The sequence below is a fragment of the Pteronotus mesoamericanus genome, unplaced genomic scaffold, assembly GCF_021234165.1.
Source record: "Pteronotus mesoamericanus isolate MK-2021 breed Mesoamerican mustached bat unplaced genomic scaffold, CSHL_Meso_final contig_591, whole genome shotgun sequence".
NCBI classification, from domain to species: domain Eukaryota; kingdom Metazoa; phylum Chordata; class Mammalia; order Chiroptera; family Mormoopidae; genus Pteronotus; species Pteronotus mesoamericanus.
Genome location: NW_026555208.1, coordinates 438,122 through 510,210, shown reverse-complemented (window position 1 = coordinate 510,210; position 72,089 = coordinate 438,122). Strand labels below are relative to the sequence as shown.

The window sequence follows — 72,089 nt, the reverse complement described above, 5'->3', positions numbered from 1 at the left end:
TAAAGTCCATATACAAGAAACCTACAGCCAATATCATACTCAACAGGCAAAAACTAAAATCTTTCACCACTTCTATTCAACATAGTATTGGAAGTTCTAGCCACAGCAATCAGACAAGAAAAAGAAACAAAAAAGCATCCAAATAAGAAAGGAGGAAGTAAAACTATCATTGTTTGCAGATGACATGATAGTATACATAGAAAATTCTGTAGACTCCACCAAAAAACTACTCAACCTAATAAGTGAATTTGTCAGAACAGCAGGATACAAAGTCAATATTCAGAAATCAAAGGCATTTTTGTACACCAGCAATGAAATATCATAAACAGAAATTAGGAGAAAGATCCCATTTACTATAGCAACAAGAAAAATAAAGTACTTAGGAATTAACATAACCAAGGTTTAGGTTTCTAAACTGTACTCAGAAAAATACAGGACACTGAAGAAAGAAATTAAGGAAGACACCAATAAATGAGAGCATATACCATGTTTATGGATTAGAAGAATTAACATCCTTAAAATGTCCATAATACCCAAAGCAATTTATAGATTCAATGCAATCCCTATTAAAATATCTATGACATATTTCACAGATATAGAAGAAATATTTCAAAAATTGATAGGAAGCATATATGACTCTGAATATCCTCAGCAATTCTGAGAAACAAGAACAAAGTAGGAGGGATCACAATACCTGATATCAAACTATATTACAAGGCCACTGTGATCAAAACAGTCTGGTACTGACATAAGAACAGACACACATACCACTGGAACAGAATACAGTGCCCAAAAGAAAACTCATGTCTCTATGGTCAATTAATATTCAACAAAGGAGGCAGGAGCATAAAATTGAGTAAAAATAACCTCTTCAATAAATGATGTTGGAAGATCTGGACAGGTACATGCAGAAATAAAGAAACTAGACTACCAATGTACACCATGCTCAAAAATAAACTCAAGATGGATAAAATACCTAAATATAAGTCATGACACCATTAATGTCTTGGAGAAGAACATAGGCAGTAAAATTTCAGATGGTCCACACAGCAATATTTTCACCAATATGTCCCCTAGAACAAGAGATATAAAGGAAAGAATAAACAAATGGGACTACAACAAATTAAAAAGCTTCTGTGTGGCTAAAGCAAACATCGGCAAATTAAAAGAGAACCAACCATATGGGGAAACATATTTACCAATGATACTTTGGACAAGGGTTTTATCTCCAAAATATATTAAGAAAGCACATGGCTCCACTCCAGGAAGACAAACAATCCAATTGAAAAATGGGTTAAGGACCTAAACAGACGCTTCTTCAAGGATGACAAATGGAGGGCCCAGAGACATATGAAAGGATACTTAACATCACTGGCCATCAGAGAGATGAAAATTAAAACCACAATGAGATACCACTTCACACTGATCAGAATGGCCATCATTAACAAATCAACAAACAACAGGTACTAGTGAGGTTGTGGAGAAAAGGGAACAATGTTGATAGGAATGCAGACCGGTGCAGCCACTGTGGAAAGCAGTATGGAATTTTCTCAAAAAACTAAAAATAGAACTGTCTTTAGGTATGGCGATTCCATAGCTGGGATTATACCTTAAAAATCCTGAAACACCAATTCTAAAGCACCTATAAACCCCAGTGTTCATGGCATCATTAGTTACAATAGCCAAGTGCTGGAAACAGCCTGAGTGCCCATCGGTAAATGAGTGGATCAAATTAACTGTGGTACATTTACACAGTGGAATACTACACAGCAGAAAGAAAAAGGCGCTCCTATCCTTTGCAGCAGTATGGGTGGAATTGGAGAGTATTATGCTAAGTGAAATAAGCCAGGTGGTAAAAATCAAATACCGTATGATCTTATCTATAAGTGGAACATAATCAAGAAAACAAACAAGCAAGATAGACTCAGAGACAGGGAAGAACAAACTGAAAGTGAAGGGGATAAACAGGAAAAGAAGAAGGGTTAAGTCTAGGAACATGTATAAAGGATGTCTTTGTCCATGAGGGAGAGGACTGAAAAAAAAGACTAAACATTCAGTTATAAACAAATCATTTTCAACGAGACAAGTATATTATCAGAACTTTGTCAAGGCTATGATACAATTCTCCTGTGCAATGGGCAAATAATGAATTATATACCCTGTGGTCAACACAATTTAACCTACTTGTTTTAAAAAAAATGCTTGATATGATGAAATATAAAAATAAATTAATCAATCCTATAACCCATACCTCTCTCAGAGTCCCATGAAGTGCCATGCTTCACATTAAAGAAAGTGGAAATTTAGTCCATGTTTTCAGTTAGTCATTGTATTCAGGCAAAATTTTATGTAAGTGAAAATTTTATGTAAGTGTAAAAACAAAGTAGTAATATTTAGATACATGAATAAAACATTCATGAATAAAAAAGTAAGGATTCTAAATGAAAATAATTTCGTGTAGTCAAGAATTTGCAAGTTGGTCCTCAGAGAAAGATATGAACTTCAGTTGAAGCACTGGGTGCAGTTTTTAGGATGAGAAAGATTAGTCCTAGAGGACTTGTGGTTTGTTTGAAGATACCTTGGGATTTCAGGAACCAAAGTGCTTAAGACCTTGCAGCAAACTCTGGCAATGTGCACCATCTCTGGGCTTACAGTCACAGAGGCTGGAAGTTTTAATAAAACCCACATCACTGGGTTCTACAGCATTGCAAACACATAGATTAATAAAATTGTTTCCTACCTTCAAGGCATTTTATGTCTACTCAGAGAACGATATATACACAAAGACAGTATAGAACATTAAGGCCTTAAATCCAAAAACAAAGTAGCTCATATGATAAACTCAAGACAACTGAAATGGAATCTGACAAATCTGTAGGTCCATAGAATTGAGTGTTCTACCTTGTGGTGATGCTTAGAATTTGATTGGCAGAAGGAAGGTGAAAGTATTAGTTCATTGATATTGGAGAGTTGCATGGCCATCTCAGAAGGTAAAGTGCTAAAGAATGCAGCCGTTACACAAGCACACTCACACTTATATACATGGCCGCACCTACATTACATAAATAATGTCTACATGTATTTTTTATATATTGTAACAACACACTGAAAATATTGAGGTTCACTCATGTTTTTAATAGGCAGATTTCATTCAACTTTTCTCCCTTACAATATTTGTAATTTCCACCCCAACTTAAGGAACAGGCCTCTCATTACTCTGTTTTCAGGTTCATCAGGTCTAACATACATTAAATATCATAAAGGATTGATGTAAGGATAAAATTAGATTATAACTGTAATTTTATTATAGCACTTATTCAATAAAATTTTATGCTATACATACCAAGGCCAGCACCATACTAGAGAGATGCATTCCCTTAATTAAGCATTAACATAAATGTTTCTTATCCTCACCTGAGGATATACTTATTGACTTTAGAGAGAGAGGAAGGAAGGGAGAAAGAGAGACACATCGATTGGTTGCCTCCCACACATACTCCCACTGGGAATCAAACCTGCTACCCAGCTATATGCCCTAACCAGGGATGGAACCTTCAACTTTTTGGTGTATAGGACAATGCTCCAACTGAGCCACCAGGCCAGGGCTAATATAAGTGGTTTTTAATGTCTATGTTTCCCCACCCAGACCATCCTTCAAAATTTCTTCTTTCAGAAAATACCACACAAAGTCATTAGAGGCAGTAAAACAGAGTCAGTTCAAATCATTGAGTATTTATTAAGTGATATATACATAACAAAAAGTTCAGTGACATTATGTGATAAATTTTAAATTATTAAACATCCAGAGTAATCCCCAAAATTATAGATATATTTTAATAAAATATAGTTTGAACTGTACAAACCATCATGGATTATAAAAAAGACAATACTGAGCACAAAAGGAAACCTCAGTAAAGCATATTGGAAATGATTTCACAAAATGTTTGAGAATGAAGATTACTTCACCAATATAGGAATCAGGAGAAGAGCCTCCATGTAGAGAATATATTGCAATGAATGTGAAGAGAAAAAGAGTAACAGAAATGGGTACACCTCTCGAAGTGAATAATGTCTTAAAGAAAAATAAGGTCTAACTGAAAATTTCTGACTTTTGACCTTAAATAGGATCATTGATAAACTTAGGAATTAAAGAACAGGACAGTGCTCATGGTGAAAACCCCACACAATTTTGTGTAGGACAGATGACCCTGACTCCATGTGAAAAATCAAGGCACTAACTCGAACACATTAACAGACAGAAACAGCTCCTTTTTGCCCCTATAGAGTCTTACATTATACTTCATCAACCACACAGAATATGAACATGTAGGCTCATGCCAAAGAACATGATCCGAACATGTTCTAATCAGGGCATAGTATAAAGAACAAGGGAGAGGTTCCAATTCCATTTCTCGAAATATTCTAAGGGCTGTCATTTGCCACCAGTTGGCTGTATTATTAAGCCATAGTCATAAATGTCCCTGTACAGTTGTCTTTATCAGCCTGCACCTGACCTTTACATTAAATTTTCTATGTAAGTTTTCTACAAGAACCATTGTTCACTAATCCACAAAAACATTTATAGTAAAATCCATTTAAAAATTAAAGTTAATCAACACTATGCAAGCTTCTATATAAGAAACTACATGTAATAATTATTTTGGAAATTAGTCCCAGGGACACACAAAAATAACAAGACCATGAGCATAATTTAAAAATATATATTATATACATAATATATATACTGTTATTTGTTAAACTGATTGTTTTCCTTTTGAGTTATAGTTATAAAACTTGTTAATTCAAATACTATTTAACTTACCTATAATATCTTAACACAAAACAAACATGTTAACTGCTAATCATTACACATCTACTCTATTTGTTTTCCATCCAAATTTCTGTACTGGAGTGTAATTCATGTTAAAAATTCTAGTATACATGCATCTGTGGTAGGCTGGGTGAAATATTTTGAGGGGGAGAGAAGAAATTCTGACTATATTCAGTGCATAGATTAACAATCACAATCTCAACTTAATGCTTAATTCACAGCTACTCAAGGACAAACTTTAGGATGAAGGGTGATCATAAATGACAGTAGATAAATGATAAATTTAGTTTCATACTCATTAAATTATAATACATTACACTGAATTTCCTATATAGTTGGAAAAATGCCAGTTGATATTTTTAAAAAGAGTAACATATTAATATTTAATTTTGCTTTTAAGAAAAGTTTGTCATTAACACCTGATTGAGTTTCAATGTTTTTTAAATAATTTTTGCTTTTTATGTCATGTATGGACAAGATATGATTAGTTCTGTGTGTTTCAACTAATTCTCTATGCAAAACAAGTGACAGTGATTCAGTAAGAGTCAGAGCTTTATCATCTGGATTGCAAAACTAGAATTTCATATTTTAGTACATAATAAACTTGAGAAAGCACAGATTCTCATCAAGAATGTTTTTCTCATGAATAGTCGTAAGAATGTCAAGTACAGCATGGGAAATATGGGCAATAATATTCTAATGACTATGTATATTGTCAGATGGGTGTGGGATTTAACACTTAGTAAGTTATGTAATGTCCAATCACTGGGGTGTACACCAAAAACTAATATAATAATGTATGCCAACTGTAACTTAAAAATTAAAAAATGATTTAAAATAGTGACAAAAAGAATGTTTTTCTCAGCCTTGTTATTTGAAATAAAATGATAAAAAATTAAGAAGCAGCGCCCTTACAGTGAAAAAATTTGGACACTTGATTTCGAATCTGTTTGGTCTTCACACCATACACAATAGGATTGAGCAAAGGTGGGACAAGCAGGTAAATGTTGGACAGGAGAATATGAATGTAAGGTGGAATGTGGAACCCAAATCTGTGTGTAAAGAAGGAGAAGAAAGCTAGGAGATAAAACTCAAGAAAGACACAAATGTGAGCGACGCATGTGTTAAATGCTTTGAGCCTGGCTTCCTTTTGAGGCAGACTGAAGACAGTTGTAAATATTCGAATGTAGGATAGTGTGATGAAGATTATGTCAAAGCCAAGGACACTGAAAGCCACAAACAGACCATAGATCTTGTTGATCTGAATATCTTCTGCTGCCAACTTCACAATGGCCATGTGCTCACAGTATGAATGGGTGACCACAGTGGTCCAGTAATATTTCAGCCGGCATTTGATAAGGATGAGACATGGAGCTACAAGGAGGGCTGCTCTGAGTGTCACCCCAACCCCAATCTGAATGAGAAATTGGTCAGTAAAAATGGTTGCATGTCTCAGAGGATCACAGATGGCCACATAGCGATCCAGGGCCATGACCAGCAGAACACCTGACTCAATACATTGGAAGGTGTGGATGAACCACATCTGCAAGAGACAGGCATCAAAGGATATCTTTGGCAGATGAAACCAGAATATTCCTAGCATTTTAGGTAAGATGCAAGTACTAAGAACAATGTCTGTGGCTCCAAGCATTCCGAGGAAAAGATACATGGGCTCGTGGAGACTGGACTCAGATTTGATAATGACCAGGAGCAGAGAATTCCCAGACAGAGCAATGATGTACACAGCACAGAAAGGAATGCCAATCCAGACCTGAACAGACTCCAAACCAGGGATCCCAATTAGTGTCAGCACCGAGGGCATGAAGACTGTGTCATTGAGATTGAACATATTGGCTTAGAACTCACTGGTTTGGAGCTTCTGATTCAAGGTGGTAGTATATGTTGAGTGTTTCTCTCCTATTTTTTGTTCCCACCTAGATTTCTGGAAAATTTGAACTATGAAAATAATTACACAATAGAATAATAGCCAAAAATTAAAAGTTACTATGGTTTTTTTATCCAGGAAGTTTTTTGTAGTATCACAGTGTGATCATTCAATAATATTTCTATTTTTCATATATATACAAAACACCTGATATTATTCACTATTATTTTAGTAAAATAAATCATAAATTATTAAAACCAAGAACATGAAACTTCAAATGTACTATGAAATATTAAATAAGCAATGATATTTGGTTAGTTTATAATATGATTTCTGATAAAAATAATTAACCAGTTTTAACATATTTTTTACAAGCATATCGAATACTATTAGACAAATCGGTTTCTTGTTTGCTATCATTCATTATGCTGTGGATGTAGTAGTCTATGGTCCAAATCCATATTTGTTGGCAATTCTGGTATTTAAGCATAGTACAATTTCTTGGAAGTTTATTTTTCTTTCACATACTTAAATTAGGCACACCATTAATATAGAATTAGGTTCAACACCTTTTTATTGCCTATCTTCTATAAATGAGCTCTGTGCAAAGGTCTGGATAAGCAAACAATAAAGCTATAGAACTTATCAGAAAATGAGGCTGAACTCATTTGACTATTTTGAACTTCAATTTTTACACTAGACTATTTGGTCCCATGCTTAGACTATGTCATGCATCCAGGTCCTATGTCTCTAAACTAATAATGATCTTGCTCTATGATAAAAAAAAAAGATTTATTGATATTTGCAACAAGTAATCTTGGTCATTTTTCTGAGTCAATTTAAATCTATGTCAAGAGCCTCTACTCAAAAAGGTTATACCAAGGCAAGGTGTAGATATGTGAACAAAAAGTGTCACTTCATTTCTTGAAATTCAAAAATAATACAATGCTAAATCTGAATATATACTTCTGTAAATGGATATTAAACGTACATATATGCAGAAGTTAGATGGTTTCCTTTAAGATTATTTATGTATGGAGGAATCAGTTCATTGAAAACCTCACTTCTCTCCCTACCTGGTGTGTGTCAGTGCAGTTTCTCTATTAGTTGTCACAGAGCCAGAGTTGCTCTGTGACCACATATGCAAGAGCCAACACCACCTGAAGGAAGCTCTGGTCTGAGGATGACTTAATGCCAAAGGGAAAGCTGTTTCCTACCTGATGAATATATATTATAACCTAGATCCTAGAATCTTATTCTTGGTAAAAAACACAAAAGTCTTACAATTCACATTATTCTTTAAGGAACATTTATTTTTGACCACCTGGCTTTTTTGTATACAATTAATTCCACCAAGAGGTGAACATCTGAGGAGTCAATTTATATTTTTGTAAAATAGATTGGAAAGAGAAATCTATTAAATGACTATTCCTCCATATTCCTTTTAGAACTCTGTTATTCCATCCTGTTTGGTGTTCATTTTTTACTTTTGTTGGGTGACCAGAGTTATTCTTTCTTCAGTAAAGTTGTAGAAAATTATTTTCAATCATCTTGGATATAAAATTGTAAATGAACCTAAAATGCAGTCTATTGCATTAATCTCTCACTTCCATAGGGCTGTAAATTCAAAAGACTATTTGTTTTTCTAAATCGCCATTCAACTTTGCTAATGAAGGTTTACAACAATCTCTGTGGAAATTTACTGCTCCCTCAATAATTCTTATTTTCAACTCCTCATACCTTCACAGAAGCTCTTAATGTGAGGCCCATATTCCCTTTATTTACCATTGCTGTCATGACTACTTCTTTCTGATTCATATTGGTCTCCAACTTTTTCTTCGTTGCAACACATTAACTACTCTTTTGCTGCCTGACTCAATATCCTTGCTCCTTTAATTATCTACCAGCATGTGCCTGAAGATCTCACATTATAGTCTATATATTCATATTGCCAACAAATGATACTAGAAAAATATCACAATTCTGGAAAGGCTCCCACTGAAACTTATGCAGCTTTGAATTCCATGGCTGATTTCCAGGCATTTCTATTCATAAATTCTTTTTTTTTTTCCCCTTCTTACTCTCTGTAATAACGTAATCTCTACTGGCTGTAAGATGTTTGTTACAATTTTACTAACTCTCAATTCTTTCTCTCTGCCATGTAGGAAAGGAGTATCCTCCACCTAATTTTCCTAATTATGTGCTGATATTTACTTATCATTCCTTACTCTTACTCTAGAAACTAGATATTTTCCTTTGTTTATTTAGCGTTTCCCCCAAACCCTGTATTTTTATCACGTATTCATTTACTAATTATTTCCTTTCTGATAAAATGTTTCAGGCTTAAATAAATTTTCTAATAATACTTGCTGTGATCTGTTGCTAAAATTTTCTGCACTGTTTTAATTGCCTCTACGATACTGAATAAATCACTATAACTTATTGTATTTTGCTATTCAGTTTAAAACATTTCTCAAACTATTGCCATATGCTTTTGCAACCACATCTCTTTAACGTTTACTTTCCTGGGAAAAAAATCAAAATGAAACTCTAAACGCAATGAACTTTGTAAAGGACCCTTCTAAATTGATATTTGTTCAGTGCTTTACATTGTTTCCTCTATAACATGTATTTTGTTTTTGTTCTTATAATCACACTGTATCCTGTTTTTCTACCTGTTCAAAATTCTCTCCTTTTGTTGTTCTGTCTGACTCCCTTTATGTCATTGATGTTGTGAGTCCTACTGAGGACTATATTCCTTTCCACTCATTCTATATATCCCTCTGCCCAGTAGTATTGTCCAGTCCCATAGTTTCACCAACCACTGGTTAAGAGTAAATAAATATCATCTCTACATAAATCAAACCTGAACAAAGGATAGATATATTAAACTGCTTCTTAAACAGTTCCATTTTGATGAAGTTTCTCTAATTCAGGGAGCAGGGAAAAGTAGTAAAAAAAAAAATCAAATTTGGGCTTTTGATTTAAGTGTCTTTACTTAATCCCATTTGCCAGTCATCTAGCCAATATACCTCAATAGATTCAGGACTCTTAAAAGAGACCTTTTATTATGTATAATTATATATGGGGAAAAACACCTCAATTTCTCTAGAAAAAAATTGGATACCCAATAATTTCTTCAAATCAAGTCATATATTCAGTGACTAAATGCTTAGCAATAGGAGACACAATTTTCACATGTGCTATTAATATTACTGATAACTTTCACTTAATCACCCTTACAAACCTGTCAGTCATAATAAAATATATGCTAGAATTATGTAAACTAATTTAGAATTCTACATTTATTTTCTTATACTTTTCTATGTTCCTAATGTTTCTTTTAGACTTTCTCCTTTCCTCTTTGTCTTTCCCATCTGACAATTACTCATTTATTATTAAACTTCCAACTCAAATATTACCTTCTCTACAAATAATCTGCTAATATTTTAGACAAAATTCAATTTTTTTCTGTCCTAAACATATGACTATTAAATACATCATAATAGTAATTAATCAATATTTTATTTTATCCCTATCTGTTTAATGTAAAAAATGCATAAAACTTAATGCAGATGCAAATTCACTTGACCCGTTTTCACTTGTATATCTGCATGGAGAAGTGAGAATTAGAAAAGGGAAGAATCAATCTGAGAAAAATGCTAAGAATTTTAGTATCTTAATGTATAAGATTTCTCTGTTTTTATTTCAGTATTATAACCAAATACTCACCGAAGTCAGGATATATACATGCTGTAGTTAAAGATCTGTAGAGATTCACCATAGATAGCAGCCGGGAAAACAAACGGTGAAAGTGCTAACTAGATCAAGAGGAACTTAGTACTACTTGTTTATACGCTCATGTCTTACATGAAATCCTGACAACTAAAGTATTATCCTCTTTTTAGGATGTGATAAAGGTGACTTCTCATGCATAATTATAGAGTGCAATTTCCCACACTCCCCTTAGATCATTTTTAACATTTTTCTGTGTAGGTCTCAGAATCACCTAGAAAAACATATACTCACAAGCTCATTTCGTCAATCTTTTCATGTGCTTGCACTGACATGCTAATGTAGCCATACATGCAGTTACAAAGAAATTGTTTTCCATGAGAGAAACAGAGAGCAAATATAGCCTCAGCAGTTGGGTAAGAATACGATGCAATTCTCCTGAGGAATGGAGTTAATAGTACATATGTCAACAGATGTCATCATATACAATTTAGTATTTGTTCCATTTTTCAATGGCTTCTAAAAATGAATGCACAAATATTAGAAAGAAGAAACAAGTGCTGATTCCAGTACCCCATTCCCAGACATCCAGGAGCTCATGATTTAACTTCATGAAGCTGGAAGAAAGAATTGGAATTAGAGCGCTCTCCCTAACAAGAGTTAATCTAAACATTCTTGAGATACTTAGTGACATCCTGTCACTGCGCGGAGGTTATAGGGGGCACTCCGCCCCGGGGGAGTGCAGCAGTGAACGCAGTAGCGCTCCCTGAACCTGAGGGAAACAGGCTGGGGCCAGCTGAGGTGGGAGCAGGCTTCTGAAATCCGAAGAGCCCGTCCTGGGGTTGTCACGGATGAGGCAGAATTAACACAAACGTGGCCAATACTTCTCTGTTTTCCGGGAGACCAGACGGGGGCACTTCCCTCTCACTGGAGAAGGCCATGGCACATCCCCCTAGAGGGGAAAGCTCGATTGCCCTTGGTTCCAAGGCTTTTATTGAAAATCTTATCAGTGGGGTATGTAACAGGAATGCATACGTTATCTCCTTACATCAGTATGGTAAGTTTCACAGTGAATATATGATGCTTTTAACAAGGCAAGTGACAGGAGTACACTGATTTACATGGGTCCAAGAGACCAGAATCAACAGTAGAGACTATACATAAGGGGAAAGTAGACTTAAAGGCTCCTTAAAGATATAGGGTAAAAGCTGTAAATAAAGTAAATGTCTTAACGATATTTTCACAGCATGAGCTAACCAGATATCTGAGGGAGTAACAGAGCACACTCTAAAGAATTTACTTTTAGGCCTGATTACCGCAGGACCTGCCAGATCTGATTTAGGGCTGCTTTTCCTGAACTGTTTCAAGCCTGAGCCAGGCAGGGGGAGAGAGCCATCAAGGCTTAAGGAGACCGCTTCTAGGCTGCAATGAGGATTCCAGGCATGTTCAAGCCAAACCAAGAGGTGCAGGGGCCTTTTTGCCCCTTCTCCTTGTCCCCCAATTTCTAGTCTGCTGCCAATATCCGCCAGTACCTGTCTTAGGTGTATACCTCAGTGCGAGGTAACTTACCCTTCGTTGGCTATTGACCATCCATGGCAAAGCGGAGAGACAGAGGTGGGAAAGGCCAAATCTCCTCAGGAGCCTGCTTTCCCAAGGCCTCCTGATTATTTCCAGCCTTGGGGCCCTCCAGCCTGTTGGCAGGTTTATAGCTCCTGAAACCAGGCTGGGCGTTTCCCAACAACATCCCATGGATTTTTTTACTTAGGTAATTTCTCGCTTCAAATCTCACTACAAATCACCTTTGTGGTGGTCAGTTTTGACCAATCAATGCTGAGTAATTCCTAATATATAAAATCAACTACATAGTCATTCATATAAGGTGGCCGATAGAGACATTTTAATTTTTGTTATACAAAATATGCCAGTTTATACAAAATGAGTTACACTGATTCATAACCCCTACACTATTCTACCTATAATATTCTGAAACTATTTTTTACAACTAGAAACTATGCGTTTCATGTTTACAACTATTCTACCTGTAATATTCTGGAACACATTTAATGTGTGGTTAACTTAGCCTTTGCTATTTTATTTAGGAAAAGGATTGTTGACATGGAGAGAGTAGTTTTTGGATTCTGAAGGAAGAAAAAAATTCATAAATGACTATATTATTGTTATTGTCATTATTATCATTGAAAAATTAATCACAACATGAATTGGAGAACTCTAAAGCTATCATAATTCTTTCTTTCTTAGGACAGTTCAAAAGAACATATAATTAATTTATACTTGTATTGCTGGCTTCCAGGTTGGTTGAGGGGCACTAGTCTAGTCTGTGCTTTCAGAGACAATTCTAATACAATTTTGAATAAATATACTTCCTACTATTTCTGGCTATGATCTTTTTGGATCTTATTTCTAGTACTTGTAAAATGAAAGATTTAGAGTTCTTAATCATAAAATCCTTAACCTGTCTGGCATAGCTTTCCACAACAATATGAGCTGATCATGAATGTTTTACATACACACACACACACACACACACACCTCTGAATAAAACCTTCTATTAACAAGTGTGATGGAAATTTTTAGGCAAGCTTCTTTATCTTCATTGTAGAACTCAGGAATAAATGAAGTAAATAGCTTTGAAATTAAATACAAAATTCATAAGAAAACTCTAAAACTAGAATTACTCCTTTAACAGTATTTGGTTTCTGAAGAAGAAAATAAGATAAAATAAAAAGAATGTTACAGATTTTTAATCAGTCAGAACTGATTTATGTACACATTACTTCTTGTGTATGAAACTAAGTGCAGTCACCTTTAAATCTCTACCAACATTGCTATCTTTTATAGAAACAATTATTCTTAGAACTGTTAAACTATGATATACTCATACAGTATAAGAAAGTGCATCCTTCCCACCAGTCTGCACATACTCTTTATAATTAGAGTTTTCCATTGTTTTTCTAAATCTAATGGTACTTTTCAATTTAAGTCATTCGCATGTGATTTTGACATAAATACTTTTGCAATTGGATTCATTGATACCATGTTTCCTAACTATTTTTACTGCTTTCTTTTCACTCTATATTTGGTGATTCAACTGTACCCCCATTATATTGTGCAAGATTTTTAGCATACTTACACTATTTCCTTTCCTTGATCAAGTCATCCACTCCAATGATCTCAAATACTGTGTTTGCGACCATCACTTCTAAGCCATTACCCATGACATTCTTCTCATCAGAGCTCTCATATGTATATCCAACCCCAGGATGGAATTCCTTCTTAAATGTGTCTTGGACAGATCAAATAAGTAAATTAAAAGAATATGTGTAAAAAATCCTGTTTTTTCCATGTCTTCTTTATGTCAGTACAGGCATACCTCAAAGAAATTGCAGGTTCAGTTCCAGATTACCACAATAAATACCGCAATTCACACATTTTTTTTTTTTTGTTTCCCAGTGCATATGAAAGTTATGTTTGCACTATGTTGCAATCTATTAAGCATGCAATGGCATTATGTCTAAAAAATGTACATAACTTAATGAAAAAAGACTTTATTGCTAAAATTTGCTAACCATCATCTGAGCCTTTAGCAAATGGTTACCTTTTTGTGAGTGTAGGGTCTTAACCTTCAATTTGTAAAACACGCAATACCTGAGAAGTGACATAAAGTGCAATAAAAATAGGTATGCTTGTACATGGCTATATAATTTCTGTAGGTTCTCATTCCAAAAAATCTAAACATAAGTTGGTATCCCTTTTCTTATCCCTCACAGCCAACCAATCTCCAAATCTTTTGATCTCACCTATTAAATATATCTCATATTCATCCACTTCTTCCAACTCCTTGAGCTGATTCTTGCTTAAACACTACTATATTCTTTTATTAAAACTTCTTTATGCAGTCTTCTACTACCAACTCTTGTCCTTCTCTATTCAACAGGAAGACTAGTGTTCTTAACATACATGCTTGATCATATCATTATTCTAATTTCAATTTATTAGTAGTTGCCCATTGCCTTAAGCATTAAAACTAAATTAAAATCGCATCTTTTTATAACACTGTTGCTAATTTTCAACTTTTCTTCTTGGAATTTCAGAGCTACTTATTCACCTATTTAGGCAGTCCAATGTATTTTCAACATGTTTTTCTCTTTCATTTTACCTGAAAATTTCTTTTTCCTGGGTTACTTTGAGTTATTGTTCCATACTGTTCCATAATGAGTACCCAGGAGTTTATAAAAAATTCTGGTTAAGCATTTCCCCCAATTTATGGCTTCCTCAGCCCCTATTCTAGACAAACTAGTGTGGGTTGTCATTCTTTTTGTTTGATTTTCTCTCTCTATTTCTGGATGGTGGTTTACCCTGTAACTTTAATTCTCTGGTGGGTTCAAGTAAAGTCATGAATTTTAGTTCATTTAGTTTTCATTTTTGTAATAAAAATGGGAGAGATAACTTCTAAAGTCTTTACATATCAGAACTAAAACAGAAATCTAACAATTTGATTTTGAAATTTAAATAATAAATACCATTATAATTGCATCAAAAGTCAACTATTCAGAATTAAATATGGAAAAAAGTGTTGAAAATCTGGACAAAGAAAACTCCATAATTCCAATGGAAAAATCAAAGACTACATAATAAGTTGGGAAATATTTTATTTTCTTGGATTGGAAGGCATGTCAATCCTCAGCAATTTGATTTTTAAATTCAACAAAATCTTAATGAATACCTTTACTCACATGTTTATTTTTAAAGATTTTATTTATTTATTTTTAGAGAGAGAGGGAGGGAGAAAGAGAAGGAGAGAAATATCAATCTGTGGCTACCTCTTGTGTGCCCCCTATGGGGACCTGGCCCATAACCTAGGCGTGTGCTCTGACAGGGAATCAAACCAACAGCCCTTTGGTTCTCAGGCCTGCGCTCAATCCACTGAGCCACACCAGCCAGAGTCCTTTTTGCACATATTGGTAAGAGTATTCTAATATTTATATGTAAAGGCAAATGAACAAGAGTATCCAAAACAAATGTGGAAAAGGAGAACAGTTTTGAACAATTCACTCTGCTCAGTTCAAGACTTTTAAAGACACAGAAACAAGGCAGTGTGTATTTGTGAAAGTAAAAACATATAGGTTAATAGAACAGAATAGAGGGCTCAGATAGACCACTTGAATACATGCAACTAATTGTTGGCAAATGTTTTAGAATAATTCTATAGAGAAGGGATAGTCTTTCAAAACATAATCTTGACACATTACAAAGGGGGAACCCCAAAATGGAATTTATTTATAAAAAACTGTGTATTTATTCTTACATGCTTAAACTTCAGTCACCTGCAAAGTGCTCTCCATTAGATGCCATATACCTATCAAGATGTTTTTTCCACTGCTCAAAACAGTTTTTGAACTTGTTGATTTTGATGAGTTTTAGTGCTTCTGCCATTGTTATTTTTTGTTTCATCCCTTTCACATCTACAAAATGTTTCCCTTTGAGGACTGTTTTGACCAAGGGAAACAAACAAACAAACAAACAAAAATGTTGCTCTAGGTAAGATCACCTGAATACAAAGTGGGACATGGGAATCATGCTGTTTTTGATCAAAAACTGAACACTCAGTGAGGTGTGGGCAGGTCCACTCATATATCACCCATCATGAAAGGGGCCAACACATTGAAAAAATCTTCAAAAAAAATTCTGGAGCTAAACACAGTCTCTCACAACACCAGCTGGAACACTGATACAGATGAGCTCCTAGAACACTCATCTAGCGAGGGAAGCCTATACTACAAAGAGTCCACCCTCCAGAAGATAATCCCTTTTTGGGAGAGATGCCCCCTCATATATAAAAATTAACTCAAAATGTATTATTGGCCTAAAGGTAAAGTGTAACACTTCTGGAAGAAAAGATATGAGAAAATCATGTAATCTTAAGTTTGACAATGAATTTGTAGATAAAACAAAAATAGCACAATCCTTTAAAAGAAAGATTAATTGGGTTCTGTCAAATTTTTTTAAAAAAATTAAACTTTTGCTTTTTTTTTTGGTCATAGTTAAAAGAAAGGATAATTTACAAACTGAAAATAACAACTTGCAAATCATATATTTGCTAAGGGTTTTGCACTTAAAATATATAAAGAACTCTCCAAGCTCACTAAGAAAGGAAAATACCTTACCAGAAATAGGAAAATTATTATAGAAGGCACCTCACCAAGAAGATGGATATATGACAAATAAGCGTTGAAAGCATTTTTCATAAGGGAAGAGCAAATTTAAAACAACGATATATCACTACATGCTTATCAATATAGGAAAGCAAAATAAAACAAGCATAAAAAATCTGACATACAAAATATTAGCCAGGATATCGAGAAACTGTAAATCTCATAGACTACTGGTCAGGGTGTCAAATGGTACTGTTGCTTTAAAAGACAGTTTGATGCTATAGTAAAAAGTTAAATAAATATTTACCATATGATCTGGTCATTCTATTTCCAGCTATTACACAAGATTAAATATTGGTCTAATGCTTTCCACCTTAAAATGTATGTCACTTGTATAATATAGAAAATAGTGATATTAAGTTATTGTGAGGGTTGGAAAAAGTAGAAATCTCATATGAGATATAAAGAAATGGATGAAAATAAAGAAAAAACATGGAATATAGAGAAGAAAAAGTATAACTAAAACAATTGTACAAGGGTAAATAATTCAGAGAGGAGCAATGTAAAATGTACGAAAAAAGTTCTGATTTCACTTTGTTTTTTCTTCCCTAAATTTTAGGTCTGCAAAATTAGAATGAATTAAGCAGTCCATTTTATTTGGGATCTTATAACCCCTTGGGGATAGTGAAAGGAAGAGCTGTGCTACCCAAGAGAAAAATTACCCACTTCACACTTTCTTGAGGATGCTACCAGCCATGAAAGCAGTTAAACACCTGTGATCACACATTATCTTCCTCTAGAAATAAACAGACACTCCCAGAAGTCCAGCCCCAAATCTAAATCCCATATGCACATTGAGGTCATTGTATTCTGCATAAAAGCCCCTGTTATCTGAGCATTTCTTGTCACCAGCAGTGGAAAAATGTATGTCTAGAGGAAGGGTTTTAACCCTAAAAGATAAAGAATCAGGTTTCTATTTTGCTGAGTTTATAAAACTAAAGAAATTTTTATTTTATTTTATTTTATCTTATCTTATTTTCGAAAGCAGACAAACATTACTAGAAATTAGAGGATCATAAAATGATCTAATTTTCCACATCTAAATATATTAGAAATATTTCAATTCTCTTTTAATGTCTGCTACTTCTGTCTCAAAATACAACAGTTCCCAATTTACTCTCACTGGTTTTCCTGGCCTAGAAGTCAACTATCTCTGGTTTTCCATCCCTTTTTCTACCATCTATGCTATGGTTTTTTTGGGGAACTGCCTGGTGTTGCATGTGATCCGGACTGAGCAGAGCCTGCACCAGCCCATGTTCTACCTCCTGGCCTTCCTGGCCCTCACTGACCTGGGCATGGGGCTGTCCACAGTGCACACGGTGCTGGGGATCCTGTGGGGTTTCATTCATGAGATCAGCCTGGATGCCTGCATTGCCCAGTCCTATTTCATCCATGGTCTGTCCTTCATGGAGTCCTCTGTCCTCCTTGCTATGGCTTTTGATCGCTACATTGCCATTTGCCACCCACTACGTTACTCCTCCATCCTAACTAATGACAAAATCATGAAAATTGGGGTGGCAATCTTATGCAGAAGTACTTTACTCATACCTCCGGTCATCATTCGTCTAAAGTTCTTAAATTATTGCCCTCCCCACATCCTTTCTCACTCTTTTTGCCTGCACCAAGACTTAATTCGAATGGCCTGCTCAGATATCCGCTTCAACAGCATCTATGGTCTGGCTCTGGTGATCAGCAACCTGTTGTTGGATGCAGTGCTCATACTTATGTCTTATGTCATGATCTTGCATGCGGTCTTAGCTATTGCATCACAGGACGAGAGAATCAAGTCCTTGCAGACCTGCGTATCACACATCTGCGCTGTTTCAGTTTTCTACATCCCAATCATTGGTCTGACCATGGTGCATCGATTTGGAAAACACCTCTCACCTTTGGTTCATGTGTTCATGGGCAACATCTATATCCTTTTCCCTCCCTTGATGAACCCCATTATTTATAGCATCAAGACCCAGCAAATAAGAAGGAGAGTCCAGAGACTGTTTTACTTCAAAGAAATGTGTTGACATCAAATGTGCATGTATTTAAAAGTCAACAAGTGAAGATCAAAAGGGTAAGAATCAGTGTATAATTAAAAATAAATTTAATGACTTCTATTTGGATAATGTTTTATATGTTGCAAATATTTTCCTCTCACTTTTTCCCTCTTCCATCATAAGTCAGTGATATTGACATGGGTTATATTGTAATCACATATAAATCATTATATACAAATATGTATATAATGGACTCAGCATCATATTAATGTATGAGACATGTTAGCTATTAAAATTTATATCGTACTATGGTCGCTTGAGTGAGGATAGTTTTGGATTCACCCAATATGGATAATGTAAATTTTACAAGTTGAAGTCCTTCAAGTAATTACTAAGGGATCAATAATTGTTTTAGTCCATTTTTACTCCTCTAGGCAACATTGTTTATTGATTAGCCATCATCTGTGCTATCCAGTTTTGCCACATGATAATGTAATGGAGTAAGCATCACAGGGAGACTGGAGTATTCAGATGATTTAAGAAGTAGTAGAACAAACAAACAACAAAAAGCTACTGTGATCCTGTTTGCCCACCAGTCAAACGCTCTTTCCGTACTTGTATTATATGAATAGTAATTGAACTGGAGATAAAGACGAGCAGTATTTCCAGAGTAGGGAAAAAACATACTTTTGTGATCAGTTAATCTAAATAATAATACCAATAGCAACTATCATTCAAAACCACTTGAAAATGTTTATTATGAGTCCATATTTTATTTAAATCTCAGTCTCATGTGAAATAAGCCAGTCATAGAAAGGCAAGTACCAAAGGGCTTCACTCATGTGTGGAATCTAATGAACAAGCTGAACTAAAGCAAAATTGAAACAGGCTCTTAGACGGAGAGCGAGACGACAGCTCTGGAGGGGGAGTGCAGGGTAGAAGGCAGAAGGATTGAGCAAAAAAGAAAAAGAACTCATGGACACAGACAATAGTGTGATGATTGTGGTGGGGGGATGGGCAGAGGTGGAACAGGGCATGGGAGGGATAAACGGTAATGGGAAAACATACAATAAAAATGAACTATTAAAAAATAGAAGAGCATAGAATATAACTAAGGCCATGAAATATAAACATATGCCTAATTTATTTCCCCATCAAGACTCTATGGTAGATATATTATTTTCTATTACATACATGTGTAGTTTAAAACATGCAGAGGATTAAATGGTATCTCTTACTTTTAGGAGGTGATACAGCTTTACAGGGTCCAGCACAAATACTACCCCTTTTTTATTACAAAATCATAAGCATGTAATTCTGTAACATAACAATATCACTCTGAAGCACACTATATGACATTTTAGGTGAAATTTTCAAATCAAAATTATAAATAATTGCACCCACATTATTACCCTACCAACTCAAGCAGGCCTTACTTCTGCCAGACTCTGGGTTTTCTATTTCAGTTTCAAATCACATGACAGCTTTATTTCTAATCTTCCTTCTGTACTTTTTAATATAAACTCTATTAAATGGTCATTCAATCATTTTAAAAACATTTATATACTAAATAAAAGTAGAAAAATCATCAAATTAAATCACAGATGGTAATATAGTACACACATTTGGACTCTGTTAGTATATGTAAATTTCCTCAAAATATTGTAAAAAAATATATAATTTGTATAAAGGAAAGTTTTTTGAGATATATTCAATAATTATAAACATTAATTTACTCTGTTTAGATATATACTCATAGTTTGATGAGCTTAGAAAAATATTTACAATTATGTAATCACCACTACAATCAAGTATAGAATCTTTTTATCACTCCCAAAAGTGCCTGTTTTTACTTCTTTGTGATCAGTTTTCTCCCACGACCCCAAGTGCCTGGCAACCACTAATCTGATTTCTGTCAAACAGTTTGCCTTTAAGAGTAAATCATGTAAATTAAATCATAGATAATGTAATCTTTTATGTATGGAGTCTTTCACTTGCCATAATGCTTTTGACATTCATTTTTGTTCTTGCCTGATCCACAGTTTATTGTTAAATCTTATGTTTTGTATCACGTATTGCAAATTTATTTATTCATCAATTGATTGGCATTTTACTGGTTAATAATTTCAATTGTGAATGAAGCTTTTATAAGCATGCACAGCTTATGAATATCATAGTATTTCCTCAAAGTTGGTATAGTTTATTTTTAATGTTTATATCTTTACAATTAATAATACAACTATCACACAGTAATGATAAGTCATAAAATAATGCTTAGTTTATATTTACCAGATGCTTATTATACATCCGTCATCATGGAAGCACTCAGTAGTGATTCTTGTTATTAATCCTCAGAGCAAATTTATAAAGTAAATGACAATCAATTAATTGTGCAGATGAGGAAATTGAGGGAAAGGGATTTTACATTAGTAGAAAATAATGGTAGAACAATTTAGTTTCAAGGATTTCTATTACTGCTGCTAATATTTTATTTTACATTACAGCGATTGCCCCGTCATCCTGTATGTCTGTGTTGGCGGTCGTGGTCCTGGTGGGAGTCAAGAATTTTAAATTGGATATTGAAGTAAATATAATTTTCAAATGAATTATCAGTTGAAACAATTCTTTAATAGGCCATTCTTCTCTTAGCCAGTATTATGATATACCAAAATCTCATGTAGGAGGTTTTGTACATCATACTTGAAAAGTCAGATGTGGTGAATTTTGTTTTTGTTTCATTTTTTAGGATTATCTTGTTCCCAGAGACCTTATCTTTGTTAATAGTTGTCTGAATTTCCAACCTTCCACTTAAAGATCAATTAAAATTTGTGGGTTAAAAAGTACCTTCACTATGGTGTAACCCAATTTATTTCAACAACTTTTCTGTTCATTGGAAATTGATATTCTCTGTTAGGTTGTTTTTTTTTTCTTCCTTGTGTCTCTGCCACTCACTCCCAACCCATCCAAGTTTCTTACCACCTCTGTTAAAGGGGAAGCCACGTGGCCCTGAGGAATTGGATGAGAGAATTGAGTGAGATTCTGCTCTAAATCTGTAATACTTAACTGACTATGTTGAATGAAACTTATCTTACCTCCACTGAGTCTACACCCTCTGCTGAATGTGGACTCATTTTCTCCTAAATTCCCTTAAGCCCTAAAACCTAACTAATATTCCTTACTTCCTGGACTCTAACATTTGTTTATATGGCCCTTGACTATGGGATCATTTTTCCCTAGCTAAAACAACTCTATTGGCAACTACACTGCTCAGCATGAGCCATGATATTTGCATTCCTTACAGCACTGTAAAGAACTCCTAAACCCATTCTCTGCTTTGTAGAGGAGAAGGAAAACAGTTTTCTGACTGAACATGCCACATGGTAATTTCTGCTCTAAGGCTGCTCTCTCAAGTTGGCATGAGACATCTTACAATGACATTTTCCTCAGACATTTAAGCAGAAAATAGGGTATTAATCTCTCTCTGTTCTTAGCTTCCCAGTACAATACATTGGGTGCCTATCCTTTCGTGCCCTGACACTTTGAATGAGGGTCTGAAAGTGTGCAGCCAAAACTGGGACCTTTGAAAATTATTAGTTCCTTATTCCTCCCTTTCAACTGTGTTTTTCCTTCCCATCTCATGCTGAAAGGAGATCCACTACTTCTCTTTTGTGTATAAAAGGAACATCCTCTGCATGCCAACCTCCTTCCTTCCTACACTTGTTCTAGCTGGTGTCATCTAACAGAAGCATGTAATGGCATAATGACGTTAGGATTTTACTGAAAGAAAAAAACAATAGTATTTAAAAGACAAAATATCTGGGTATACAATATATACATGTATATATAGCATTTTAAATATATAAAATGTATGTGGAATTTATATATTTATACATTTGTATATGGAATACATATATACATACACACACATATATATTTATATATTCTGATGGGTTTCAACTAACTTTTTTTTGGTAATATTTTGACATATTTTTACTAACACAGTACTGCTAATATATTTTTAGCCTAAGTTAAGCTTTTTTTCACTTTACCACATTTAAATAAATTTTTACCCCACCAAGACCCTGAAAATGTGCAATTTGAATTTTATTAGTATATTTAGAAGTAATTACTAACATTTATTGAACATGTATTATATTTCAGATATTATATACTTTATCAATTAAAAAATATTGACACATAGATAGAATAACTTTTGTAAGATTTTATACTTAGATTTTGATTTTTGGCAGTCTGACCTAGAAATTGTCATCTTAGTCACAAGCCTACAATGGATTCTTGTTTTCTTTTTCTGGGCAGAAAACAAGCCTACACTGTATTCTAATGCATAAAACTAGTATTTTCTGATTAATTACATGAAAATGATTGCACTAAATAAATTATACTTTATGCCTGTTGTAACAAAACTCAATACTACACAGAATATAAGGTATTCTTGGTCTTATATTGTCCTGAAGAAAATACAAAAAAAGTAATATTTCACTCTTGATCTTATTTACTTAAACTTTTACTGTTATCATTCTCCTAATTCTGGCATGCCTTAAGATATTTAATATAATTGTAGGTACTTTTCAATTAGGGAGTTACACAGAAAAATGTAGACTGAGCTGTTCTGGCTACCTCAGCAAAAATTGTTGCTCAAAGACAATATATAGAAAAGCTTCTCCTGAATTTTTTTTTTTTTGGCTTAACACCATAAATTATGGGATTGAGGGTGGGCAGTACCACCACACAAAGATTGCAAGAAGAACATGTACATGAAGTGGTATGTCATGGTTCCCAAATCGGTGAGCAAAGAATGCAAATAAGGCTACCATATAGAATAGTTGGATTACACAGACATGGGAGCCACAAATACTCAGAGCCTTGAGTCAAGCATCTTAGGAAGGGATTCTAAATACAGTACAGAATGTAAGCACATAGGAGGTGATGATAAACACCACATCCAGGCATGTGGAAAGTAAGGTCACAACCACTGCATAGTAGATATTGACTTTCATGCTATCACAGGATAGCCTGGCAATGTCCATAGGTTCACAATATGAGTGACAAATAATGTCTCCCACACTAAGTAAGCTGATAAACCAGAAAAACCAAGGGGAAGCAGATGAAGAAACTCCTAATGACAGATGCAATACCCATTTTTCTAATGACTGAGGCGGTTAGAATAGTAATATTATATATCTTAGTGGGTAACAGATAGCTACATAGTGGGCAAATGTCACAGCCAGCAATGTGGCAGACTCTGCCACAAAGATGAAGTAGAGGAAAAACATGTGGGACACACAGCTACCAAAAGAAATACCCCCATCTTGAAACCAGAAGATTGCTAGCATCTTTGGTGTGGTAACTGTGGAGAGAAAAAGATCCAGCAGGGCCAACTTAGAGAGGAAAAGGTATATGGGTTTATGAAGACTAAGCTCAGAGAAGGTCAGGAATAATAAGAGGGTATTGCGTACAACAGCCACTATATATATGGAAGAGATAGGGATGGAGATCGAATCAAATATAAACTGAATATTCTCTATTTCAAGAATATTCTGCAACTGTGAGGATCATGAAACATGAACACATAATACCACCCATTAAATCAAATCAGGATAAGAATGATAGGAGATATTCAAATACATATGTATAACACAGACGACATTGTCTTTCATTAAGGAGATGGTGCAAAGATTCATGAAGGTGTTGTCATTAGATCTGTTGAATACTAATGCAAATATTTTAGGAATTCAAACAGCTAACTTTGAAAAGAACAATCCAGACAGTTAAGAATTTAAAATAAGAAATGTAAATCATTGTAAAAATCAAGTCATCAAGCACATTGATATCTTAGAAACATGAGAAATATGACCAGAAAGTAGACTGTACTTTGAAAATTCAGAGTTTTAAAACTCAAGCTAAAGTCTTTAGATTTAGTTTAGTTGTATATTAAGAATTGATTTATTATTCAGTAATTTTTGCAAAGTCTCTAATATTTACCAAAGTTTTAAGGAGAACATAATATGATCGAAATTTAATATTTATCTATTCTGAGAAATCTTGTTAACAGCAGTGTTTCTTTTTCTTTTTTCTTACATGATTTTGAATATTTTAATGCCTAAAATAACAATAATAAGCACACCCTGGTTCTACTTCTTCCCTTCTCTTCTCAGTGGAAATTTACATTTCCCAAGCTTTTTCCATACCTTTTTTTTAATTGTTGTTCAAGTACAGTTGTCTCCATTTTCCCCCTTCTGTTTCCCAATGACACACTTATAAATTTTCTAATTACATATTTTGTACTACTTTTAACCAATGTCTTAAGTTCCATGGTGGCTGTGAGTTTATCTTAAGTATAATACATTTTTATTGAGTAAATGTAGTTTAAAGGACAGCAAGACGTATTGAAAGGAAGGAAAGCAGCCACCAGGAGTTACTCTGGGAAGCTTTTGTAAATGCCGAAGCAGAAATAGGAATAGCAGTTAAAGCAGATGAAATAAGGTGTGTTCAGGGTGGAAAAAAGATTTGACACCTACTTTTTTCAAACCCTTCCAAAAAATTTAAGAGGTAATACTTCCTAACACATTTTAAACACATTTTTATGAGACCAACATAACCTTGATACCAATAATGACCACACACACACAGACTATAGACCAAACAAAAAAAATTTTTTTAAATCATGCTGTTTATTTCAGTTTTACTATAAGTCTATGTATTAGATTAAAAAAGGAATGATGAAGAGAAGAATTCTGGGTATTAAACCTCTTCCTTTGCTGTATCTCAAACACATAGTGTATTTTATCATAGTGACAACCTTTACTCACCTGGGCTTTTTAATACAAAGAACATATTTTAGTCCACATATTACTTATATTGTATACTAATTTTTGAACATTTACTATGAGCTATATCCTGTGTTAACCAGTTTGCATAATTTAATCCTCACAGAATCCCATTTACTTATAATAACAACCAAGCAAAATGGCTGCTAGTATGATCTCCATTTAACACGTTAGGCAACTATGGCACAAGTAGGTTGAATAACTTGTGCAAGTTCACACATCTAACATCTAATTAAGCACAAATTCAGACTCAGGTCATCTTGATCTAAACCCCATGCCTTTAATACACTGTTTCATTTGCCACTTGTGAGCAATGCCTTCTTCATACTTTCATCTCCTTTCGTTTTCTTGATCCCATTACAGTACTGTCTTCTTATTACATTTTCATGGTTCTGTGCCTTTTTTCCAGTGCTATTCTTCTTCTTCTTCTTATAATTTCCAGTGCTGTTGTTGTTGTTGTTGCTATTATTTAGTCCCACTTCCCAATTGTTGTATTGAAAACAGAATTTGAAAGGCAAGTATTAGACTTTAATTTGTAGTGAAAGATATTTGACCTTCACTAATGTGATATGTTGCTTACAAAGAAGAAAGTTTCACTAAATGTTCTTTGATTTTTTCCTCTCCTTTTCCCCAACCATTTATATCTATCTTTCTCATAACCTTGGCTTTCAATTTATGTCATAGTTTATCCTTTCTATTTTCTTTATCACCATAACTCTGATCCAAATTGATAGATAAGAACTCCATTCTAACAGCAACAACAACAAAAAAGAAGTAGAAGCCTCCAAGAGAGCCTCATGATATTCTAGCTCTTGCTGTCCTGTGAAGCACATTTTTATGCCCACTACACTTAGCTTTGTGTCTGACTCCTTTTCTGTTTTAAATGAAATGAAGCAAACTCAGCTATTCCAAAGACAGATTTAGCCAGCAAGCAGAAAGCCAACAACAACAACAACAAAAAATCACATAGACATTTGTGAGGTAGAACAAAAACAAAAATAATTCAGTGATCCCTCTTCACTTACAGGAAATCTTACTGCAGTTAAGACAACAATACCCCAGGCCCTTTTCTTCTATTGATCCTCATTGTAAATACACCCCAACTTTCACATTCTGAAATAATTCTTCCTCATAGAGATTGGCTATTTCAAGAGTCATAAGTCACCTCTCAACTAACCCGTTCTTGATCCAAAAGAGCATGATCTGGTCAGGTAGCCCGGCATTTTAGTCAATGGTAATCAAATGAGTAAACAGGTTTCCTGAGTTCTGTGAGCTGTTCAAGCAAATTAATTGAACCCAAAGAGAGGTAATGGGAACTTCTAGTTTATAGCGAGTCAGTCAGAAAGATAAGCATCAACCTAGACTTGCAATTGGTGTCTGCATTAAATCTGTGGGGGGATGGTGGATGACTGTGGGAACCTCCAATCTGTACCCAGTTGGTCAGAAGCACAAATAACACCTGGGCTTGCAATTGAAACCTTAAGAAGGTCTTGTGGGACTTAACTCTTAATCTATGAAATCTAATTTTATTTCCAGGTAGAAATTGTCAGAATTGAGTTCAATTGTTGGATGATTGCTCCTTGGCTGTGTGGGAAACCTCCCTTTCCCCTACATTGTAATTGGTGTCAGACCATTTCTGGGGAGCCTTTGAAAACTTTCAAAACTCTCTCTTTGTGCTGTTGGTTCTCTCTTCTCTGATACTCTGTCCAAATAATTTTAGAATTTTCGGTTTCCTTTGGTTCTCAGCCATGGTGTTTCAACTCAGGGAGTTCATGGGCTCTGTCTGGGTTTCTGCTGTCATGGCTTGGAAGCTCTCTCAAAGCAGTTACCTGAGGTAATCGCAGGATTTATTTTTTTTTAATTTATTTTGTATATATTGTTCTCTCTCAGGGATTATAGTTGTTTCCAGATATACATTGTCTTGAAAACTGCTGTTTTACACCCTGGCTGGTGTGGTTCAGTGGACTGAGTGCTGGTCTGCAAACCAAAGGATCACCAGTTCAATTCCCAGTCAGGGCACATACCTGGTTTGCAGGCCAGGTCCCCAGTAGGCGGCATGCGAGAGGTAGCCACACATTAATGTTTCTCTCCCTCTCTTTCTCCTTCCCTTAACCCTCTCTAAAAATGAATAAGTAAAATATTTGACAAACTTTTTAAAAAACCTGTTGCTTTGTACATTTTATCTAATTATTTTGGTTGTTTTTTATTGGAAGATAAATTCAATCTCTCTTCCTCCATTTTGACCAAAAGCAAAAGTCCCCAGCACCATTTATTCTTCATTGATCAAGTATATATTGAATGCCTTCTATATACTTGGTACTATTCTAGGCTTCCTATTTATTATTCCTAATAAAGAAATAAAGATTAAAACTTTGAGGAGAAAAAATAATCACAGCAAAAACTTAATAAAGCCTATTTAAAGTAGAGAAAAATAGTTTATAATCAACAGCTTTTCACAAAGAAAAGGGGGAGAAAACAAAATAATTTTTAATGAGGCCATGCTAACTCAGTCTAACAAATTATTCTGTATCTCTCAAAAAATTATGACATCACAATGTTGTAAAACAATATAATAATGGACATGCATAATGGTAATGAGAAAAATAGTTTCCAACATCAAGCTTCTCAAAAAGAAAATGGAGAATTACATTTTTCAAATGATTTACCTGTGAAATGATCAAAACTAAATCTGGATACTTAAGAGTCACTTTGGAAAAATCACTTTTAAAGAAGGGCTCATCACATATTTATGATGAAATTTAATAATGCAACTCATTTCATGTTTGAATGTGTGATTAATTATAAGGACCTTGGAGTGTTGAGAAAAGCAAGTTTGGTATGGCCTTACCTCCAAATAATTTGTTTTTGTGACATCTCATTTGATGTGTGTTAAAAACCTCTACGTCATGGGAATACTTGATAACCTCCCTCTGGCACCTTCCATTGAAGATTCTCTGTTGCAATAAATAATTCTGGTGCTGGACAGATACCTCTCTGAGAGGTTTCTAACATCTCACAATAAACTATCCATTCTCTGTCTATGCTAAGAAGGGTGAAATTAAAAGAGAAGAATTGTGTTGCTGATTTCACTTGTCAACCCATACTGAAGGTGCTGGTTTCATGGAGAGCTTTCACAACACATAAAAATAACTGTTGGAGTTATTTTATTTAAAATAATAGGTGGCATCCTCTTTAAGAGGTGCTTAACAGCAATTTTCAATAGATTCAGAATGAAAGTCATGGAAGCTCAATGTCCTTAGAAATGAAACAATATGGAGAGTTGAAAAAGGTGAGAATACAGAAGCTTAATCAAGGCACCAAAAAAAGTGTTATGAAATTCAAGGTTAACTGATGGGAATTCACAGTGCATATGTGAGAAACCAAAGCTTTGTTTTGGGCTCTGGGGCAAGACTGAAGAAATTATACATCTTAAAAAGATTTTTCAGGAGGTTGAAAGTAAGATATACTTAATTAGAAAAGTTAACTTTCTTTTGGTTCTCCAGAGATAGTCTGTAAAATATCTTTCTGGCTAGGCTGGGTAATCCAGCATAGATCAATGGAAACCCAACACAAAGACAACAGGAAATTGAATAGATTGATAAACACTAAAATTTATATTCTCTACCTGATTATACATCTTTTTTGTTGTCCTTTCAAATTTAGTGAAATCTACTCTTCAGTTCTAAAATAAACATCAGTGGGGAGAATTATCTACCCAAAATATTTTTTATGTCAAAGTTTGAAAGGAAACCTGAATCACTGGTGAGTTTTAAATCTTTGCTAAATGTTAGCAACTGTATGCTATAGTGGGAATCTCTAAATATGTCTTTTATTTATGTGGGCAAAATTTATCATAATCCTTTCATGTCCAAAACAGTGTTAGACTCTCTTTATGATGTAATGTGTGAAGAGTGAAATTCAAATTTTTAAAGTATTTAAAGTCCAGTTGGATAAGAAAAACACATCCAGGTAAAATCAGGAGATAATATCAAACCATATGTAGTAAGTGACAAATGATAAGATAAAAGCTGTGTAATCAAGGAATTTAATAGCTGGAGACATTTTTCTAATATGAAATAGTCTTGGAAAGATTTTATAGAATGTTGGATGGAAATTGGTTTTTAATCAATGAGTTACTTACTATCAATTGTGGTAAAGCAGGATGACATTTGATATTATTTCAGGAGTTGTACAAATATTCTGAGGTGGAAATGATTAAGTCTTAACATGGTGGTATTAACCAACCTGGCTAGAGTAGAGCGTGATTAGAAAAAAATGCAGTTGAAACAAAAGACATTCTCATTGAAAAGGACTAGTCACATAGGACCAAGAAGTATTAAAAATAATAGACAACAATATGAACCGAGTATATACTTGAGTTTTACATGGGTGTCTGCAGGTGTATTGATGGTGGCATTGATGCTCTTGGTGGTTGTTCTGATTGGAATGGTGCCAGAAACTTAAGGGTAAGACAAGTGACATCTATAAAGTATAGGAGAATGAATTCCAAGATAATCTGGAAGATAGTTAAAGCAAAGAGTGAAAAGTTGGTTATATGTGTACATAAAAACCTGCAGTGTGTATATTTATGTATGTCTAAATGAAGTACATAGTGTATTGTGGTAGGTAAGAATTTTATGTTTATAAGAGGGTCCTGTGGAATGCAGTATGTTGATTTACTGAATATGAGTATATTTGGATGCCCCAGTCTATTATGAACCATGATGGTCTTCCCTTTTTTTTTCCTTCAACATGAGTGACTCTCATACTCTACATGAACACCTAAAAAAATTAAATAAAGCTTAGCATTCTAAGTCCTTAAGAAGTTGGCCTTCTGATTGAGCACTGCTTATGAGGGGCTAACTCAGTAACTCAGCTAAAAATGCATGCTTTGCAAAATCTTTTTACTAGGCGTACTATGGATGAATATGGTTGGCTATAGAAGATGTTCACTGACAAGACCACATGAATGGATAAGTGAACAAGAGTAGGTCTGTACATCAATAGATGAGTATGCATGCATTGTAACTCATCTGGGATTTAGTTTTCCAAGATATACTTACATTTGTAAATAGATAGTTCTGTTTTTTTAAATTTACATACTTTTAAAACTGTATAATACTTCTAATTTTGGTTGAGAGCAAAACATTTTAATCTTTTATTCTAATCTTCCCTGTTTATAGCTGTTTACCTGAGAAGAAATCTTTCACTCATTTTTAACTTTTTTTCTGGTGTTGTTATTTTTGGAAGTATTTTTAAATACTCATATTTTTAAGTACTATGATTTTACAAAAATATTGAGTTTTGATTTTATGTTTATCTAGACAAGGTTAGTTTTATTTCTTCCCTTCTTCCCAATCCCTCATGTTGAAATGTAGTTACATCACTATTTTGTTTCTACTTGCAATTTTAAACAAAAGATTTAAATCTAACTATATTTAATTAATTACATATAATATCTTTCCACTTTTTCTATAAGGTTTAAGTTCTAATAGCCTTTCCTTTAATTATGCTATTTTAAGATATTTACTGAAAATTGTCATTATTCCCTAATATATATTTATATATTGAATAAAGATATTTTGAGTTGTGATTGAGAAATTATTTATTATTGCTTGATACTATTCTAGTACCAGCTAAGAAGTAATGACAATATCCACTTTTTTTATTTTTATCACTTTTTTGTATTTTGAAAAATCAGTATATTATTTTTAAAAAAAACATATCAAATAACCTAAAAATTAATTGCAAAAATAAATGCTATCATACAAATTTTATAAAGCCTTATCATTCATGTGGGTTATTATAATATCCTGTGCTTTATTTCTGTGCATAAATAACAGGAAAATTGTCCAGGTTTCCAGATACCTGTATATTTATAGTCATGATGTTGATGTGGATTAAGTGCAGAAACTTTTAGTTCACCTAAGGTGACTAAAAATAAAAGTAGAAGCAAACATAAATAAAGAGATAGAAAAGGTTCTGAGAATAAAATTTTTCTAAACACTGGATAAAAACAAAATTATATCCTCAGTTTTCATTGTTACTTGATCAATGATTAAGTGTTATAAGCCAAAAGAACTCTAGTAGCTCTAACATTTGAAAAGCAATTACTTATTGCCTTAATTTCAGGCAGTTATTCAGTCAGGTTTGGAAACATTCTTAAGATCAATCCTTGATGTAAAGATGCCTAGAATTAGTACTGTCCAGAGAAGTCACATGCATTCTGTCCTATTTTAAAATGTATGTTTTTCTTTCAATAGGAACATTTAGAAACTGACCTGGGGTGGATTTCAAGAAATATCTTTATGGGGTTTATAAACAATAGCTGGTTCCAGCCACCCACTCTTCTTCTAATAGGCATTCCTGGACTGGAGGCTGTACAAATATGGATCTCTATCCCACTGTGTGCCATGTATGCAATTGCCCTCCTAGGGAACTGTATCATTCTCTTTGTTATCAAAACCACCTTTAGTCTTCATGAGCCTCAGTATATCTTTCTGTCTATGCTGGCAGCAACAGATGTGGGTCTGTCTTTATCAACTCTACCTACAGTACTCAATGTCTTCCTCCTAAATCACAGAGAGATTGAATTCCACTCTTGCCTAACACAGATGTTCTTCATCCATACCTTCTCCTCCATGGAGTCAGCCATCCTACTGGCCATGGCATTTGATCGAATTGTAGCTATTCGAAACCCACTACACTACACCGTGGTCTTAACCCCTCCTCTGATTATTGGGATGGGGCTGGCAGCCCTGGTTAGGGGTGTAGTGTTAATGGCACCATTGCCAATCCTGCTCAAACGATTGTCCTTCTGCAAAGATGTTAATTTATCTCATTGTTACTGTTATCACCCTGATGTTATGAAGCTGGCCTGTGGCCCTGTCAGAGTCAACATCATCTACGGGTTGTTCCTTGTCCTCTGCTCCTTTGGAGTTGACTTTATCTTCATTGTCATTTCATACATCTTGATTCTGAAAACAGTGCTGGGTGTTTCCTCGGAAGATGGCCAGCTCAAGGCGCTTAACACTTGTGTTTCCCACATTTTCACTGTATGCATTTTTTATGTGCCACTTATTGTGCTGGCTGTAATTCACAGGTTTGGTACATTCACATCTCCTCTTCTACATGTCACCATGGCCAACCTTTTCCTCTTCTTGACTCCGGTCCTTAACCCCTTAATTTATAGCTTAAAAACTAAACAGATAAGGTCTGCAATACACAAGATATTTAAGGGCAGGAGAAACTGGCTCAAATAGTCAGGTATGGACTTAGCAAAAACAATGCCCTGAATCTCTCTTCTCCTTTTATCTGTCAGCTACCCTCTTGGAAATATGTCATCATTTAACAGTATGGTTTTGTGAGAGTTGAGGGTTCTTTTCATGTTTATCAAGAAGATGATAGTACTTTGGTTATTGTCTTAATCCAATTAATCATCCATAGTATTGCATAAGGGATCATACTGAAATGATTTTTATGTTTATTCTCTATTTAAATATTTAAGTTTAAATAGTTAAATGATTTACAATTAATTATGTGATAAAGGTCAAGTTATTAACATGTTTTAGAAAGCTTTTTATTTTCTTATTCTTGCTCTTCCTTCCAACCTCAGCTACAGTTTGACACTTCTCGAACTAGACAATTTAATATATTTTTACACAAATATACCAGTCTTCACATTGCTCTAAGTTTTTACTAATTGCTTGGTTTCATATTTCATCAGAAATCTTACATTAAACTTTTTTCAATATGAATGTTTCTAACACGTTAGTAGAATTGGTACTTTCTATTACCCCATAGATAATTGTATTATAATGCAGCATTGTTTTACTTACATTTTCATTTCTCTTCTTCAATAAATTAAGAAGTATTGTGAGAAGACAGTGCATTGTTTTTATTTATTGCGAATCTCTGATATATACTGTATTCAATGCCAGAGTAAATTCTAATTGTTTTCTTCAATAAATGAATGAATGTTTATGGACATAGTTGTATTTGACAATTACAACTCTTGTTACCTGCTAATGTAACTACTGTTAAATGGCAATCAAGGATCATTATTGTCTTTGTCATTGCATCTTCAGATATTATGAAATATCTGTAAGACTGTATACAATAAATACATATTGATGAATAAAGGATAAATTAATAAATATATCAACTGAGAGATAACACTGGGTGTACTTATAACAATGTGATTTTGCACATTAAAATGTAACTGAAACAAGTGAGGGAAATTTTTAAAATATTTTATTCTTGAAAAAAGAAGGAAAATGAGTTATTTAATGTCTATCTAAAGCTCCAAACTTTAATCACATTACTAAAATTAGCCTTTTTTAAATCAAGGGAAGTGTTTTATTAGCTCTATTTTAAAGGGAAGGAGACAGTTAAGAGATACTAAATAATGTGTCTATATCTTCTCAATAAAAAATGATTAGGCTCTAGTTTAAAAATCACATTTTTTTCTGTGCTGATTGTGGGGGAAAGAGATTTAAGGGGACTAAATGGTAATGGAAAAAATACAATAAAAATATATAAATTTAAAAAATAAATAAATAAAAACATAACATTTTATATCAAAGAATACATAAATTCTGATAAATCTGACTTTTTCCCCAGATACAAGAATACACACACACACAGGTGTCCTTGAATCCCATTTATTTAATTAATTACAATATTTAATTTAATTTAATTTTTATTTATGTTATTTTACATTAGACACAGTATGAATTCCCTGATTCTAGCATATATTTGTTTTCTAAAGATATTGTATTTTTATTATTAATTAATGTATGCCTGAAATCGAGAGTGTCCAAGAAAGCTGCTGCTATAAAAGTAAGACTTAAACTCACATCCTTATTCCTTCAAACATCATGCTCCTAACTCCACTTTATATTTCATGCCTATAAAACTTGAAGTCTAAGAAGAAAATTGCCAAAATGCATAGCTTTGCCATAATTTGATTGGAGAATAGAGCTGACCTTCAAAAAACTCAAAGGTTAGAGGCACTGACTTCCTGCTCAGTTGAAAATTTATGTATCACTTTACTCCTCCATAATTTAATTACTAATAGCCACTTTTGACCAGAAGCTTCACAGGAAACATAAGCAATTCATAAACACATATTTTTAAATTTATATGTATTATATACTGTATTCTTATAATAAAGTAAGTTTGGGAAAAACAAATGTTATAAAGAAAAATCATCAGGAAGAGAACAATAGATTTATAATACTGTATATATGTATTGCAAAAATTTGCATATAATTGGACCCATGCATTTCAAAACCATATTGTTCAAGGTTCAACTATATATGTGGAAGTCAATATGGAATAAAAGTTTTTTTAAGACACAATTTGGAATATTCATATTGAAAGACTGTAGAGACAAAGCAGTTAACAATCATCTTTTGGAAACATGAATCAAACCATAATTAGCCAACACAAGGAAAAAGTTATCTTGTTATTTCTACTTATAAATAGAAATTTCTACTTATTCTATGCAAAGGATCATTTGATAATTAAGGAAGGTCAATAGGTTTTGTTCAGTGTTCTTAGATATTTGAAATTGAGAGTTGTTCATTCTATGGAAGTTTATAAGACAGCTTAAAGTTGAAATATCGTTCAATGAGTGAATGGATAAAAAATTGTAGTACATACACACAACAGAATATTATTCAGCTATAAAAATGAAGCACTGATAAATGCTACAACAGAGACGATCCTCAGAAACATTATGGTAAGTGAAAAAAAACAGAGACGAAAGGTCTTATATTATTTCATTGATATGACATATTCAGAACAGGTAAATGCACAGAAACGTAAAAGTTATTGGTGGTTGCTGGGGCTAGTAGATAAAAATTCAGGATGAATATCTCAGGAATGAGGAGTCCCAACCCCACACTAGGCCCACCAGCCGAGGGTTCCAGTGCTAGGAAGATAAGTCCCCACAACTTCTGGCTCCAAAAACCAGCAAGGATTGAGTCGGCAGAAGAAACTTCTGGAGCCCCGAGCATTTCTTCTTAAATAACCCACAGACAAACTCATTTTCTAAAACTCACTCCCTCTAAGCTCCTGTACCAGGTAGGAGCTTGAAAGGCACCAGTAGCACATAGGGAAGAATTGAAGTGTCAGGCATCAGGGCCAGCAGAGGACATTGTACCTTTTCTAAACTCTCCCCTCAACAATCCTAGCCAGCTGGCGCCATATCTGAGACTCCATCAAACTGTCTAACACCATTTGACTAACCCTGTAAATTCCCAGAGACTCCATCCCACCCAACTTATGGACCCATCCAAGATGCTTTTCCATATGAATGTCTGGTGTTGGCTTATGCTCTGAAACTTCCTAGATCCTCTCAAACAAGCAATAGCTGGCCTCAGTGAGCCCCAGGCCTGGCACTAGCAGCAGCCAGCCTATATTCACAGCATGGCTTCACCTGGGAATCTCCAAGCCCAGCACAAGTAGCAGCTATCACAGACTGTTTTATAACACAGGCAAGGTGACCCTGGGCAAAACATAGGTGGGGGCTGACAGTGGCCTGAACCATACAGGAAACCCAGGGCCAGCACACCCAGTGTACAGCTGCAGACCACATCAGAGCACCATCCCTGGCCCCTGCACAGTGGATACTCCATGGAGGGAGGAGGTTAGTGGTAAGTGGCAACAGCCAATCCTTGCAGCTGACTCGTCTGGGCAAATCCCTCCCACTGATCTGCCAATATCAACCAAGGCTCAACTACAAGATGAGGGTGTACTCAGCCCACAGAAAAGGTGTACCATGATAGGGTAGGCTGTTCCACTGGACCCTCAGGATACCAACTACATTAGACCACATTACCAAGACAGAGAGTCAAAGTAGCTCTCTCTAATACATAGAAACAAACACAGGGAGGCTGCCAAAATGAGAAAACAAAGAAACATGGTCCAAATGAAAGAACAGATCAAAACTCCAGAAAAAGAGCTAAACAAAATAGAGATAAGCAATTTTTCAGATACAGGGTTCAAAACACTGGTTTTAGGGATACTCAAGGAACTTAGTGAGGACCTCAACAGCAGAAAAAAGATCCAGTCTGAAAGGAAGGGTACACTACTTGAAATAAAGAATAATTACAGGGAAACAGCAGTAGAGAAGATGAAGCCAAGAATCAAATCAATGATTTGGAACATAAAGAAGCAAACAACAACCTATCACTACAACAAGCAAGAGAAAGGATCCAAAAAAATGAGGAAAATATAAACAGCTTGTGGGACAACTTCAAGAGGTCGAACATTCACATCACAGGGTTACCAGAATGAGAAGAGAAAGAAATTGGAAATCTGTTTGAAAAAATAATGAAAGAAAACTTCCCTGATTTGGTGAAGGAGATAGATATGCAAGTCCATGAAGTACAGAGAGTCCCAAACAAGATGGATGCAAAGAGGCCCAATCCAAGACACATCAGAATTAAAATGCCAAAGGATAAAGATAAAGAGAGAATTTTAAAAGCAGCAAGAAAGTAGAAGTTATTTACCTACAGGGGAGTTTCCATAATACTGGCAGCTGATTTCTCAAAAGAAATTTTGCAGGCTGGAAGGGATTGGCAAGAAATATTCAAAACCATGGAAAGCCGGGTACAGGCAAGATTGCTCTACACAGCAAAGATATCATTTAGAATTGAAGGGCAGATAAAGAGCTTCCCAGACAAGGGAAAGCTAAAGGAGTTCAGCATCACCAAACCATTATTATATGAAATGTTAAAGAGATTTATTTAAGAAAAAAATCATGAACAATAAAATGGCAAAAAATGCATAACTAACAACAATCGAATCTAAAAAACAAATTATGCCTTGGCTGGTGTGACTCAGTGGATTGAGTGCTGGCCTGTAAACCAAAGAGTCACCAGTTCAATTCCCAGTCAGGGTACCTGCCTCAGTTGCAGGCCAAGTCACCAGTAGGGGGCGTGCGATAGGCAACCACATATTGATATTTCTTTCTCTTTTTTCCTTCCCTTCCCCTTTCTCTAAAAATGAATAAAATTTTTTAAAAATGAATGAGTGAATAAATAAATAAATAAGCAAACAAGAACAGAGACAAACTCATGACCTAAACACTGCATATTTGTGTAAGCTCATCACTAGTACTAAAAGACCTCTCTCCTCTCAATACTTAGTTACAGTAATTCTGAAGATACTTGGAACTCCATTCTTAAACATTATCATTTTATGTCTTTATACCTTTGTTCAAGCCAAGCCTTCAACTGAGTCATTTGATCCTCTCTCTCTGTTTTCCAAATCTAATAAATTTCCCTTCAGATTTATAATTAATCTCATATTTTATCTCTTCTCATAAATATTCCCTAAGCCTTTCAAAGAGAATTTAATAATTTTTTTCAGTACTTTGTATGGATCATTAAAACCATAAAATTTTGAATTTTTTATTATTTTTCTACCTATCAATTAGTCTGCAGGTTCTTGTGATTACAAGCCTCTTGTTTCAATAAATGAGGTTTTTTTAAAATTATATGTATCATAAAAAATAATTTTTCATACAAGTGAATCATTGATTTGATTAAGGTTGAGTGAGGTAACTTACTTGATTTCACTAAATTCCAATTTTCATTTTAGTTAATTTATAAAAATAATACTATATTAGACATTGCTGTAGGATTAATTAATTAATGAAATACAGGAAAAACAATACCTATAAATTATCAATCATTATTTGTATCTGAGCTTTTCTAATATTCAATTCAATACAAATGTGTGCATAAATGAATTGCAGACATTATAAAATAAAATGTCATACAATTTCACTAGAAAAACACACTGATCATTAAGAAATATAAAAATATTTATGTAAAATAATAACACATTATTTGTATAGTTTATCATTTCATATTAAACTTTTATGTGGTTTTGTTAAAAATCACAGTCTATTAAAAAGTCATATATGTGTGAATGAGATTATAAAATTTAGATTGGGAAAAGCTCTTTTGCATAATAAGGTGGGGAGAGAGACTTTAAAATTTGCAAAAGCATTTGATGTTATCCATGGCTCTGTACCTGAAAACAGAACATACTCATTTAGTCAAATATAATGCATGTTTGCAAATTATGTGCATGAGAAGTTGATTTCAGAACTCACGGAAAAGCTGTCAAAACAAGAAACACAGTCTATAAAATTTGAGGATCTAAAAATCTAGCTACGTATTCACATATTCACATATAATATTAACAGATATTCTTTAAATTGATCATGACTGTGGTAATTATTATTTGGAAGAAAATAGAGATAAACCAATCATTTGACTGTAAAATGTACTACTTATGAAACAAAGGATTCCCCAAACAATTTAATCCCTAAATCTCACACATCTTAACTCTACAAAACTAATCATTCCTGTAAGTGTTCCCTTTACCCTAGGTAGCTGGTTATTATACCAATTTACTTGAAAGGACATTCTCAGGTTTACAACGGTAGTAAATATTAATATTATTTTTTTCTTTTAAAAAATTGTTTTTTAATTTATTTTTTCAAATACATTTGTCTCTGCCAAATTTATTTCTTAGAATACTTCATTCACTGCACAATGAATGACCTTTGCACTTTCAGGTATGTCTGTTGACAGAATTGTTTTCCCCTGTAAGACACACGATTTCCGTTTTTAGCATAGAAAGAAGAGTGACTTCAAGGGCGTGGTGGTTTTAACGATGCCTTACAACCCACAAGAGTGGATCTCCCAGGTGCCTTGAAAGCTCTGCTGAGATTTAAAAAACTCTGGGAATTCTGAACTTTTACAGCCAAGGAGCTTAAATTTATTTTCTCCCAAAGGGATATGAGAAGGGAGAGAGCATATCTTAGATATTATACAACTTAGAGCCCCCTTTTGTAGAGAAGAAACCCAAAGCTTTAATATTATAATATAGTGGGTCTGAGTAATTTCTTTCTCTACTGTTTGAAAACCAAGCTGAAGTAAAAGCATATAAACCAGAACTATGTCTAGATAAGACTGACTGTTTAGAAAATGTTAAGCTTTTTAGCAATAAAAATAACTATTTAAAAGCATTTAATGTAAATATGTACACTAGTATCAAAGTGTAAAATATGCAAAAATGTTTCCTGTAATTAGGGTTAAAGACACCAATCTTTTCTCCAGTGATAACAAAACAAAACTGTGACTAAATGTGTCTTTTTGAATAGAAAATAAAATATATTAAAGTAACTTAGTAGATGACATCAAATTGTATACTTTTTCTCTCAAGAATTTATGAAAGACATATTTCTATGACAAAGCAAAAAATGTTTTTAAAAAATTAATACTTAATATTGCATAATAAGAATGTTATATAATGTATTAACTGTATTCCTGATTTTTAGACTGTTGATATTTCACAAATATCAATAATTATTCTATCTTTCTACATATCCCTTTGTGTGCTTGTGTGTACATTTCTACAGAGAGATCCTCAACTTCAATTGGTAGTCCAAAATATATTGATTTTAAATATTTAAATTTCTGTCACATAAACTTACATCCACAGAGGTATAACAACTTCTCACCTTTTCCTTCACATTTATGAATTTCTTAAATTTTCAAAAATGTCCCATGGACTCCCGCTGTGAGGAACACTTTTCCTACCAATTCTAGGCCACCCATTCGATTTGACTAAATGAATATGTTCCGTTTTCAGGTACAGATCCATGGAGAACATCAAATGCTTTTGCAGATTTTGAAGTCTCCTTCCCTACCTCATTATGCAAAAGAGCTTTTCCCAATCTAAATTTTATAATCTCATTCATATATATGTGACTTCTTAATATACTATGATTTAGTGAAACCACTTTTTAAAAAAAATTTCTGACCCTATAGTTTGTTTTTCCTGAATGTCATAAAAATGGAATTATACAGTTTATATACAGCTATTTTGCTTTGATTCCTTCGCTTAGCTCTTGACATTCATCCTTGTTGTCACATGTATAGGAAATTTATTGATTTTTAGTGTCAAATAGCATTATAGTATATAGCTACATCCATGAAACTGTGACTTTTTTTTAATTTATTCACCATTTGAAGTATATTTATGTTGTTTTCAGTTTGTAACAATTATGAATGTAGGACAAACATTCAGGTAACAGGTATATCTGTGGGCATAATTTTATATTTAACACTGTGAGTAGGTTTCCTTAGATGTGCAAAAGCCTTTTAATTTGATGTAGTCCCATTTGTTTAGTTTCTCCTTCATTTCCCTTGCCCTAGGAGATACAGCAGCAAAACTATTGCTATGTGAGATATCTGAGATCTTACTGCCTATATTTTCTTCTAGGATTTTTTTTTGGTTTTGTGAGTTATATTTAAGTTTTTTATCCATTTTGCATTTATTCTTGTGTATGGTGTAACTTTGTGGTCTAGTTTCATTTTTTGGCACATACCAGTCCAGTTTTCCTAACACCATTTATTGAGGAGACTCTCTTTGTTCCATTGTATGCCCTTGACACCTTTGTCAAATATTACTTGATCATAAAGTTGTGGGTTTATTCCTGGGCTCTCTGTTCTGTTCCATTAATCTATATGTCTGTTCTTATGCTTGTAGTAGGCTATCTTTATTAGAGTGGCCTCATAGTATATTTTGAAATCAGGAGTTGTGACACCTCCAGCTTTGTTCTTCTTTTGAAGGATTGCTGAGGCTACTTGGAGTATTTTTTAGTTCCATATAAATTTTTGGAATATTTGTTCTAATTCTGTGAATATGCCACTGGTATTTTAATAGGAATTGCGTTGAATGTTTAGATTGCTTTGGGTAGTATGGACATTCTCATGATGTTAATTCTTCCAATCCATGAATATAGTAAAAAGCAGCTGTGGTACATTTACACAATGAAATACTACTCAGAGGTTTAAAGCAAAGGAAGAAGAAGAAGGAGGAGGAGGAGGAAAAGGAGGAGGAGGAGGAGGGGGGAGGGGAGGGGGAGGAGGAGGGGGTGGGGGAGGAGGAGGAGGAGGAGGAGGAGGAGGAGGAGAAGAAGAAGAAGGAGGAGGAGGAGGAGGAGGAGGAGGAGGAGGAGGAGAAGGAGAAGAAAGAAGAAACTCTTACCCCTTGTGACAACATGGATAGGCCTGGAAACTATTATGTTACGTGAAATAAGCCAGTCAGTGAAAGACAAATATCACATGATCTTACCGATATGTGGAATCTAATGAGCACAATAAACCGACAAAATAGAAACAGAAGCATAGATACATGGAACCAAGTGACAGCTTGGGAAGGGTGGGACAACTGGATGAAAGATGGTGAAATGATTAACAAAGGACATTTATGCATAACCTATGGACACAGACAACAGATGGGGATTGATTTAGCAAGGGGAGAGTGTGGGGCTGGGCTGAAGTGGGGAAAAAGAAAAAGCAGGAACTATTATAATAGCATAAACAATAAAAATACCTATGAGTAAAGATGTTATGCCTAACATACCATTTTTCATTTTCATAATCAATATATAAATTTGAGAGCTTTTCCAAGCTCTTGTGAGATTTTATTTTGAGATACTCTAGAACTATGTAGAGGCATAGAGGTATCAGTTTTAATTTCTATCTTCTTAATGACAAATGATATTCAATATTTTTTCATAACACATTTCCTCTCAGTATCTTTTCTTTGGTAAAATATTAAAATATTTTTGCCTTTTTATGGTACTACTTATTTTCTAATTATTGAGTTGTGAGATTTTTATTAATGTGCTGGCTTCCTGAAGTATGTTGGAAAATATTTTCTAGTCTTCTATATTCCAGATGAGTGTATGATGATTTGGCATTGTTCATCTTTCATGGAATTTATCAATTTCATAAATGTTTTGATATTTGTTACTATCTGTGATCAGTCTTCTCAAATATTAGAATTTAATGATGTAACTTTTTCTCAAAGCATAATTTACTTGTATGTTTGCATATTATGTTTTCATTTTAACTTGGTAAAAAATATCTTTTAATTTCCCTCATGACTTCCTGTTTGTTCAATGGTTTATTCAAAAATGTGCTGTTTAAAATATCTAAGGGAGTTCACATATATCTTTCTATAATTGATTTAAATTTATTCTTAATTTTATCATCTGAGAATAAACTTTGTATTACTTCAATTCTGTACATTTACAAATATTTTTATTTTTTATGAGACAAGTTCTTATAGAGCTTTCAGTAGATTACTCAAGGTAAAATTTGTTCTTTAACTCTGCTGTGCCTTAGAGACCTGTATTCACCAGTCTTTTGAGACATCTCAAGGACATACTTATGAGTCTTATGTCTGTTTTCTTCCATATAAAGTTCTTCTTATATACTCACCAATATTTGCAATAACAACAGATAGAAAGTCAAACAAAAGTTTGCCTATTAATAAAATAAATTTGCACCAAGTAAAAGCTTTTCTAATTCAACCAAGTATGAAAGGATTACTTAAAAACAAGTGTTTTTAATTTGTAATATAACATAAATGATCTCAATATTTGGGAATTCAATGTAGAAAAACTGAAGCTCAGACACAACATGACAGTAACCTCAATGTTGCATCATGAAGATCCCTAAACAGAAGATTCAAGAGTTATGAGTGTTGAACTATGGTGGGAAGATAAGTATAAATAGATCCATAATTTATTAATTACACTGAGAGAACACTATTTTGACATACTGTTAGTAGTATTTCAAAAAAAATGTGGTCAGGTTGGAATATTTACAGCGTTTTGGGATCTGGACTGAAGATCTGAGATATCTCTTGAAGGAGAAAAATGAATAAAAATTGATAGAGCTCATGAAAATATCTTAGACTTGATGGACACATGTGATAGGGGATGTGAAGGTACTCTTGATACATAAACTGTTGTTTGATAAGTGACCTAAGCTGCTTTTCTATGTGAGTATTCTTTTATTCTCAAATAATTTCCACTTCCCCAAAGGAATTTTTAACTTTTTGAATAAATTTATTTTCAGGAATTTAATGAGACAAACACTGAAGTTATTATTGCTTTATGTTTTAATCCTTCTGCAAGAATTTTCTTGAACAAATAATATAGTTCATGAAAGTATTCTAAATTCATAATCTGGATATATTCTATGTGGATCCAGGTGTTATCAGTTCTATCTGTCATTTCAATGATAAAAATAGAATGAATTTTTATATTTAGCCAAGCTAGAGTTGGATGGTGTATATTGCCTAGTCAAATTCTCAAATTCAATATACTATCCGTTATTCTCAAATGCTTCTAGGAGGTTAAATTTATTGATGAATTCTGTAATGCCATTTCATGTAGTCATTGTTCCCTATAATATCTCATGAATAGACACAGCCATTAATACATTAATATATAGTTGTTCAATAAATACTTTAAATAAATATATATTGCTGGATTTGTAAATGTTAATATAATACTTTTTAAAAATTTAATCTGTTAGGATTTGATATATCTAATAAATCAACAGAAGATTAAAAATAAGCATAAGAAATGCTCCTTTTCCTAAAAGTAATCAAACTTTATAAATATGAACATATCATCTAATAATTTGTTTCCTCATTTTAGGAATCACTTATATGGAAATATCTTTCTCTTGTTCCAAGTCCCTCATTTAATTTATACTTCCCCAAAGGTCATGGATCTTCATAAATTTGAGTAGAAAGAAATTGCCTGTTTTATTTTAATCTAAGTTGCAAAGAAAATTTAATGAGTTCAGATATGTTAATATATTGCATATTTCAATATGGCTACTTTTAATTAAACAAACAAAAATACAGAAACACACGTAAAAATGGCGAGTTATTTTTCTTTAGATAATACACAATTCTCTGAGGTACTTTATTTTACATACATTAATAGCCTCAATTTCACAGCATTATTATGGACATAGAGAGCCTCAGGTTGAGAAGAATCAGGGGAGATAGCTGAGTAACCTACATTTGCATTTAAGTGATTTTCATGTGATTACTTCTCCACCATAGAAGAGAAAAATGCTTTGCTTCAGAGACCAGAGCCTTTACCAAAAAATGTTAGAACTATGCAAATACAACTTTGGTATTATTTTGATATATATTCGTTGAGGGAGTGTATGCTCTGGACCATGAATGATCTTTGAATTCTATTCTGACTACATATTATTTGTCTAATATAGGGTCAATAAATTAGTTTATTTGAATGTGTTTTCTTCAAATATAATGATTTGCTGAGTTGATATGAGAAAAAAAGTGTAATTTTATATGTGAAAAAATAAACAAGACATATATAAATACTCTGTAAACTTGCCAATGTGACATCATAAAGAAGGTCTACTGTTAGTCACAATACTCCTAGGTGAATTTGTGGAAATTTGACCACTCCTGTAAGTCTCATTAATCTGTGGCTGTTGCCAGCCTGAAAGATATATTCATATTTTTATTTGAAACTACATTATAAAAAAGTCCCTTGACATGCAGTTATGTGTATATGTTTTGGTAAAGTGAGTGGGGTGTGTTTGTGTAGGATGTGGAAAGATAATAGTGAAGTATAAATAATTTATCATTTTGGAATTCAAAGGTCGTTTCTACATACATTCAATAAGATTGCATATCTAAAACATGTATTATAAATTGAACAATAATAGAGTTCAAAGAAATGCCTGTGATACAATTAACTTCTGAGAATCCCAAAATATATTATAAAAGATATGAATAACCCCAAAATGTACATACTGCATTTTTAAAAAAACAACTTCAAAGTGAATGCAGGTGGCACCAAGACTTAATGAGTGATTTTCAATTCACTTGATGGAAAAGAGTAGCCAGTACTTGGTCCATTTGTGGAGCACTCCTGGGAAGTAATGAAAGGTAGACTTTTATTTTCATTTTTCACAATAATTTATTATATTACAAGCAAGTAAGTATAATTTGATACACTGTTTAACACTACATTTTTCTGTTCAATATACTTGCACTTTACAATATTTCATATAATCCTAAAAATAACATTTTGAAGTTGGTAATAGTGCTTTTTCAAAGAAAAAATATATGATATAATTGAGGAATGAGGCTACTGAAGAGAGAGAAATATCATTACCAAGGCTTAAAGTGCTAATGGGGATAGTGAAATGAAAAGTCAGGAACATAAACAACTTTTTCTGATTGCTGCATGCTCACATGTCTGCTTATCTCTCCCTCTCCCTCCCTCCTTCTCCTTTCCTCTTTTTCATTCCTTTTCTCTTCACATTTACCTTAATCGTCCACTATTTTTCCATAGTCTATTCTCAAAGTAATGTTTGACTATTTAAGAATTGGCCAAGATGTCCACATTTAATTTTTAAGATAATGCATAAATTTTTAGTTAATCTCTTTTACTGTTTCTAAAATTTTGACAAATCGATTTAGATTGAGATTTTGTAAAGTCGACTAGCCTGCCAAATGAAAGCAGGAAAAGTGAACTGGATTCTTATGCTTTTTGTACTCAGTATTTATGTTTTATCTTTATCCTTATGTTCCTGAGTCCTCAAACTGACACAGGTTGAACTGTGAAAAATTGACTAGACTTGTCCAGAACTAGGTAGTGAGACTTTATAGAAAAGAGCTGTTTTTTTTATTACTATTATGATTTTCTCTAAGAATCTCACTCTGACCAAATGAGACTTAAGGTGTGTCTAAACAGCAGCAGCTGGAAAATACTCTAGCCACCGCAGTCTGGGTCAATATGCTCCATTCAGGGAATGAAGTTTTGGAAGTGAACATCTCTGCAAAGGCCCACAGAGAATACCAAAAATAACATTAGTGAATGAGACTAGGTGAGGGAGAGATTGAGACACTTAGTACATGCATATAATTGCAAGGCTCATTGTGGGGATGACTTCATATAATATGAAGAGTATCTATGCAGTGTCTATCTAGCTTTATAAATACAGAATGCAGTGAGGGGTGGACTCAGGAAAAAACTGTATTTTGCTGTCTGTAAGAAGAGAACTCAGTGTATTCACAACTAATTTCCTCTGAATAAATAAGTTTTGGTAATATAGACCAAAAAATTATGTCCCCTTCCATATTATATTTAATACTTGGACATTAAACAGATTTGTCATTTCTTCAATAAAACTTGCTAATTGTGCTTTCTTAGATATTTGCAATAATCTTAAACAAAATTTATAGCTAAGCGTATAAAGAAAAATAATGTTTTCTTGAATATTTGGATGAATAAGTAACTACACCCAGATTAAATTAAATTTATAAAATAAGCATTGTTTAAATTTTGTTATTATTATTAAAAATGAACTACTTGCTACACAAATATATAGTAACTGTATAAAATATCCTTAGATCTTATTAATTATAATTTAATATTAACTCTATATGGAGAACAGAAAAGCATGAATTAAAAAAAGTAAACAATCTGCCCTGGCTGGTGTGTTTCAGTGGATTGAGTATTGGCCTGTGAAACAAAAGGCAGCCAGTTCAATTCCCAGTCAGGGCACATGCCTGGGTTGCAGGCCAGGTCCCCCGGAAGGGGTAGATGAAAAAGAACTTACCGATATTTCTTGTGCACATTGATGTTTCTCTCCCTCCTTTTCTCCTTCCCTTCCCCTCTCTCTAATAAATAAATAAAATCTTTAAAAAATTAAACAATCTGTACAATTATTTTATGTTCAATTGAATAAAAAATGCTTACATTGAACAATGAATGATCATGTAATAACTTCGTAACTATGAAATAAAGGTACATTTAACATTTTCAATCAAAAAATAATTGTTTACAAAATATAATTAAAACCATCTTTAAAAAAGGTGAAATAAAAATGCATCCAAAATGCAATAATAATTTTAATATTGTATACTAATAATCATTATCATTATTAAATTAAAGAAAAAAATAATATATTATGTCACATTAATGCAAGTTTTTAAATGTTTAGTTTCAGTTTCTATAGTCATCTCATTGTAGAAATAGTAGAATATTAAAATGTGTTCATGATATATAGTTTGAATAACAATGTCTAATATGCATCAAAGTTGAGCAAGTCAGTAAGAAGTACTCTGAAATGAAATACTAATAATATAATAACAGATATGAATGTGCCTGAATTTCTGAAAGAATATTTATTTGACATTTATTTTAAATTTATTTTAAAATATCGTCTATTATTGATAATTTACTTTAAATTATCATTATCAATGATATTTAAAATATCACTGATAAATTAAATAGCATCTAAATTAAATACAAGTGTACTTTTTAAATTAATTTTCCTTCATTTACTCATACCATATGGGAATTTGATGAAAAACAATTCTTACTTCCTAGACAAAAGGCTCATGTGATCTATGTTAGTAAACAGCATTTAATCTCATCTAAAGTTGGCTTAAAACAAGAGATAGTATAAGTAGTGATTTAAATGCTTAAGTCAAATTTTAACATGTGTCTGAGACAACGAATTTTATTTTAGGAAAGGCATGCAACTCCGGCATTGTTTCCTATAAATTGTACAAACTTGTTATTCTCCACCTTCCTGGTGACAGGTATTCCTGGGCTAGAGGCTGCATACTTGATCTCCATACCTGTCTGTGCCATGTTCTTTATTACCTTGATGGGCGGTGTGACCATGACTGCAGTTAGCTGGTGAGAACAGACCCTCCACATGGCTGTGTACCTCTTCTTGGCCATGCTAGCTGCCTCTGACCTTCTTCACCTTCCCTACAATGCTGAGGATCTTCTGGCTGGGTGCCCGGGAGATCACCTTCTCACTTTGTTTCATGCAAATGTTTTTTATCCACACCTTCCAGGATTTTGAGTCAGCTGTCATACTGGCAATGGCCTTTGACCGTTTTGTGGCCATATCTCGTCCATTGCGTTATTCTTCCATCCTTACCAATAGTGTAATTGCCAAGATAGGTCTGGCCATTGTAGTGCGAACCTTAACTATACAGATACCTCTGCCTATCCTCTTGAGAAGGCCGTGCTTCTGTCACTCCAATGTACTTTCTCATTCTTACTGCCTGCATCCTGACATCTTAAAGCTCTCCTGCTCCAACACCAGGATCAATAGCATCTTTGGACTGTTTGTGCTGCTATCCACTATGGGACTTGATTTTCTCCTTATCTTTTTGTCATATATTCTGATACTGAAAACTGTGCTGAGCATTGCATCCCATTGTGGCAGACTCAAGGCTCTCAACACCTGTATTTCTCACCTTTGTGCCGTGACCCTCTTCTTCACGCCCATGATCTGCCTGTCTATACTGCACCGCTTTGGCCCAAAACTTCCCTCACATATTTATGTAACCATGGCCAACTTGCATTTTCTCATTCCTCCTGTGATGAACCCTATTGTGTATGTGGTAAAAACCACGCAGATACGAGATAAAATTCTGAAACTCTTCATCAAAAAAGGAACTTAAACACCTTGAACAGCATTACTAATTAATTTTTGGAAAATAACCATAACAGTAAATGGTCATTATTGCAACTCAACAACTGAAATGATTTTTCTTTGTCTATTTCAATATACATAAAGAAACTGAGACGTAAAAGGTACTAATGTATTTTATTTTCTTAACCTGCACTGGCCATGATTTTTAGTTTCAGCTATAGACTTTGCTTAAATTTATCATGCAAATTTTCTTTATTTAATTACTACTTAGATTGAAAATTACGTTTTACTTTACATATTTGAAGTGACATATAGTTTGTTGTGTTGCGTTACTCTTCAGTTCTCTAAAAGACACTTTCTTCATTACTCCTTGTTTCATGTTTATTGATTTTCACAATTGATTAACAATTTAATTTCATACAACAGTATTTTACTAATATTTTTACATGTGCAAAGTTTTTTCTTTCTTGAATTCTTCCTATTTTTTATGCTCAATAAGTTAGAGATACTTTTAAAGCAACATTTATTAGTTAGCCCAGGTGGGTAGAAGGTTAGGATAGTCTTAGCCCAATTATGTGAAATGAAGTTGGAATTGTTAATTCTAGTTAACAAAAAGCTTTCCCACTAAGATCAAGAACAAGACAAGGAGGTCCACTTTCACCACTTCTATTCAACATAGTATTGGAAGTTCTAGCCACAGCTGTCAGACTTTCTTGTCAGTCAGACTTCCATGCACCCCAATGTTCATAGCACAACAACTTACAATAGCCAAGAAATAAAAAGCATCCTAATTGGAAAGGAGGAAGTAAAACTATCATTGTATGCAGATGACATGATAGAGTACATAGAAAACCCTATAGACTCCACCAAAAAACTACTTGACCTAATAAGTGAATTTGGCAAAACAGCAGGATACAAGGTCAATATTCAGAAATCACAGGCATTTTTGTGCACCAGCACTGAAATATCAGAAACAGAAAACATGGGAAAAAATCCCATTTGCTATAACAACAAGAAAAATAAAGTACCTAGGAATAAACTTAACCAAGGAGGTAAAAGACCTGTACTCAGAAAACTACACAACACTGAAGAAAGAAATTAAGGAAGACACAAATAAATGGAAGCATATACCATGTTCATGGATTGAAAGAATTAACATCATCAAAATGTCCATACTACCCAAAGCAATTTATATTTTCAATGCAATCCTCATTAAAATACCAATGATATATTTCACAGACATAGAATAGACATTTCAAAAATATATATGGAACCATAAACAACTCCAAAAAGCCACAGCAATTTTTAGAAAGAAAAAACAGCTGGAGGGATCACAATACTGGACATAAAACTATATTACAAGGCCACTGTAATCAAAACAGTATGGTACTGGCACAAGAACAGACACATAGATCAGTGGAACAGAAAAGAAAGCCCAGAAATAAACCTCTGTCTCTGTGGTCAATTACTATTCAACAAAGGAGGCAGGAGCATAAAATGGAGTAAAAATAGCCTCTTCAACAAATGATGTTGGGTAAGCTGGACAGCTATATATAAAAAATTGAATTCAACCACCAACTGACACCATACACACAAAAAACTCAAGATGTATGAAAGTAGCGACACCATAAAAGTCCTAGAGGAGAACATAGGCAGGAAACTCTCAGATATCCCATGCAGCAATATTTTCACCGACATGTTCCCTAAAGCAAAGGAAATAAAGGAAAGAATAAACAAGTGGAACCTCATCAGAATAAGAAGCTTCCACACAGTTAAAGAAAACATCAGCAAAATGAAATGGGAACCAATCACATGGGAAAATATATTTGCCAATGATACATCAGATAGGGGTTTGATCTCCAAAATATATAAAGAACTCACATGACTCCACTCGAAGGAGACAAACAATCGAATTAAAAAATGGGCAAAATACCTGGACAAACACTTCTCCAAGGAAGAGATACAGAGGGCCCAGAGATAATATGAAAGGATGTTCAACATCACTAGCCATCAGAGAAATGCAAATTAAAACCACAATGAGATACCACTTCACACTGGTCAGGACTGCCATCATAAACAGATCAACAAACAACAGGTGCTGGCGAGGCTGTGGAGAAAAGGGAATCCTAGTACACTGTGGGTGGGAATACAGACTGGTGCAGCCACTGTGGAAAACAAGTTGGAATTTCCTCAAAAAGCTAAAAATGGAACTATCCTTTGACCCAGCAATTCCACTGCTGGGATTATATCCTAAGAATCCCAAAACACCAGTTCAAAAGATCCCATGCACCCCAATGTTCATAGCACAACAACTTACAATAGCCAAGTGCTGGAAGCAACCTAAGTGCCCACCAGTAAATGAGTGGATCAAAAAACTATAATACATTTACACAATGGAATACTACACAGCAGAGAAAAAAGAGCTACTACCCTTCATGACAGCATGAATGAAACTGGACAGCATTATGCTAAGTGAAATAAGCCAGGGGGGCCAGAGACAAATACCATATGATCTCACCTATAAGTGGAACCTAACCAACAAAACAGCAAGCAAGGAAAATGTAACCAGCATCATTGAAAGGAAAAAGAAACACACAAAATCAAGAAGGAAGGAGGGAAGCCAGGGTGGGGAAAGGGAAAGGAAGGGTCAAGTCAAGGAACATGTATAAAGGACCCATGGACAAAGCCAAAGTGGGGAAGGATTGAAGGAGAGAGGTGGGGGAGGGCGACAGGGGAAAGTGGTGGCTGGAAGGTGGAGACAAATGTATTTGAACAGTAGAAAAAAATAAAATAAAAATTTTCTTAAAAAAACTAAAACTACCATATGATTCAGCAATTATCACTTCTGGAGGAAAAAAAATATATATTGCCACCCTCTCATGTTTTGAATTGAAGAAATTTAAAGAGATATCTACCCTCTCATGTTTATTGCAGCATTATTTACACTAGCCAAGACATTGAAACAATCTTAATGTCCATTGGCAGATAAGTAAAGAATATGTTGTATATACATACAATGAAATATTATTCAACATTTAAAAAGAAGCAAATTTTGCCATTTGAATGAACCCGGAGAATATTGTATTAAATGAAATAGTCCAATAGTAGAAGAGCAAATACTCAGTGATGCCACTTATATGAGGTATCTAAAATAGTCAAATTCAAAGCAGAGGATAGAATGGTGGCTGCTGAGGCCTGGAGGAAGGGGGGAAATGGGCCATCACCATGTATTTATGTGTTTGTGGAGGGCAGTCTTGTGTGTTTGGGGGATGAAGGTTGATGGCAGGAAAGCAAATACAGTTTATTATTTCTGAATACTTAAAGTAAGTTCTACACACAGTGAATAGTGTTTCATGTCCAAAACATACATAAATTGAAGTTATATTAAAATTTAATGAGAAGCCTTGATGAAATAAAATTTTAGACTTCCCAATTTATATTATAAAACATGAATGACACATATGTATATAAATAATTTTAAATTGATTTTGAACAGAACTGAATTCATGCCAACACGTTATAAAACTATGTTGATAGGCTTTATTTTGAATTCATCTGATGCAAACAATTCCCAGAAGTTGAGCCATTTTTGGAGTATTCCTAAGAAGTAAAAAGAATTAACGAGAACTCTCAGATTGAGAAGAGATGCAGTCCCAGGAGGTCACTGTTTTCAGAGGAAAGCTGCATCAATAATAAAGCAACTCAAATTAAGTCACAGATATTTTCGACCTTATACATGGAAAGGAAAACTGCCTTTTCAGGACTTTAGCAACCAGGCTGCCTTAAGATGTCAGGTGAGAGTAAAAACAAGGTTTATCTGAGTTTAGTTGGAAATAGAACAAATTTCAGAGACTTGGGATAAATTAGTGAGTAGAGAAATTGTAACCTGTAATACAAGGAATCACTGGGTCTGAAGAATGCATCTTTCTGTGCAAGTAGCCTTAATTTTTTTTTTAACCCTGAGATGTTTGGACAATGGCACCGAGCCACATAAAGAAAGTGTGGGCTTAAAGTATTTTTAAATTGAATAAGTGGAGAACTATCCGTGCTTATGAGAACATTGAGATGAGGTTTAGCTCAGCCCTGTGATATTTTGAAAATGCCAAAGAACTAATGGATGACAAAAGACATTGAAAGGATATCTGACAGCAGATTAGAATAGGCAGAATGTGCTCTTATGAAATGAGAGTGAATTTTCTATACATTCTTCCTTCTTCTCTGTCCTAGCATAATTCTAAATTTAAAAATATTGTTAGTAAGCTGCTGGGACTAATTTTAATTTTATTTCTTTGTTAGTATTAGCATGTAGAATATTGATCATTTTGATCACTTCTGAGAATCTCACCCAAAATGATCCAGGATGAGATTTTGACAAATTAAATAGTATTCTAAATGAAAGCCAAAAGATTTGGCAGAGTCTTATGCTTCTCACCTTTAACAGGTGGACAAGAAGGGTGAGACTTTCAGGAAGAGTCTTTTATATTTTTATTGTTTTCTCTAGTACTCTGTCTTTATCAAGGATTGGACTCAAGTAAAATTTTAATTAAAGCACCTGGGAAATACTTAAACTATTACCGTTAGAGTCTGTATGTCCCATGAAGGCACTGGAGATTTTGAAGGGCATACTTCCTAAGGCCCACCAAAGGAAAAAAACAGCAATGACATTAGTGAGTGAAGGTGGTGAGAAATCATGGTGATTAGTTCATGCACGAGTTTATTTTTAGTGGGGATGACTTCATAAAGATGTGAAGAGTGTGTATGTAACACTTGTTTAGTTTCATTGTAAAAAATAAATAAAAATGAAATGGTACAAAGTAATAAAAATGCATCTAAAATACAAAACCTAAATTTTATTATTAAAGAAAAAGAAACAGAATTTTGTCAAATGTATATAAAGTTTTCTAAATTATTATTTTCAATGTCTATATTCATCTTTTGCATAAAAAGCATGTGAAAGCATGCTATTAATCACTAGTCTAACATGTAATATTGTTGACCAGGGCTGGGAAATTTCATAGAACAGTGTGTTTCTGTAATGATAAGGCAAGGTGTGAATCTACATTATTTTATTGAGGATTTCAGTATTTAATTTAAAATACCATTATATCACTTGTATGACTTAGGTAAATTACAACCTAAATGCCCATTGATAGAGGAATGGATAAAGAAAATATAGCACATGCATATAGTGGAATATTATTCATTTAAAAAGAAGTGAATCCTGTCATTTGTAACAACATGGATGAACCTGGAGGCCATTAGGCTAGGAATAATAAACTGGATGCAGAATGACAAATACTACACGGTATAACTTATGTGAGGAATACAAAATAGTCAAACACATGGAAGTAGACAGAAGACTTTTTATTTCCTTTCAATTAGCTAACATCTGGAGAATTTAATCAACAGGATAAGTATTTTCTAGTTTGGACTTATATTTTAAATATGAGTATTACACAAATAGAATCAGTAGTGAATTAAAGTTTTCTTAAGGTTAGTAATTATTTATTCCAAGGTATATGCCCTCAAAGTTTAAAAAGCATAGAGCTATGTTTTAATATTTGCTTTTGAACACTGAATTTATTTTAGGAGATACATGCTACCCTGGCATCATGCCTCATGTCAATAGTACAAACTCCACATTCTCCACCTTCCTGGTGACAGGCATACCTGGCCTGGAGGCTGTGCACATCTGGATCTCCACACCCTTCACTGTCATGTTCTTCATCATTTTCTTGGGCAACATGACCATCATTGCAGTTATCTGGCGAGAACAGACCCTCCACGTGCCTATGTACCTCTTCTTGGCCATGCTAGCTGCCTCTGATCTAGGCCTGTCCTTCTTCACCTTCCCTACAATGCTGAGGATCTTCTGGCTGGGTGCCCGGGAGATCACCTTCTCACTTTGTTTCATGCAAATGTTTTTTATCCACACCTTCCAGGATTTTGAGTCAGCTGTCATACTGGCAATGGCCTTTGACCGTTTTGTGGCCATATCTCGTCCATTGCGTTATTCTTCCATCCTTACCAATAGTGTAATTGCCAAGATAGGTCTGGCCATTGTAGTGCGAACCTTAACTATACAGATACCTCTGCCTATCCTCTTGAGAAGGCTGTGCTTCTGTCACTCCAATGTACTTTCTCATTCTTACTGCCTGCATCCTGACATCTTAAAGCTCTCCTGCTCCAACACCAGGATCAATAGCATCTTTGGACTGTTTGTGCTGCTATCCACTATGGGACTTGATTTTCTCCTTATCTTTTTGTCATATATTCTGATACTGAAAACTGTGCTGAGCATTGCATCCCATTGTGGCAGACTCAAGGCTCTCAACACCTGTATTTCTCACCTTTGTGCCGTGACCCTCTTCTTCACGCCCATGATCTGCCTGTCTATACTGCACCGCTTTGGCCCAAAACTTCCCTCACATATTTATGTAACCATGGCCAACTTGCATTTTCTCATTCCTCCTGTGATGAACCCTATTGTGTATGTGGTAAAAACCACGCAGATACGAGATAAAATTCTGAAACTCTTCATCAAAAAAGGATCAGGAACTTCCCAAGTCATATTTATAATATGAATGAGTACCATCCTAACACAGAAAGGATGTTTCATGAAACAAAGAGCTTGCTAATATTCCAAATGCACACAGAGACTCTGTTTGACCCTGACTCTTCTGAATAATATAAGATTGGATAACTATTTCTATTCTATGATTTAAATGAAAACATATTGAACAATATAAATTATTCAGTAAATTAAAAATTTGAAATAATGAACTATGCTTATTATTTCTTAGTACAATGGTTCATATATTTTGGTCAGAGAAGTTTGTAGTATTTCCACAGAATGAGTAAAGTGCTACTTGTTATCTGTATACATATCATACTTGCTAGAGTTGCTATTTGTTATCATCTGTATAAATATCATACTTGATAGAGTGGTAGTTATTTAGTAAATGCCTACTTTATTTTTTACTTTTTGAGGAGTTGGAGATAACTGAGTTAAACTAAGTTTTTGCTTTCACAGTGGCTTGTTTTCTTAACAATATTATTGTCAAAGTAGGAGACAAGAGGAAAAAACAAACAAATATCTAATATTAAAATGAAGTATAAATCCATGTAAATTACGTCAACAATCTCTACCTAAATTTGCACTAACATTTCTCGTGCCAGACTCTCAGTCTCCAGTATAGTGTTCTGGCTTTCAAGCATTCTCACACCCTGACTTCATAGCCGCTGGACTTTGGCCTTGAGATCTCTAGTCTATGTCCTTCAAACTTTCACCTCTAAATCTATGACAACATTGTTATTTCATTGTCTTTCATATTCATTACAGACCATAGTACTCCAGGAAAAACTCCATTCATATTTATTCTTTCTTGTTTTTTGTACTTTGCAACTCTAAACTTAATTTTGAAGTCAACTTAAATAACTATATTTTCTACTTTTGATGGCTTTTTTCCACATTCCAAAGCTGCAATTTTACATGTTTATGACTATCTTCCAGTCATTTATACTTCACATCATACACTCTCTTCACTTTTATATATATAAAGGAATCTTTTTCTAGATATGCCATAAAATTCTCCATTCCAATCAAAAAGGAATTGTAACCTCCTTTATTCAAAGAAGATAAAACTGTTTTCACCTTTGAATAAATTTATTTTAATGTCATTGAGATGTTCAATTTTGCTTTTTACCCATTCTCTTTTTCTCTTTTGTTAATGTTATATTATTATTAGAAAATGTTTTAGTATTAAAAAGATGAAGAGAATTATGCAACAGATTTATGTTTTCCCTTAGTTCTATTTAATTGTAATATTTTTCCACAATTTAAAGTTTATTAAGTACAAGTTATATATAATAAAGGCAAAGATTTCTTTGTCTATTGCTGAATCATAAACTTCATCCTCAGTCCCCAAAAGTAACCACACAAATTTGACTTTGTCATTTATCTTTCTCTTCCTTGTTTTATTATATTTAATGTATGTGTATATGTATATACAACAAGCATATGCATCAGCATATATAATAAGTATATATATATGTTATGTGGAATTGTTTTTAGTGCTTTCTTTCAAAAATCAAGACTATTTTTCCCTGAACACTGTGGTTCACTTGGTTGGGCATTGTTCCATAGAGCAAAGGGTCACTGGGTTGATTTCTGGTCACTGGGCGTGACTGGGTTGCGAGCTCGGTTCCTGGTTAGGACACATGTTAGATGCAACCGATCAGTGGTTCTCTCTCACATTGACGTTTCTCTCCCTCTCTTTCTCCCTACCTTCCCTTCTTTCTAAAAATAAAAAAATATAAAACCTTAAAAAAATTTTTGAGTTACAGCGTGTTTTTTTTTGAGATTTACTCATTCTTACATGTAGCCTGACTATATTCATTTTCACTGTTGTAAACAAATCTCTGATGTCTAGCAAATAAAAAGGTGCTCCAGAGATTCAGTTCTCCAGTTATTCCTGTCTCTTGTTATATATATACTATCCACTACCATTAATAGGATTGAAGATATGCCTAGAACTCTGCATATTCTCCCCATTTCTCTAACATCTTCAGTCTTAATCCTAATCTCTTCATGAGAGTTGCTGGAGTGATTTTATTACATCTTCTATCCCTATTTGTATGAGACTTTCATCTTATCTCTTTATTTTAATCCCTGTATAGCTACAGGAAATTTATTTTGACCTATATTCTGCCCTTTTAACCAATTACTTTTCCTCACTCTTCTTATATCTTTATTTTCCTGTGAGAGGCTGAATAATGGCCCACCAAATTATCTCCACATCTTAACCTGTGAATATATTACCTCGTATGGCAATAGGAATTTTGTAGGTGTGATTAAGGAGATCTTAAAATGGGAAGATCATCCTCAATTTATTGAGTGGGCCTAATGCAGTCGCCAGGTCCACGTAAGAGGAAGGTAAGAAGTCAGAAATCAGCAAAGACACTACACTGATATTTTGAAGACACAGAAATATGTGACCAGCACCAGTTAAGAACTCTGGATCCTGAAACTCAAATTGGCTTCCCTGCAGAGATATCTCTCATATATCTCTGAGGTTCGCAGCTAGAGACACTCTTTCAGAGAAGAAATTTTTGGATGCTTATATGTTACTTCTCTTGCCTTTACCTATGTATATTGTTTCCTACTGTTCTTTCACAGTGTCCTTTGCTATATTGAATCTCAGCCATGAGTGTAATTTTACTTTGAGCTGTGCGAGTGTTTCAGTTGAATCACTGAACTAAAGATTGGTTGTGTACACCTGAGATGGCTCCTCTACCTAATCTCCAACTTGGCTCCCATCTCAATTTCCCAGGCCATTCCTGTCCAGCACCATACCTATTGCAACCAAAAGTTGTATCCTATATCACTCTTCCTCAGCTTAAAAACAAAATTCAGGTCCCTTTTATATGCTCCTGGTGAATCCTTTTAAATCTTCTCCACCACTTCCAATTGACATATTCACTGATAGAATGTGAAGAATTCATTTTGAGGAGAGAGGGGGAAGGAAAAAAGACAACAGCAGTTAAAACTAAGCTGTATGTTATTGTATCAAAGACTAATTAGTGCAAAATGAATTTTTCCTGGAGGATATCTATTAATATTATCACTCATGGAAATAAGGCTCTAGATATTTTACTCTTACCCACCCTCAAAGATATTTATAATTTAAGAAAAAAGGATGGATTTAGAGGATGTAAAGGATTGTATGTTTTAAAGATACAAATATGATGCAAGATGATCCTGGGGCCACAATAGCTATGGTCTATGTTATGACTTCTATCTCTAAGGAGATAAAAAGACAATAACCTTGGAAGAGAAAAGAGGAAGCATGAAGCTGCACTGGCTGCATGTCTTAAGCTTATATCATATATCATCTGCAGAACTGGCAAAGACTCACAAGGATTAGCAATACAGAACTCTATCTGGCTCATGCCCATTTGATGCTTCGCTGAAAGCCTATACCACAAGGATTGGATGTGAGCCTCCAGGGAGAGGCAGAACCAGTGTTTTATAAACCTGCTCACTTGGCACTATGCTCAAGTAAAGGAGCCTCAAGAGGCACAAGCTGCCTCACAATCCACAGAACTTGTGCCTCTGTCCCAGGGTCTGGTGAGTGAGAAAAACACCTCAGGCTAGATTAGCTCAAATCATGTTGCATATGTACCAGGGATGGAATCGAGAGAAGTCATGAGCTATCCTAGATATGGTTTCAAATTCTGTACAAGGATCTCTGAGGCAGGAAGGGCATTTCTTAGGTGTACACAGTACTTCCAATATTCTTAGATGATATGTTCTATAGTTTTGGGAAAAGATCTCTGGACCTTCCTTTCTATCACTCAATTCTTGTCCTTAAAGTCAAGTATGATATATATTTGATAATGTTTTTCAGAAAGTTGTACATGTTTTTTAAAAGATTTCTGAGATGCAGGGTTTCACATTCTTTTTAGAGATGTTGTAGAGTCATATTAGCAAAATTTGGACAAGATGACCTCGAAAAATATGAAAATTTTGTCTACGATTTTTTTTTCTGGCAAAACTCAAATAAACAAGATAGGATTTTTTTTTGATGTTCACTTTGTGTCAGGAAACATGTCAAAGTTTCATGTGGGAGGGAAAATTCACACATCGGCCCACAGGGAAAAACATACTTCCAACCCCTGCTTGATTTTATCTACTCAGTTCTTAAACACAGCCACGACTGGATCTCCTAGGAAGATCTCTTTCTCTTATCATTATTTATCACCACAGCTACCTCGGGGGAAATGCTGTACTTTGGATAAACATGTTATCCGAATCTGGCTTTATATATTACATTACCTCTCTGGAAAGTACAGCAGTGTGGTTGACCCATAAAAGTCATTAAATTATGCTGAAAGTATTAGTTGATACTATTCACAAAATGCAGTGCTCATTACTCATTTACCTTTCTTGTTTTCCTGTCTCAGGTAATTCCCCATGTTCCTAGTGTCCCTGATTCTTCCCACCCACCCTTATGTTTTGTGAGGATCCATTCTCTTTGGGAAGATGGCAGCTCATATTTGTGATGTTCCTAGGTTCCTATACAGCTCAAGACCTATCCCTGGACAGACTCAGGCACACTGGCTGAATCAATGCTTATGTCTAAGCTTAAAAGTCTGAGAGTAGTAGCTTCTCTTCTCTGACATTCTTAGAAGGTGGAATCAAAATGAAGACTTCCAAGTAGCCTCCAGACAATTCACATTTGTGCATGGATCACAAGTTTGTCACATATCACCTTAGGCATGTCTTCTGAATATAAAACTATCTCCTTTTCTACTCTTGTTATGTTTCAGGAGTGGAGTTGCTATTTTATTTATATCAATTTGTTAAATATTTTCCCAGAAATATTAACTCTGAATCTCAGATGTTTTATTTTATTAATAATGATAAACTTTCTACGCTTAGAAGAATTTCAGTGTATTACATTTTGGGGGTAACGCTTTTTTTTTTTTCTTTTGAAAACACGCTATGATTAACAGCCTATAAGTAAAACTTTTCAGAGGCAGCTGGTGGATATAAATTCTATTGGTGCATGATGCTTCCTCTGTAGTCAAAATTCAGAGAGAATTTTTATTAGAACAACATAGATGACTCCTAGTACTCACCCACTGTCACATCTCCACAAGTATACTTACACAAACACTCAGGTTTCTTCTTTCTATTACAAATCTTTTCTCAAATCCATTAGGCTTGCCTCTGCCTTTTGCTTTTATTATAAGTGGGATTTTTTTTTGCCATTACTATTATTACTATTATTCCATAACTTGCCTTATAATTACTGCCAATATTTGTTTGCTGTTCAATGATCATGTTTGTTTTAATTTTGACACCATTGTTCGCCCTTCATAGAATTTTTTCTCCAGGTTTTTCTTAGACTTCAGGTTGAGATACGGAGTGGGGATTATAAGTATTTTGCATAACTTTATAGAACATCATTACAATTAGTTTGTAAAAGAAAATTAGAATATAATGAAGATTGTTCTGCTGGTCACAGCTGACACAAAAATGGCTGTCCAAGAATTTTGAGGTCTTCATTGTTAAGAAAATTTTCCTAAGATGTTGGGAGAGAAAATTATCATCCAGATGGACTTTAGATATATGACCAAAGTTTCTTTTGAACTCTGTGTACTCAGATTTCACATTTTATAACTTCTTTTAATAAGTGTTCTTGAAGGTATCCAAAATCCTTCTTTAAAAATGTAAGCCATAGAAAGCAGAGTGTGGATTCACAGTTGAGACCTTTTATCTGTCCCATGGTTAATGTCTTCATGAATTAGTTTATGGATATGTCTATATTGAACAGTGGGTTACTGGAGCTTCAAAGTTGAAAGCTCTATATTGTTTCATTATTTTACATTGAGTACATAGCAGGAGTTCAGTAAATGGGTGACGCTATAAAGAGTATATTGTGTTTTCAACTTCAAATATTATCTAGTCTTCATCTTTTTCCTCTCACATATATGTACAAGCTATTCAAACATTTTGAGAGAGCACCCTGGAACAAAGATTGAGAAGGGATTCAAATCCAATAAATATTCACATCAAGCACAAACCCCTCCTGCTGTTTTCTTATCATGACGTTATTTTAATCTTGAGTCTTTTTCCAAACATATATGTGTAATTTTTATTTTAAAAATCTTCTGATATTATTTTAATCAATCTGAATCTCTTTCATTACACACACACACTCAAGTAATATCAGGAGCTCAGAGTCAGTGTTAACATTCTTATACTTTATTTTCTAACTCCCATGCAGCCATTAAATACAATTATCCTTATCTAAGCTTCTTTAGAACTTTGTATTCAGGTATGAAAACTAATCTAGCTTATGTACACAAACTCTGTGTTCTTAACACAATTTCAGTTTCCATTTTTCAAACCTTGAAACATCTTCAAATGAGGAAGGAATTTCTCTATCTGAATGACTCAAATATACTTCTTAAAACTAAGGCAAACTACAAAAACATAGGCAGCACCCCTCTCTACTGATGACGCCTAAAGGAATGGGTTTGGTAGTATGAGAGGAGAAGAAGTAAAGCAATGTTATTCTGGAAGCAAGGACTATGAGTCCCAATGGGATGAGATAATAATAAAATGTTGTGACAGATAACTTTTTGTCCTCTTAATAATTTTTCCAGGCAAGTCCTCCTCAGAGTGATGGCAATTCCTAGCAACAATAATGCCAGCAGCTTCTGCTTCATACTGATGGATTTCCCAGGACTGGAGACTGCTCATTGCTGGACAGCTATCCCTATCTGTCTTATCTATGGTCTCTCATTGCTGGGCAACATTATGATAATGCACATTGTCAAGTCTGTGCCCAGCCTGCACACTCCCATGTACCTCTTCCTTTCCTTGCTTTCAATGGCTGACTTGGGCCTCTCAGTTTCTACACTGCCTTCAATGGCAGCAGTCTTTCTCCTGGGCCAAAGGAAGGTGGGAGCTGCAACTTGCTTTATGCAAGTCTTCTTCATTCACACTTTCTCAGTCATTGAATCAGCTGTGCTATTGGCCATGGCTTTTGACCGCTGTGTGGCTATCCGAGATCCCTTACGCTATGCCACCATTCTCACGACCAAGCGTGTTGGGGCCATTGGGCTGGCCATTGTGACTCGTAGCATTGCTCTTCATCTGCCCCTGCCTGTACTCCTTGGAAGACTACAGTTTCAGCCTATGAATGCCCTGTCTCATTCTTATTGTGTTCACCCTGATGTTCTAAGGCTGGCCAGTTCCAGCACTCTCGTGAACAGTAGCTTTGGGCTCTTTGTCATGCTTTCCACTTTGGGGACAGATGCTGTACTCATTCTCCTTTCTTATGTGCTGATCTTGAAGACAGTATTGAGCATCACTTCCAATGCTGAGCGGCTCAAAGCCTTCAACACCTGCATTTCCCACATCTGTGCTGTACTACTCTTTTATACCCCACTAGTCAGCCTGTCCATAATCCATCGCTTTGGGAAAAAGAAACTACCAGCTCAGATATATATGCTTCTCTCCTATTTGCACTTTCTTGTACCTCCAATGCTCAACCCAATTGTCTACAGCGTAAAAACCAAAGAGATTTGGGTACGCATTCTGAAGATGCTCCACCCCAAAAAGTTCTGAGCCCCAGGGACAAAATATTCCTTGTGATAACCTTCTGATTGAAGACACTTCAGAGAAAAGGTATATTGTACTTTTCAACCGATCAATTACTCATTCAAAACCACTGACTGAATACATTTTGGTGCTTCCCCTGACATCAGAACAGTCCCTGTCCAAAGGGAAAAAACCATGTTTCTTCTGAAAATGTCAGTGTCAACCTGAAAAACCTCAGGTTGTTAAGGGGAAACTAACAGCCTCTAAAGAAAGTATAATTTACATGTAAAAGTAAACAGCTTAGAAGGGTACAATTTAATAACTTTTAAACTCTCTTTCAACTAAAAACCTAGAATGCCACAAATTAAGCTCAAAAGGACCTCACTTGATTGTATTTCTTGAATGTTTGGGTAATATGTGGAATCAAATATGTTTTTCTTCTGATTTGCATATTAACTCTATCTAGCTCTTTGAATAAAGTTAAAACCCTGCTCCTCACTTCCTAGCAGATAAATGAAATGCTCTGAGCCCTCAAAAACTGCATTGAGATACTATAGTTCTTGAATGATAGATGCCATATACAACTCGAATTTCTTCTCCAAAGAAAATATATTACCCATATATTTTTGATTTAGCCTCTTTTACCAATATTTGATTTATCCTCTACATAGTAACTCATTTAGATTATATTTATTTATCTCTGCTGGGCCACCTCCTATTTAAAGTATACAGAAAACAAAATAGAATATTGTTTCTTTAGTGGGAGTAGTTTAAATAATTAGGGAAAATAGGATTTAAACATATAATTCTCCAGTAAGTCACAGGTGCTTTAATGGCTGACAGCACAGCTTAGAGGAAGGACACAAAGGAGGGTGAATCCATTTAATCAATGGGATTTCAGAGATACTTTTTTGAAGTGATGTTTTAAGTGGACACTGGAAAGATGAAATATTTAAGCATTATCCATAAAGTCCTTCTTGATGTTGGTTCACAAAATGTCCCCCTTACACCGAGGGCAATGAGAAACCAAAGAAAGAGGCAGACCATCCAGAAAACAAGTTTAAAAAGTAGAGGAACTTAACATATGAGGAATGTTTTCTGTGTCTAGAAGTAGATCTCAGCACCTGTCTACCAGCACTTAAAAGTTTATGTAGAAGCCAAACAGGGTTCAGTCATATATACCATCCAGATGGTCTCAGCAACACATTGCTCTCTTAAGGTTGTGTCCTTGAAATCTGGATCCCATGGTGGGAATGGCGAGCAGAGCGTACTCTCCAGAGACAGGGTAAGGGATGAGGAGCCATGGACTGCCCACGTCCAGCTTGAGAGTGAACCAGTGGTCACATCTTCTTCATGACCTCCTTCAACACTTGATTTAACCTAATCTTACAGACCCTACATTCCAGAAACACACACATAGTTGGAGTGCTGCATAAACATTTTGTGGTTTCTGGGATCTGATCATTCCTTCATCCTGTAACTCTGCAATGCCCAATATGCTTCCTCCTTTGATACCCTAGTACTGCACCTTCCCCACCCCACACACACAGATCTATTATCAAGGCACTGAAGATGCCTTTTGTTATCCTCCTACCACACTCCCTATCAGCTTATACCTAAGCTTATACCCTTCTCATGATCTTATAATATCTCATACAGATCTAATTTACTAACATTTAAATAGCTTAACTGAGATTTAATTGACATATAATAAATTGAACAAATTTAGAGTGTACAATTGGATAAACTTGACATGTGTATACACCTATTAAATCATCACCACACTCATGATCGAACAGATTCATTGTCCCCAAAAGTTTTTTTGCTCATTTGTACTCTTTCCCAGCTACCTTTCTCCAACTAACTTGTCTCAAACACTGACATGATTTTGTTACCACAGGTTAGTTTGCCAACGTTCTAAATCTTACATGAATGTATTAAAAAAGTATATGCTCTTTTTTCTTTATTTTGGTCTGTCTTCTCTCAGCATGATTATATTGAGAGCCATTCATGTGCTTCATACATTATTTATTTTTATTGCTGGATAATATTTCATTTTATAGCTATACCACAATTCGCATTACATGATAAAGAGACATGGAAATAAAGTATTAAATTACAAAAATTATATTTTCCTTCATATTTATTGCATGTAGTACTCTATATTTTTTAACCTAAGTACCAATTTATATCTGCTATCGTTTTCTTTCAGCCTGAAAAACTTTAACCTTCTTTTCTAGTGCAATTTTATCTGAAATGTCTTTATATCTTTTTTAATTATGAGAAAAATTTTACTAGATCAGAATTATAAATTGAAATGATTTTTTCTTATAACACTTTAAAATATCATTTCTTACTTTACAATATACAGGGTCTGGCAGAAGTAAGCGTTGCTTGAGTGTGGTTGGTAGGGTATGTGAATGTCTCCCATGAGATGGACAACAGTTTGAACATTTCACCTAAGATGTCATATGGTGTGTTTGCATGTGATATTATTATGTTACAGGATTACATGCTTATGATTTTGTAATAAAAAAGGGGTGTTATTTGTCCCAGACCCTGTATATTTCACTACATATGCAAGAATGTTTATGTTAATATTTTCCTTTAATGTCTAAATATATTTATTATAACTGTTTTTCTTCCTCTTCTAAGTTCAGAATCTCTGTTCACCTTGGATCTCTTTCTATAAGCTATTTGTAGTCTTCTACTTTTCTGCTTTTTATTTATCTATTTTTATGTTCCCATAGGCATTGTAGATGCTGTGTTATTGAGAATTGGGTCATATTATCTTATAAAATGGGAGTTTGATTTGATATAGCAGGCAGATCATGCACTGCAGGATTATGTTGATGTTTTTTCCTCCTAGTCTTAGGTTTCATTAGAGTAGATGCACATTAACCCTTACCCTTGGGTTATAGTATTCTCCTTGAATCACCTCCTATTCACTCTGTTGGTGAGGGAGAGAAGGTGGTTATGGGGCTGGACAAAAGCACTGTACTTAACACTGGAAAGGTAAGTTTGACAGCAGTTTATTAATCACAGGTACTCACAGACTGAGGAAGAAAGACACTGCATGTCAGACAAGGGACACACAGAGGGGTTGCACTTGGGAACAGAGTAAACAAGCAGGAACTATGGGAGGCAGGCTCTGTAGTAACAAGAAGGTGAAGTTATCCGTTGTTATTTGTCTTATTTCAATAATTCCATGGGCTGTCAGGGAAGTGAAATATATTAGTTCAAGTGTGGCCAGTCTAAATGTTAGGGGAACTACCACGTGGGGAACTTTCTTTGCTGGATGTGGGGCATATCTGGTGAGAGCAGAGAAGTTCATGGTTGGACTTTTTGATGCCTCCAAGTTTCAGATCTCAAAGTAGCACGTGACATTGAATCTTAATTTTAGGACTTACACCACATCCTCTTACTCCTGTGGTGTGACCTTTCTGGGTTTCAAATTAATGGCCAAAGTATTAAAAGAAACCTTTCCACTCTGTCTGGTTGGAAGTCCAATGTGTGTCAGGAGTGTATGAATTCCCGAATCTCCATTCAACTTACAGCCTACCTTTTCCCTCACAAATACTTCCTGCTGAACTTTCTGGAGTCTTGCCCTGTGAATTTTCAGCTTAGTGTCTGGTGAAACACTCAAGTGGTCATCAAAGTAGATTTCTAGGACTCTTTCCTTCTGCAGCTTCTTCCTATTCCAAATGTGCCCCAAATTTTGACCCATAATAGCCTACCTAAAACAAATTCTCTGTTCTCTCCCTTCAATAATGAGAGAGCTGCTCTCAATTTGTAGTCAATTTTACTGTCTGATCCTAAAAGTACACTCAGGCAAAAAGCCTGAACGGATATGAAATAAACCTCTTTTTTCCTTTACCACAAGGAGTCAGAGCTCTGCACTGTCTGATCTATTTTATATATTTTGCCTAGAGTTAGAGCTGTTTCTGTGTTGCAATGTGTCCTATATCTATTTTCTTTATGACATTTTACATTGAAGCTGAAAGCTTTTGGGAACTCCCTATTTCCTTGCATTCATTCTCAGAGGTTTGACAAATAAGTATGCCCACAACAAACAGGGTTTTTTTGTTTGTTTGTTTTGTTTTCCATTTATATTGTAAAACAAAAAATTTTGCAAAACATTATTTTTGTGGGGCATAAACTACCTACCTTTATTTCCAATTCTGTAGCTAAATTTGGGATTTCTATTTACCTACAGAGAAATGTCCTCAAAGTTGGAAAGTCCTTCATTTTACTGAACTTTTTTTTTTTTTGCTTTTGATCACATGATTTATTTTTTATTTTTATTTTTAATTAATTTATTTACTTTTTAAATACGTTTGTCTCTGCCTTCCCCCTACTTCTTTCCCTTGCCCCCTCCCACCTTCCCTCCCTCAGCTCTTCCCCTTTGGTTTTGCCCATGAGTCCTTGCTATATGTTCCTTGACTTTACTGAACTTTTTTTATTTCTATTGCAACAATAAAAAGTTTCTTTGCTTCATTTGTATGAACATAATAATAATAACAAAAATGTATTAAATGTTTAATGAGTAATTTTTAGAAATGATATATTTGCATATATATAGTAAATAATTATGAAATAATAATTAAAATAATTATTATTTGAGTATTGACAAGCTGTGATAAGGTTTTTAATGGAGTACCCTATTTAATTCTCACAACAATGATGTGCATTTGTTTCTTTCACTGTGTCATTTTCACTGATGAGGAAACTGAATCGATGAGAGATTAAATAGCAAGCCAAATACTACAGCTATTAAGTGATAGAGTTGAAATTCAAATCCCCACAGTTTAACCACAGGGCCATTTGTTGTTCACCATATATCTATAACCTCCCATTGTTGGTGCTATTACATTTCACAGACATGAAAAAATGGGGCTCAAAGAGCTTGTGCAACTTATTAATTACTGATGGAGACCGTCTACAACTCAGATCTTTCTGGTGTTGAAGCTTGCACTCTCAAACAGCTGATTATTTTAATTACAATGTAAGGGTACGCAGTAACTGGGACAGACTTGGACAGGGTTAAAAGATTTCCAGTTACAGCAGAGTGTTTTTATAGCCCATTACAAAACTTGTTTGGCAGTGACATGGTTAAAGGCAGTTGCTGCCCCAAAGAGCATGGAGCCTGTTGTGTTCATCAAGGGATAATGACCAGGAATTGGCTGGTTTGTTGTAAAATTGTTCTTCATTTTGAGCTCCTTTCCATTGTAATCTGGGGGAGGGTAAAACAGGTTCTCAATCCTTGTCTCCTTGTGGGTAAGTCAATAACATTGGGTTTGGAGAGGAAAGGCGTAAAGCCATTTGCTCCTTATTAGTGCTCATTTAAGAATAGTGTTAATAATATGTTTTGATTTAAGACCCTGAAAAAATACAGTGTATTAAAGATTTAGAAGAAGAAAAGAGGCTCTTTATCTTCAGAACTATTGGATGAGTTTCCTGAAGAATTCCCCAAATGTACCGTCATAATAGATAAAACCAATTAAATGGGCAATTAGGAGATGGGCTGGTAACTCACTAGCAAAAGTTCTCCTTGCCTTAAATACAGCCTGATAGAGGTGTACCCAAAGCGCTAAGCAGATGAATGATATGTCCCTCAAAGGGAGGCAAACTGAGATGAGGAAAATTTTGAGAAGCAGAATAGTATGGGGAGTTGCTCATTTGTAAAGACAGTTTGGAAAGACAGTCTATTTCTCCTTGAAAGATGGAAGGTAAAAAAATGATGAGGTAAATTAATAAACCCACGGTAATCAAGATTAGTTGCAATTCTTTCTAAATCTTCAAAGAATCATCTCTAAGAAAGCTCCTTGCATTTTGATCATGGTAAGTAAATTTAAGAAAAAAAATTAAAGTACAAATACAAAAAATTATTATTTACATTCTAAGTACTTTACAGGATATGTGGAGCTCTTCAAGTCTTTCATCCTCTATCCTATCTTATCATCAATTAAACCTATAAAATTGGCATGCCATAAAAATTGTACAATTTACCCATTTTTATTTTTTGGTGAATGGGAAAGCTTAAATCAGCATGTTTTTTGTTTTTTGGTTTTTTTTCAGCGTTTAGGACTTTTAAATTCTCCCAAAATTGCTGAAGCAAAATCATGATAAAACATTCTGCTTTCTTTATATCCCCCAACACACACACACACACACACACACACACACACACACACACACACAAACTATTTGTAGGAAAAAATGGTTTTGTACATGGGAAGAAACAATATAAATTCAAAACTTATAGATAAGGGTTAGCTCTATCACTCATTTCTTTAAAAAGTTTATATGAACATCTAGTCAAAACCAACAGTGTAGCTCCCTTGAAATGTTATCTATAAGGATTTCCAAGTAGACCACAGGACTGTATACTGTCCTGGAATGTCCTCAGAAGGCTCTGTCATTGATCAGGTAACAGAGTGAAAACCCCAGGGTTCTTTCTTTCAAATGGAAGAGGGAAAGACAAGAATAGAAGAAACTATTCAAAATACATCTTCTTTCCTTGTGGTTTATGGTCACAGCCGCTTTTCTGCTTCCCCAGAAGCCTCCTTGACCTCCAAAGCCTCCCCAGCCTTGGCCACCAAATCCTCCTCAGCCTCCAAAGCCACCTTCACCCTTAGGCTTAGCCCAATCCAAAATGACTTTGTTTCCATCAGTTTCACCATCTTTCATGGCCTCCTTGGCTACTTTGGCATCTTCCTCACTGTTAAGCAGCATGGTTTATGTACACGGTTCAAGAGACAAAGCCTTTGTAAACATGAAACCCATTTTCTTATTATTTCATGTTACTGTCATGGCAGAATATTGGCTTTTAATGCTGTTGATTGGATCCTAATGTGGTTGCTGAAGAAAGTAGACATTGGTGTTAGGAAATCCAGCAAGGCACCCCACTTTGTTTTATAATGCCACGGGTTTACATCTGATGGAAATTCTGCTGACAAGCCAAAAGGAATAGTTCCTGTAAGGAAGAAGCTCATAATGTATTTTTGACTCTGGAAAAATAGCTCTTGCTTAAGACCAAATTTTGTCTAAGTACTTTTTCTTTCAGTGTTTTCGTACTGAAGCCAGGACCACAGAGGCCTTGCCTTCTCAACTATGTTCTTCTGCTTCTTAACACTAAATCCATTCACTCAACTTTTCTTAGAAATCAAAACAAGGAAAACTATCACACAATCACACACACACACACACACACACACACACACACACCTCATGAAACTTCCTCTTCTGTTAGCTTAGTGCAATATGTAAATAACAGTATTCTTCACATATGTATATGGACATCTCACTGCCTTTTTTATAGGTCTATTTTCTCAAATGATAAGTGAAGTAAAGGAATTCTGTTTACACTATGGATATTCATTGTGCTTGTATCTATGGATTTGAAATTGATAAGTAAAATGAAAGACCTCTCAGTTTGTTAAAGAAATGTTCATTTTTTTCTCTAATTAAATAAAAAGACAGTAACAGCTTAGGGTGAACATAGGATAGAGCCTTCATAGAGAATATTAGACACTTAATTTGATACACAGTTCTTCCTAGTCAATGGTTTTGAACATTTTCTCACCTTATGTCGCATTTGCACCATCTGTCAGTAACTGAATAGAAATTCATAAATCTTTGTGTAGAAGGGATAATACAGCCTGTCCAACTGCCTACAGGAACAGAATTTGACTACCATCCAGGTTACCTTATTAACATTTTTTTTTTTTACTTTCCACACCAAAATAAAAGGAAAAACATAATATCCTTATTTATTATAATCACCATATGCTTTCTCATCTGTAGTGATCTATGCTAAGATCATTTGGGAAATCCCAGTAAAAGAATCTTGTGTTTGCGGCTGAGCATCATTGGGTCCCTATCTCAGAGGTTAGCACTGAGGAACAAATTTTCTTTTTTGTCTAAGGGTGTTTCTTTCTTCTTTATTACCTTTGCATCTCTTCCACTTCCTTGCTTTAGTGGGCTTGAAATAACACAGCTCATTTCTGTTTATAAAGTAGTACTATACCTACCCATGTACTGCAGTGATTCTCAGAATTCGGTTTGCATTAGAATCACCTGTAGGGTTTGTTAAACTACCAAATGCTGGGCTCCAATTCAGGAAATCCTAATTCAGTAGATTAGTGGGAAGGGTGATGGCTTTCATTTACTGCAAGTTCTTCTGTGCTGCTCATGCCATTGCTGATACCCAGAATCCACTTTCAGAGCCACTAGATACATAGTCGACACAGGAGAAAATACCCCCAACCACCAGTCAGGGACAATGCAGTTTTCTTAAGTGATTGTGTTGGCTCTAGAAGGTTATCTTTATTCGCTTAACTCTGTTATTTCTTTTATGGTTCCAGCTATTACAGATATCTATCTCCTAGTTATCTTGTGTACTGATACCTCGAGGTTTTTTCCTGATGCACCTTCACATTTCCTTCCAATCGCTCCCTCACTCACTCACATATGTACCCACAGATCTCCAACTGTCTTGCTCCTTCTTGCCATTTGCTTTTTCTCCAATTACCCCCTCCTCAGAGAGCTATTACCTAAACTCTCAATCTAAAATAACACCTCCTTCTCTTTCTACATTGCATTTTAACACATTTAAGATAATATTGGCTTATGTCTCCTTTACTTGGGGGAACTTAATGTTTTAACAATTCTATTTCTGGAATCTAGAACAGAGCCTAGGACAGTTTAATCCTGACAGTGATAGAGTATAAAAGATAAATCAGAAGTGGCAATCATATGGGAAATTTCAAAAATAGGAATTTGTAGGAGTTTATAATTTATTTCGCTCTAAGGACAAGGCTTGTGAGAGTCTTGAGTCTGTTGGTTAATAGCTAACATTTGTCCTAAGTTACAAACACTAATGGCCAGAATAAAAATTACTAAGCCATAAAGAATTATTTCCAGTCTTGGGCCCTCCTTTAGTGATCCACAAGACTTTATCAAAGATATATACTTGAGTTATTAACAAATAATTTTATTTATCTGGCAAAAAATACCTGTCATCCTCTAAGGATTGAGATGCTTTAAAATGGTAAGTGAAAATGGTTTGTGAAGTGCTTTAAATGAAATACAAAGGTAATGATT

The 72,089-nt window shown here is 34.4% G+C and overlaps 5 protein-coding genes and 2 pseudogenes across 5 annotated transcripts; 5 read left to right on the top strand and 2 right to left on the bottom strand.

The window, feature by feature from the left end:
- Window positions 1-3,125: 3,125 nt before the first annotated feature.
- Window positions 3,126-6,680, bottom strand: LOC129076382 (olfactory receptor 52A5-like). The gene is made up of 2 exons (XM_054580556.1): window positions 5,766-6,680; window positions 3,126-3,155 (listed from the first exon to the last, which is right to left on the bottom strand). Exons 1-2 carry the CDS (start codon window positions 6,678-6,680, stop codon window positions 3,126-3,128), a joined length of 945 nt encoding a protein of 314 aa, XP_054436531.1.
- Window positions 6,681-17,748: 11,068 nt separating this feature from the next.
- LOC129076386 (olfactory receptor 51V1-like) lies at window positions 17,749-18,705 on the top strand. Its single transcript, XM_054580561.1, has one exon. It carries the CDS (start codon window positions 17,758-17,760, stop codon window positions 18,703-18,705), a length of 948 nt encoding a protein of 315 aa, XP_054436536.1. The 5' UTR covers window positions 17,749-17,757.
- Window positions 18,706-23,331: 4,626 nt separating this feature from the next.
- On the bottom strand, window positions 23,332-26,746 carry LOC129076433 (olfactory receptor 52Z1P-like; annotated as a pseudogene).
- A 5,085-nt stretch (window positions 26,747-31,831) lies between these two features.
- LOC129076432 (olfactory receptor 51A4-like) lies at window positions 31,832-32,785 on the top strand. The gene has a single exon (XM_054580606.1). It carries the CDS (start codon window positions 31,832-31,834, stop codon window positions 32,783-32,785), a length of 954 nt encoding a protein of 317 aa, XP_054436581.1.
- A 15,186-nt stretch (window positions 32,786-47,971) lies between these two features.
- On the top strand, window positions 47,972-48,896 carry LOC129076387 (olfactory receptor 51G2-like; annotated as a pseudogene).
- Window positions 48,897-54,480: 5,584 nt separating this feature from the next.
- LOC129076430 (olfactory receptor 51G2-like) lies at window positions 54,481-55,452 on the top strand. The gene has a single exon (XM_054580605.1). The coding sequence runs from the start codon at window positions 54,481-54,483 to the stop codon at window positions 55,450-55,452; it is 972 nt and encodes a 323-aa protein (XP_054436580.1).
- Window positions 55,453-62,063: 6,611 nt separating this feature from the next.
- Window positions 62,064-63,011, top strand: LOC129076429 (olfactory receptor 51G2-like). Its single transcript, XM_054580604.1, has one exon. It carries the CDS (start codon window positions 62,064-62,066, stop codon window positions 63,009-63,011), a length of 948 nt encoding a protein of 315 aa, XP_054436579.1.
- Window positions 63,012-72,089: the final 9,078 nt, after the last annotated feature.

Bases quoted from the DNA above. Each gene is read 5' to 3' on its own strand.
- LOC129076430 (XM_054580605.1), top strand. From the start codon at position 54,481: ATGCCTCATGTCAATAGTACAAACTCCACATTCTCCACCTTCCTGGTG.
- LOC129076429 (XM_054580604.1), top strand. From the start codon at position 62,064: ATGGCAATTCCTAGCAACAATAATGCCAGCAGCTTCTGCTTCATACTG.
- LOC129076386 (XM_054580561.1), top strand. From the start codon at position 17,758: ATGTCTGCTACTTCTGTCTCAAAATACAACAGTTCCCAATTTACTCTC.
- LOC129076382 (XM_054580556.1), bottom strand. From the start codon at position 6,680: ATGTTCAATCTCAATGACACAGTCTTCATGCCCTCGGTGCTGACACTA. The intron at 3,156-5,765 runs GTGTCCAAATTT...AAGGGAGAAAAG, and splicing joins CCAAACAGATTCGAAATCAA to TTGAATGAAATCTGCCTATT.
- LOC129076432 (XM_054580606.1), top strand. From the start codon at position 31,832: ATGGGGTTTATAAACAATAGCTGGTTCCAGCCACCCACTCTTCTTCTA.